The 71,247-nt window shown below is 47.8% G+C and overlaps 1 protein-coding gene across 3 annotated transcripts; it reads left to right on the forward strand.

Annotated features, from left to right (window-relative positions):
* Positions 1-9,578: 9,578 nt before the first annotated feature.
* BCL6 (BCL6 transcription repressor) lies at positions 9,579-45,675 on the forward strand. 3 transcript variants are annotated; one of them, XM_063131775.1, is made up of 10 exons: positions 9,580-9,673; positions 27,283-27,321; positions 29,101-29,273; positions 29,870-30,091; positions 31,401-32,390; positions 34,029-34,210; positions 35,379-35,546; positions 37,578-37,708; positions 39,091-39,228; positions 44,255-45,675. In XM_063131775.1, the coding sequence occupies exons 3-10, from the start codon at positions 29,113-29,115 to the stop codon at positions 44,396-44,398; spliced, it is 2,136 nt and encodes a 711-aa protein (XP_062987845.1). In that variant the 5' UTR covers positions 9,580-9,673; positions 27,283-27,321; positions 29,101-29,112; the 3' UTR covers positions 44,399-45,675. The 3 variants fall into 3 exon arrangements, with proteins under 3 accessions (XP_062987847.1, XP_062987845.1, XP_062987846.1); XM_063131776.1 differs by lacking the exon at positions 9,580-9,673 and adding an exon at positions 25,997-26,091; XM_063131777.1 differs by lacking the exon at positions 35,379-35,546 and having other exon boundaries at positions 9,579-9,673.
* The last annotated feature ends 25,572 nt before the right edge of the window (positions 45,676-71,247 follow it).

Consider the following 71,247-nt stretch of genomic DNA (forward strand, 5'->3'; position numbering starts at 1 on the left):
AGCTTCTGCCAGGAAAATGAAGATGCGTGTGCCTTTACTTTAGGGAAACAGAACAAGAGCTCTCCTGGAAGTGTTAATCTAATCTGGTATCTTGTGGTCCATCAAAGTCCTGAGAAAGTAGGACGTGGAAGTTCTCCACTGTGGCTTGGCCCCAGCATCTGATATTCAGAGATATGCTACCTCTGAACATGAAGGCTGTGTTGAGCCATCATTCCCAATAGCCAATAAGAAATCATCAACACAGTTGGCCTCCACACACCAGAAATAAGGAAGGTCTGAAATGGCCGAGCCTACCTAGTTATTACTGGGGGGTCCCAGAACTTATTTGAACTTTTACTCGCGTTAATTTTTAACTGTTACTTTTGTTGGGTAAGCAGAAAAGAACTGAAACATTTAGAAACTTCAATTTCAGTTTTTTTTTTAATTTATTTATTTAAATCACAAGAGTATATGTATATATGCACACCATTAAATAGGCTGCAGCAAACTCCGGAAGAGCTCCGACATTTGGTTGTGTGTTTCTTTGGCCTGGTTGCTTAATGCTGAATGATATCCCACAAGGAGCCACAATTTGATGTGATGTGTTGGGTTAGTATTGCTGAAGGGTTAGCAAGCAAGGCCGTAGCTAGACCTAAGGTTTATCCCAGGATTGTCCTGGGGTCAAACCTGTTCATCTAAGTGCCACACAGGGCATCCAGCACTCAGGCAGGGATGAACCCAGGATGATACTGGGATAAACCTTAGGTCTAGCTACGGCCCCGGTCATTAAGTGTATTGCGAAGTATGTTTTATCCTATCTTCTCCCGGAGTTAAAATTTCATCTCCTGTCCCATTTTTACTATTCACTTTCTCGTATGGAAGGTGGAGGAAAAACTTCTACCCAAATGCTTTGGATGCTTGATTTGGGACTGGTCAGAGTCCACTGTGTTTATAAAGCAACTATACATCCCTGTCTACTGGTTTAAATAATATAAAGTCTTACCAACTTTATTGACACATAGATTGTAGGAAGACACCATTGACATTATTTTTCAGAAAGCCAGCTTAAATGCCTTGCCTAAATTAAGATAATTCTACCCTGGCTGACATTATAGTATAACATTTTGGAGAATATTTGGTGGGTTACTTTGAGCTAAATATTCAATGCTACCCACAGCACCGGCAAGTTGCAAACAGCAGGCCACAGTGGTCTGATATGCATATCATACATCATTAAAACAAAATCATAAAGACCATGTGATGTTTATGTACACTAAGCAAACAGGCAGTTAAAAACTGAATATCATGTAGATAAAATCTTTGACACCTCCTGCAATCTGTTGAAGATTATATTGACACGGTAAGCAAATAAATAAATGAAAAGAAATGAGCTACAGGAGAAAATTATATAGAGATAGAGATATATATCATACATGAAAGCACCATGGATACTGTTCAGCAGGCAGGCAGGCAGTCATGGACACAAGATATTATTTATTTATTTATTTATTTTAAAAAGCAGGCTAGGTTGCAAGTTAAGGCTTAAGAATGCAAGATAAGGTTTAAGAAGTCCACTCCCTGTTCATCATGTAATCTGCCCTTGTTATGTAAAACTCAAAAGAATAAAAAATGCAAACAATTCTCATTTAGGCCGCAATATTCAGGCGTAAGTAGGTATTACAAAGTTGGCACTGAATAAATCACATTCCTTTGACATCTCAGGGGATGAAGGGGTTAACAAAGGTGTGTATTCTTATTTGCATGGTCTGTGCATGTGCAAAAGCCACTGAGATCATTTTTTTACAAAATATGAAAAATGCTTTAAAATATAGCCCATAGTAGTGTCCACTAGAAGCTCTTATACCCACCAGAGAATACGCACAGGATCACACGCTGTTCATAACGCAGATTAATTGATCAGGAATGATTATGCACACACGTCATACTGTATATCTTTAGATGTTCTTGATAAAAAAAAAATCTAAAATAATAATACAATAATACTGCTTTCATGGACATCAGGAAAAGCTTCCTGACTGTTAGAGCAGTATGACAATGGAATCAGTGACCTAGGGAGGTTGTGGGCTCTCCCACACTAGAGGCCTTCAAGAGGCAGCTGGACAACCATCTGTCAGGGATGCTTTAGGGTGGATTCCTGCATTGAGCAGGGGGTTGGACTCGATGGCCTTGTAGGCCCCTTCCAACTCTGCCATTCTATGATTCTATGATTCTAATGCTGTGGTGACACCCCGACTGTGGAATGCCCTTCCCTTGGAGGCCCGATTGGTGCCAACATTGATTTCATTTTGACACCAAATAAAAACATGACTTTTTAACAAAGCCTTTGATGGTTAAACTCACTGGCACATTGTTTTAACTGTTTTAACTGCATCTATTGCTTTTAAATTATATATTGTTTTAACTTGGATCATGGTTTAATTTGTTTTTAATTGTTTATATTTATTGTTTTATACTGTATGTTTTTATCTGTACACCGCCCTGAAATCTTAGTGATATAGGGCAGGATATAAATATTTTAAATAAATAAATTAAATAAATATAAAACTTAAGAATATTTGAAGAGCATTACATATATGTGAAAAATCCTTCTTCTGCAATGCATTCTGCACACCAATTTGTGGTTTGATCAAACATGGAGGAAAAATGGTTCACAAATCAGAGTGAGACGAACTGACTGTGTTCCCTGCAGGGGTTAATGTTTCCCTCACTAAACATCATTGTAATTGAAGATGTAATTAGGTTATTAAAATGTGTGGGTTTTTATTATTATTATTATTATTTAAGAAGAAGGAACGTTGCAGGAGTTTAATTGGGTGAGGGGGGGAAGGAAAGGGAAAAAAACAACTTAAATTTAAATTATGAGATACACTGGAATGTTGATTGTATGTACTGAAAGTTGCATTTCTAACCAACAGGTCGAGCTGCTAGGTGGGTAGCTGCACACCTTCTGGAGAAGCAAGTTCAAGCACATTTGGAACTCCTAAACTAACCTCCCACCCAGGAGAGAGTGGTGAAAAACAGCTGCCTCCTCACGAGGTATCATGTACCAAGGAGAGGAAGATGGCTTAGCGGAGCTGCAACTAGTTCAGTTTAACTTGAGCTGTCTTAGGGGACAGGGTTCGCTTGCATTCAGGTTCTGCCTGAAGGCCGGGGGTGGGGTGCTATTAGAGGCCAGGGAGGCAATTTCCCCCCAAGTCAGACTTGGAGTTCACTGACAGCTTGTAACGTCGTAGAGCAGGAATGAACTGTCACTTCCAAGAATACTCTCAGAATCCAAGCCCTGTGAATGTGGATGGCGAATATTCCCCAAATACTCACGTATTTGCCAAATAATATTCGTCAAAGATGTGATATCTGCCTCTAAAGAAAGCTCCCTTGAGATATTTGATTTCAAATATTTGATACTTGATGGCTGATATTTAACATTGTTTGACAGTTGACAAGCAACGGTATTTGTTAGATGACATGGCACAGCATTTAGCATTTGACAGCTGACAGCTTATGATATTTCATATCCCATGCCTGCCAATGCAATCAGTAGACGCCAGTAGGTCTAATGTTTCAAACGTTGAACATAAAGCTTCACATTGAAATTTGGAATGCTAAAGTTTTGCATGCAGAATGTGACAAAAGTTGGAAACAGTAGAGAATTGTTGGATATTTGCGAACAGGCATTTTGGTTCTTGGTATTTCATATTTGCAGAGCTTGCTTTCAGCTTTTTGCCTTTCAGAATAATATTTTCTTCGGTGGTCCCAAGCTTTCGGTGCACTGGGGTATGGATTGTGTTGTTTGATTTAGCAAAAGTGTTGGTCTCTCTGTATCATACAATTCTGGGGGGGGGGGGGGAAATAATCACCCTTCCTTCACACACGCAAGCCAAGCAAACCAGGGAATGTAGCAAAATAGAAATTCTTTGCACCAGAACTGAAATAGCATAACAGGAGAATTAATACGTCCATCACAGCTTTAAAATGTAGATTTTTAATCTGTGCTTTTTTCCCCTTTGAAAATGATGTCATTGTTACAAACCACCTGTACATTTCTACTGAGGACACACCATTTGCTGGATTCCAAAATCCATATATTGCAATACTTTTATTAGGCCAACTCAAAGATCTCAAAAATAAAGCTATTGCGTTATATAGATTTTGGAATTTTTCTTACAGCCTACATGGCTTTCCTTTTTCACTTGTTTGATGCATCAGATCCAAAAACTAGTTTCGCCATGAGATGTTGCCTTATGTCAAATGATAAATTTGACTATAAATCTGCCCAAGGTTGCAGTCGCATGAAACTCTCCCAAGATCCGACAAAATCAATGGGGCTTGCTTCCAAGTAAACATGGTCAGTGGCTGTGCTGCAATGCATATCCTACTTCTCCCGGTTAAGTCGTTTCTGGATCAAGCTTCCTGTCCTGTATCTGAGAAAAGCTTCGTGCAAGAAGTACATTTCTAGACTGCTTATCAGAATTCTATAATGTGTGTTTTCGTTTGCCTCTTCATCGAACACTTGCTTAAAAGCAAGACAATGAAATGGCTTTAAAAACAAAAACAAAACCTTGTTTTGCATTGCATGTTGCTTTTCCAAGAAGGGAAAACAGCAGGCTAAATTCTCCGAACTCAAGGCCAGGGAGTAGGCTGGTAGGAATGAGACATTTGGTCTGAGAGCCAAAGCTCAATATGCCCCCCCCTTTTTTAATTTCCATTAGATCAAAAATAGTAGCTTCCCTCGATCAAAATGGGAAGCAGTTGCATGCACTCTTGTTGTTTCGTTTTCGCGGGGGACAGGCCTGGTCCAACCTGATAAACAGCAGGAGGAGGGGGGCGCTCCAGGCAAATTGAGAAACTTCTCTGGGTAGGACACCTGCACACCTGCTCTGAGTTGTGGGGCAATTGTCCGCCCCCCATTTCCCCTGCTTCTCTTTAATCATTCATGCCACAGCACTGACTAGAACAAACCCTGTCACCTACTCTCCATTCCCTTGCATGGATCAAGGAAAAAGAGTTAACAGCCAGGAAAGCTGTCGAGGAGGAAATGCAGCCCTCCCCCTTCCCAGGTACATGCAACAAAATTTGGGGGTGGAAAGGAAAAGTGCTTAAATAAGCTAGCCATTCCCAAAAGGTGGCAATGATTCCCCTTTGTACAAAGGAAGACGTGCCTTGGGGGATGTGTACAAAGGGTCTGTATTGAGGCTCGGTCTCTTTTTTAAGACTACTTTCTGGGTGAAAATATATAGCTGGGGTAGAAAGAGACAATACCAACACCGAAGATTAGGAGCCTTATTGATCACAGTTTAGGATGGTTGGTTGGGGAATTCTATCGCCTACCATCCATCCTCAAGAGAGATCAATAAGAGCTCTTCCTTTCTATTTCAGTGCTGTCTCCACCTCTATATTTTCATCCTGTATATACTTTACTCAGCATTTACACTGTGCATTCAAAACGTTCCTATACATATTTATTTATTATTTAAACATCCCGCCCTATATCATTAAGATTTCAGGGCAGCATACGGATAAAAACATACAGTGTAAAACAATAAATATACACAGTTAAAAACAAATTAAACCATGATCCAAGTTGAAACAATATATAATTTAAAAGCAGTAAAAGCAGTTAAAAGAGTTAAAACAATGTGCCAGGGAGTTTAACCATCAAAGGCTTTGTTAAAAAGCCATGTTTTTACTTGGCGTCGAAATGCAATCAGCGTTGGCGCCAATCGGGCCTCCAAGGGGAGGGCATTCCACAGTCGGGGTGCCGCCACAGAGAAAGCCCTCTCCCGTGTCCCATCATAGCGTATGTGTTGCATTGGTGGGATGCGGAGAAGGGCTCCTCCAGAATACTGATATTCTGACTGATATTCTCAGTCAATTCTGCAACTCTGTAAGGTGGGCCCATGCTGTCACCCTCTCTATCTCACATATGGTGTGGGGCGAAAGACCAAGGCACTGTGGCTCGTCTAACGAAAATTCTCTTTTCAGGGTGTGGGAAGAAAAGGGCACCAGAATTTTATGGAATAGCATCATGCGTGGATATGCGCAATTATTGATTGATTGATTGCATTTCTATACCGCCCAATAGCCAAAGCTCTCTGTTCGGTTTACAAATAAACCCAGCTAGTGGTTCATGGCTTTGTTTGTTTTTTAAATCCTTTTCTCGGGCCTCCCTACCAAGTCTTTAAAAAAATGGAAGCAGGTGTGACCAAAATGCGTAGAATAACGGCTAAATGCTACATTTCTGCTGGTTTTGAGCAATGGGTGAAGGAGAAAACTGGTCTATGGACAATAATTCTTGAGAGTCGGCTAGGAATTTGATAAAAAATGACTTCCTGTTGCTCTGCAGTGCCCCCTCTGGCCACCTTAGGAACGGTAGCTGGGCCTGGGCAAAAGAATGTGTAGGAGACCGCATTCCTCTTTCACCTATCAGCTTATGAGAAGGAAATGCCAGGAGGTGGAGGAAGGGGAGACCGAATGAGAAAGACAGGTGCAAAAATGAAGAGCACTGTAACAAGTGAAGTCCACATTCAGGCATTGGAGAGGGAGAAAATAAATCACAGAGAATCAGGAATTCCGTGATACAGGATTCACGACAATATATAAATGTCCCTTTTAGCTCCCAAACTGTCCTGCCCAGCACACAATGTCCTGTAATCTAGAGATTGGAGTAGGGGAAGGTAATAAAAGAGTTTGATGCATTTTGTTTTCATTTGCAAAGGAAACAAAATAGGAAATTTGGCTAGGTGGAAATGTTCTGTCTGAACTACGGCTGTGGTCAAATACGAGGGGAAATTCTTCTAGAAGCACAGCTTTCAATCAGCCCATTTATAGTCTCAAACACAGAAATTTAATTTCAGAAAATAAAGATCTTTATTTTCAGAAAACCAGTTACACAGAAGTATATTAATTACAGGCAGCTCACATCCACACACACACAAATTATTGTTGAAATTGCTTAGAGACTATCGCACCGTTTTCTGAACTTCACACCCCCTTCAAATGTTCACAAACATGTTCTCAGCTGCAATCCTGGAATCAAGAGTAATCTAGGTTCCTCAATTACGTATTTATTTATTTATTTATTTATGAATTGCATTCAAAAAGACTGGTGTTTGTTTATACCCTAGCAATTGTTAGAAGGAACATAACCCTGACATTCTTCTTCTTTATTCTTTCACCCAAAAATCTGAGCACATCTGTTCTGCCCTGAGAATGAAAATCACACACACACAACACACGTTTGCAGAGCAGAACAAGCAATGCGAAGTGAAGGGCTGAGTGTCCCAAACAATTTGCATGTCATTTAATCAGGTTCCCGAAGCAATCTGATTAGCCCGTGAGACTGCGCTGTGATTCAGACTCCACGATCACTGTAAACACATTTCCGTTCTTAGTTTATCAAGCTCCCATTCTACTCCTTGTTTTCCTCCTCCTTCTGTCAGGCAGGGATGGGGCGGGGGGGGAGAGTTATATTTAGATCCTCCCATAATCTCACAACGATTAGGGTTTTATTATCATTAAATAAACAAATAATAGAGAAATCAGCTGGGTATGACAGCAAGCTAGTACAGACTAGGCCCAGCTAATATTGACAGTTGGAAAGGTTATGCAGTGCAGTTTTATGTTTATAACTTTAAAAAGAACGAACGAATATTTGGCAGTATCCCTTCCTCCTCATTTCTCCCCCCACTCCGCCACCTCCCCACAGAGGAATGCATCTCTGTAGCTTGGTGCAAGACCAACGTCCACGCTACACAGTTCAGTATCTAAAGTCTTCCTCAGTCCACAGAATGGAGGCCTTTCCAAATGTTCGGAGAGAAAAACCTGGTTCTATAAGTTGCTTTCAGGTGAACGAACAATGCCAATGCTTCATAATAATATCCCCCTATACATCTCATCAAAGTTTTTGGACAGGCACAAGAACATGTGAAACACACCAGGCAAACTGTTTAGTTCTAAGCAAAGCAAACATGCAAAGCAGAACGTGGCTTTGACAGCCGGGGGTGGGGTGGGTTGTCCCAAAAAGTTGCTTTCATTTTACATTTACTCCAGTCATTCCTGGCTCTTTTCAAGGACAGAGAAGGGAATCTATCCAGTACCCCCTCCCAGTGGATCGTACAGGATCAGATCTCCTGGGTTTCAACCAACCAGCTGCCCCATCCAGACCTGGGTGCCCACGGAACGCCAGGCTGCACTTTCCCCTAACCAGATTGCTGGGTTTCTCTAGCCTTTCTCTCAATCCTCTCCCCACCCCCATGCCATGAAGAGCTATTTGTCCCATTTTGGGAGCCCCCCACCACCCCACTCGCGATTCCTCCCACCTCCAAATGCTTGAAAAGAAAGCACAGTGGTTATTTCCATCAAGAATAATCCTCAGTTGATACATACGTACCACGCACAAAAAGGAACCACTTGTAAAAGAAACAAAAACCTGCCCAAAAAATACATCCAACAACCTTGGGAGGGGGGGGGAACACATTTTAAAAATAGATCTAAAACGCATAAGAAAAACACACCACGACCTTGTTGCATCAAGAGCAAATCCCCTTTCCCCCCCTCCTCTGAAATCACAGGAGCCCAAAGGGGGGGTATTTAAAGAGAGCGCAAAGGGAGAAAAAGTTTTTAAAAAATCCCACCGAACTCCAGATCCCTCTTTTCAAAGGAACGTTCCAATAAAGAAATAATAATAAAGTCCAATAATAAAGTCCCAAGCAAAGAAAAATTAACGTCTCTTTTTCTGCCCCGGCTTCTCCTTTCTTGCTCGCAGTTTGAGAACTGAAGGTCTGTTGTTCCTTCTTCGAGGTTTTTTTTTTTAAAAAAATGAGAACCTTCTCCTGTTTTTTTTCCTTTTCCCTGCAGCGTAATGAGGATTTCTCTTCACCCCCCCCCTCCTCCTCCTCCCCCCCCCCCCAAAGTCCTCTTCTCTTCTCCGTCGGTCGCTGTTTGGTTTGTTTGAAATCGAATCGGCTCCCATCAAACCCCCGCGCGCCCCTGAATCGAAACCGACATGCATTTATTTCTCCCTTTCGCTCTGTTTTTCTCTCTCTCTCTCTGTTCGGGATGTCAAGACCAGAGGCTGCTTTTGCAAGGGCCCTTTTCCCAGGGGAGGGGAGGGGGGCATTAAAAAAAAAAGAGGCTTTGAAGGTGGAGGGCTGGGGAGGGGGGGAGAGAGAGAGACACCCGAAGCAGCGAAATGGAATTCGCTCCGGATTTCTCTTATGTCACCGAATAGCAAATTAGTTCTCAGAATTCCGGGCGGGGGGGGAGGGGAGGGGAGGGGAGGAGGCAGAACTCTGCAACATTGTATTAAGGCCGAGCCCTGACGTCACAGAAGGCAAGGCCCCACGTGACTCCGGGAGAGCGGAACGTACCACCGGCGGCGGGGGTGCCCGAGCCACGCGCCCCTGGCCCTGCCCGGCCGACCCCCGGTTTTGTCCGGGAGTCGCCCCCGGGGACCCCCCTGGGAGACCCTAAGCGAGCCTCCCCGGCCCTCCGGGCGCGCTGTCGGGGGTCTGCGGGCCGCCGGGGCGGCTGAGAGCTCGGCGGATCCTCCCCGGGCTCGTGGCGATGGTAGAACCGGCAGCTCAAATTCCGAGAATTGAGCTGTGTTGATTCTTAGAACTGGGGTTCTTAGAAGTGGTGATGCAAGGATTTTCTAGGAAAGCGCGGAGACCAGGTGATTTGCTCTCGCTCCTTTGCAATGCTACTGTTGCTGCTGCTGCTGCCGAGGCTGCTGCCGCCGCTCTTGGGAGGAGGAGGAGGAGGAGGAGGAGGAGGAGCAGGCGGATAATAATAATAATACGAATAATAATAATAATACGGATGAGAATAATGTCACGGCGGCGGCGGCGGCGCTTCTCGGGCTGCGCGGCGGCTTTGCCTTGATTTTTTCATTTTATCCCCTTTTTGATGTGTTTTTGCGAGCGGCCCTTCTTCGCGCGGCGCTGTTAGGAGGATGGCTTTCATTGGTGCCGTTTTGTTTGGGAGGCTGACCTCGCTCCCTTTCCTCCCCCCCCCACCCCTCTCGCTCTCTTTTTGGCCCCGGCGCCTGTGCAGAGCGCGGCTGTGCGCGTCTCCCTCGTCCCCGTCCCCCAGCGTGGCAGGTGGAAGGTGGAAGGGAAGCGGCGGGGCGGGTGGGGGCCGAGGGAACCCCCTCTCCCACCGCGGAAAGAGCGCGGGGAGAAATGCCTGCGCTTGTCAGTTTCTGCTGCTTCCGATGCGGGGCGGGGGGCATGGCGCGGACGGACGGGGGGAGCGAGGGAGGGAAAGAGGGAGGGAGGGAGGGATGGGTCTCCCGTCCCTCGGCCGCTCGCGCGAGCGATGTCACGGCCGGTCCTTTCGGTGCAAAAGCGGCTCCGTTCCACGGCCGTGCCGCGGGCCGGAGGCGAAGGGCTCTGCGTCCCGGGCGGCTGGGCTCCCTTGAGCGGCTTTGCTCTTGGAATGCCCGGAGTGTCCGTCTCGTGGGGTCTTCTCTGGGGGAGGGGGGGTTGTTTGGGGGAGAGGAGCGAGAGATCCGGCGTTTGAAAGCGAGGATCGCGGGCAGAGGCGGCAGCCCAGAGCCGGGGCCGCTGCGCATCCGTGCGTGGGGAGCGGAAGGGGGGGTTCTCCCTGCCCCGGGAGCGCCTTGCCTGCCCTGTGCGTGGAGGCGACGGCCGGGGTGCTGCTTGTCCCACGAGGGTCGCTGAACGGTCTTAAAGGGGGGTGGTAGCGGTGAGAGCGGCCCTCTCCCCGCGTCCTCTCCCCCCTCCTCCCCATTTAAACCAACAATTGAATAAGATCGCGTGGCCAAACTGGATCCCCTCTCCTCCCCGGTTTCGCCGCCTCCCCGCCGGGCTTTGCTTTCGCGTCGACGCGCCTCGGCTTCTCTGTCCCGGCCGGCATTCGCCCGGGCAGCTACGAAGACCAGCGGCGGCGGCCGGTGGGAGGAGGGTTTTTTTCTGCCTTCTCCTCCTCCTCCTTTGAGCGAGCAAACAACCCCGCAACCCGCCGGGTGCCAGCGGGGCTTGCTCGCGAGTAAGTCGACCCAGGCCCCAAAACCCTTCTCGGGGCCGGGCGTGCTTCCTCGGGAGTAAGCCCACTGCGCTGGGGGAGGGGAGCGTCCTCTTGAGTCAAAGGCTCGGTAGTGCGTCCTTCCATGGTCGGGGAGGCGGGGGGGGGGACTTCTCCCGAGGAAATGGGTGCAGGATGATGAGCTTGAGATCGCTGCCCCCCCCCCCCCAATAAGCAGGCAGGCAGAACTGGAGCACTTTGGAAACTGGATGTGGAGCGTGTCTTGGGCCCCAACAGTTGTCGCTACTGTTATAAACCGCTTTAAAGCAGCCGTGTAGATGGTGCCTGGCTGGTGTTCGAGGGTGTGTGTGTGTCTGGCGGATAGCGGCTTTTCACGCTGGGGTGGCCGGCACACGCGTGTGAGTGTCGCTGCGTGACTTCAGGCGGGTTCCCAATGGCTGGTCTGGTCTTCCTGCGGCGGCTGTCATCGGCGGGGTCCGGGCAGCCACCCAACCGCTGCGCACGGATCCGCCGGCAGAGAGGAGGCGGCGGGCAAGGCGGGCGGGCGGGCGGGGGCCAAATGCGCCCCACGCGGCAAGCCTGAGGATGGGTGGCCCGAGCCGGGCGCGCAAGATGCGCCCTCGCGTCAAAGCATGACGGGGCAGAAAAACTCATTCAGGCGCAGGGATGCGCACACGCACACGCCCGCCCGCCCACTTTCTCGGGGGAGACAGAATCCACGGATTTTATTGGGGGGGGGGGGGTCGTAAATCGTCTGGGATTTTCGAGGGGCAGAAAGATGCTGGCGTGTTTGCGAACGGTGGGTGGGTGGGTGTCTACCTTTTTTTTAAAGTGGAGGAGGTCAAGAAATGGATGCCCGAGTTTTTTTGGGGGGGGAGGGGGGAGAGGGATGTATAGTTGGGGGGTGGGAGAAAGAATTCGAGACGTTTGGGACGGCCACATACTTATTTTGGCGACGGGGGACTTGATAAAGCCGCGATCATTCTCTAGGGATTATTAGTATTAGTATTATTATGGCAGGTAATTTCGATGATAACAACAATAATAAAATAATAATAATCTGCCTCCCCCAGTATAATCTCGAGATGTACCCGATATACCTAGGTGGGGGCGGGATTAGAGTTTCCGTAGAGAATAATATAACGGTCCCTGCCCCGAGGAGCTTCTAATCCGCAGCATGGGCTCGGCGAGAGACCCGACTCGGATCTCATGGAAGACGCTGCAGACGCGCGCGGGGGACGCCTGCCGAGCTGCGAACAGAAGCTGTTGATGGAAAACAGAGTCTGGGTGCTGGAGGCGGCGGCTGCTAAAGGAATATGCACCCCAGTTTTTCCTCTTCTCCGCCTCCCCCCCACCCTCCCCAAATATGGCTGGTTTGTATTCAAGAAACAGCCATTTAAAAAAAAATTAAAAAAAATGATGAGCCTATTTAAGGACAGAAGTCTGGCTTGTAAAATCTGAATAGCTCTAAAAATATGGTGATGTGTGGATGTGTGTGTAGGTTAGGTAGCCACGGGGGAGATTTGAAAGTATGGGGGGGGGGTTACCCCGGCTTTAAACAAATAGATAATCAAAATTGGGGTTATGAACCGCGGTGTCAGACTGAGTACAGAGACAGGCGCGTTTTTGTTAAGTGGTTGTCTTAAGGCTATCTCTGCGTCCCCCGGGGCAGACCTTATTCCGGAGTAAACTTAAGGACGGAGTCGCGAAGTCCGTGACCGGTGGCCTGGATTACCATTCCACTTGCTTGGATATGATGCCCTAAAACGGGAGTGTGTGGAGGAGGAGGAGGAGGAGGGTTCGAAGCGGGGTAACTACCCCGCATGGAGCGGAGCGGAGTTGCTGTTGTGCTTCTGGCCTCGCTTTCCCAGAAGGGTCCCGGCGGTCTCTTTCAAAGACGGGGATTTTTTTCGAAAGCAGCTTGGCCGCCTGTTCCTGGAAGGGGACAAAGAGGAATGAGACTGGCAAAGGGAGGTAGATGTTTTCCCCTCTGTAAACTGACCTCTTTTCTCTCTGCAGAAAGAGAGAGAGAGAGAGAGAGAGAGAGAGAGAGAGAGAGAGAGAGAGAGAGAGAAAGTGACAGATCCAAGATCTGGGTGGAGGCAAGCGAGGGGGATCCCCTGTCAAGGGTCCTAGAAATCCTTCCTCTCGTGAGCCAAAGGCTCGGGTTCAAGGCTGTGCTTGCATATTCCGGGGCCTCCTCCGCGCGCCACCCCCCACCCCCACCCCCACCCCCGCATTATTTAGAAGGCAGAGGGAGCCGGGAGAGCAGGCTGGAAGTTTGTTTGCGTAAGGCACGGCGGAGAAAGTCCAACCGAAGCCAAGTCCCGGAGTGGAGGCTGTTCCGGCCCTCGCGGGTCCGTTCCTTAAAGAGTTTCTTTTTTAAAGAGAGAGAGAGAGAGAGAGATGGTGGGGGGGGGGGAGGCACTCTTGTCAATTAAGGATGGATCAGGAGGGGAATGTGGGGAGGACGCCAAAAAGCATTAAACTTGTTTTGGGATGGAGTCATTAAAGCGGAAAGAAAAGTGCGAGGCATCTGACCTCTTTAAAAAAAAAACCAAAAAAAAAACACCCTCAAGATCCCCCCCACTCCCGATATTAATGCGTTTACATGACAGAGGGTGCTTAGATGCGTCTTCTCCTCCTCCCCCCTCCTGCTCCGAATTGTGGGGGGGGAGGGGGGAGACTTTGTTATGGAAACTTAAACCACTAACGTTGTGTGTGGGTCAATATTGACCTCTGGTGGTTAATTGTGGAATAACAGCGCTGGATCTCAGCCCCCCCTTTCATTTTCGTGTGTGTGTGTTCCCCCCCCCCCCCGGTTGCCAGGTCGTCTCACCCGCCGCCGCCCCCCCCCCCCCAGCACCACCCTTCAGTATTATGAAATAACCTTGATATGCTGGGAAAGGGGGGAGTGCTGTGGAAGAAGAAGTTTCCTTTCTTAATGAATGAATGAATGAATGAATGAAACGCATCTTTGAAGGAGCGCTGCTGAATCTGCCCTTGTAGTGATAGAGCTGCTGCGGCTTCTTTTAAATAAATAAATAATTAAATAAATAAACAAACCATTTGCACACTACTTCTGGACGGGCAGAATGCCTCCAGGTTTTAATCTTGTCTGCCCCCTAAAGAACACCAAGGTCCATTTTACAAATGGGGAAACTGAGGCTTGAGAGGAACTTGCTGAAAGCTGTCCTGTGCCTATCCAATATTGGTCCTGCTTAGAGTTGAAAGGAAGGGGGGGTGTCAGTTAGATTGATTGATTGCATTGCATTTTTATACCACCCAATAGCTGAAGCTCACTGGGCGGTTTACAAAAATTAAAACCATAGAAACAATTCATATACGGTATAAAAGCATAATATAAAATACAATATAAAGACTATCTTTGGATACAATCCGAGGAGTACACGGGTCGCCCGCAGTTTCTAAAGTGACATTGTCTTTTAAGGAATGCTACTCCTTGTTTAAAAGTGTATTTTACTAGCCTTTCCCAGCCAATTTTCATCACCATGCTGCCTGGGAATGATGGGTGTTGTAGTCCAACACATTTGGAGGGCACCGGGTTAGGGAAGGTTGCTTATAGGTTAGGAAAGGGAGTCTAAAAAAATAAAAACCTGGGATCCTGCAGGATTTCTATATGGGGAGTTGGAGAGTGTTTTCCATTCATTGCAAGACTTGTGCTTTTCAAAGCATATCAGCTGCTTAATTTTCCCATCAAATCAAAATGCATCACCAGCGTTGTTCTGAGGTTTTTAAATTGTTAAACTACCTTTCATGATGTTGTAATGAAAGCTTTAAAAGGATGAGGACAAAATGTGGCTTGCCTTTTTAAGTATACCCCAGGGGCCGCCATTATTATTATTATTATTATTATTATTATTATTATTATTATTTGCAGCAGGACACTAACTTCAGAATACTTTCAGGCAATACATTCGAAAAAGGGATTATTATTATTATTTTTATTATTATTTATTTATATAGTACCATCAATGTACATGGTGCTGTACAGAGTAAAACAGTAAATAGCAATACCCTGCCGCATAGGCTTACAATCTAATGTGTGTGTGTGTGTGTGTGTGTGTGTTTTAATGTCCACCATTCCTTGTGTGCAAAGTAAATATCACCAATTTAAATAGTCAATAACCACCTGGCAGACAAGTGGTAACTAGTCTCAGTTAGAAGTCATTCACAACTTTTTTTTTCCTATGAGGAAATGCACAGACTTCCTGGGGGTGGGGGGGGGGAGGCATTGATTTGCAAGCTTCCTCGGAAGTCAATGTCCCAGACTAGTGAGTTGTCAGACTGCAGGAGGAAATATGCCTTAACTCTTTGGTATTGTGTTTCTTGATGCTTATTGGCTGTGGAATGTCCACCTGTTATAATTTAGGAGTTTCAGCTGGAAACATTTGTCCAAGGAGAAGCTATGTCAAATGATGGGAAATCCTAGAACGTGTGTAACAAAAGAAAACGTACCAAAAAAAAAAAATGGAAATTAATTAAATTGTGTTCTCCAAGCTTGGCTGCAATAATTCAAAGGAGAGGAAAGAATTGGTACACCTTTCACTCCCACGTTTTCTTGCGCAAGTCCCATTAAAATTAGTAGGAGTTGCGCAAGAAAACCTCTGGGCGGATGGTGCCCGGTTTTACGGCAACGCAGCTAAAGGGTGCCACTGCTTGGCTTTAGTTCTAGGAAAGTTCGAGATCTGAAAGCATAAAGAGGTAAGATAGATAGTAGTTGTCTTCTAGTTTTGAAATTTTAATCCAGAAATCAGACGCTGAGAACTGCAAAGTTGGCAGGGCGCTTCGAAGGTTTCTTAGTCGTTCAGGAAAAAGTGATCCAAGGGGCACAATTGTGCCAACGTGAAAGCCCACTTAAGTCCGATGGTTTTCAGTGGGAATGATGTAAGCACTTGTTTAACCCTCCCATTGAAATGAATGTGCGTCCCAAGTGCGTAATATATGCCGGGCCATGTTTGGACCAGTGTTATGAGTCGGTGCAGCACTCTTGGAAAATTTGGGTGCTTCCAGACGGAGGGCTCCAAGCATTACCAGTTAGAAGGCATTTTGCAGTTCTTCCGTCTGGTAAATGGTCAGCCAATTCAGGATCGAGCCAAACTGGCATTAGCTTGTTGCAAAGGGAGATCCGTTAGCAAGGCACGATCTTGCAATGGGGGTGTGTGTGTTTGTACAGCGGCCTGTGGTGTGTCAGCAGCGTGATCTTCTCTGCATTTACCTCCCGCAAACTTTCACTTTGTTTTTTGGGTCAGTATCACTTGTGGTTTGCTGGGGAAGGGTGAAATGGCTTTTGAGGAAGTGGTTAGGGCCACAGGGACGTGTTTTTACTTCAGAACCTGATGGTGATTTTTTTGTTGAGTGCTAGGTTTGAGAAAACTCTGTGTACCTCAAACGTTTACGCCGTTCCCTCAAATGTATGTTCAATGCAAGTTTCCTTAACTCATCCCTCAATTCTGATTTATTTATTTCTTTTTTTGATATGTGGGGGCATAAAGATGAATCTCGTAAACGTCTTGAGCATTCTTGGTTATTTTGTTTCTTTGTTTGTTGCCGTCAGCTCAAAAATCGTTCCTGGCTCTTCAAGAGAAAATTCCCCTGCCCACTTGGATGACTAACTTCTGAATTTCCGATTTACTCCAGGGTTTTTACATCTTAGTTTGGCTGGATAGTCCCAAGAGGGGGATTTGCCTGGCTAGTGACAGGAGTCGCAAATGCCCTCCTTCCAAAGCTAATATCCTCAGCAGCTGTGCTACTGTTTTAAGCGAAGGGCCTGGAGGGTTGCTTATGAAATTCTCTTTCTGAATTTTGTCCCAAGGTTTGAGGTTCCAAATTACCAGACAGCATTGCGCAGTAGCGTGGATGCGCTCGCCAACCGCCATTCTCCCATACTGGGCTTCCTTCCGTGTGTCGTTTAGTCCTCTGGCCTTGCCCCGTTCTCTGCAGTTTTCAGTCCATGGCTTTTCTTCACTGATGTGCACCATTGGGAGCTCAGAAAGGAATTGCGTTGCCGCTCCCTTTTGGCATGGCCGCGTCATGCGCAGATGTGGTTGAGCACATGGTAACCTGTCAGCAGGGGGGAGGGAGGTGTCGTCTGAAGTGTAGCAAACCGCACACACCGATTCCCAAAACTTAATTTTAGAAATATTTGGAATTCCACAGGGAGGCAGGTGGAGTGGGATGGGGCGGAGTTAACCCACGAAACAAGAGCGAAGCAGTACAGAGAACGCCAGGGCGCCCTAAATTACTTGCGGGATCTTTTGATCTCTAAGGAAATTATACGGCTAATGTCATCTGCTTTGTGCCACGTCTGCGGAGGTTCTCTGCAGGGTTCCCATTTGGCAGGTGGCAAGGGAGGCAGAGTAATAGTAGCTGACCCTGAGACCAGCCAAGGGCCAGTCAAAACTGAACCTGTCTGTTAGAACATCCCCACCCTAAAGTGTGGGCGCATGTGCTGAGCTTCCATACCTAGCTGAACACCAGCTGGAGGACCACCCCCACCCCCTGGTGGATCTTCAGTAAAACTTCAGACGTGGCTGAGGAGGGACTTTGTGGAACATCTGTCATTTGACTGGTGGCTCTCGACTCTTCCTTAAGTTTAACATGGCTGAAGCTGGCCACCGAATGGCTCTCCGTTTCATCCCCACACCAGATCTTTAGGTGTATGCTTCCTGGACACCCTTTAGCTATCGACCTGTTCTTTAATCAGCCAGGAGAGCCGGCTAATGGCGTTCCTGGGGTGTAAAGCAATGGAGGGCCCTGATCTGATTGCAAAGGAAAAGCCGATTGACGACTTATCCATGCAGGCCTGGGTAGGTTGAAAAGAGTCCTTCTAGTCCTTTGGAAGCAGCAGTAACCACAGCCGTTCCTTTTATGGGGAGATGTGATGAAACTTCCAAAACTGGTCATGGTTAGCCTCCCCCTGCCCCATAGAGGTGCTGGGTGGGGTGGACCAGCCTTCCTCAAACTGAGGGACTGTGTTCAGAGGAGGGCAACCAGGATGATCAGGGGTCTGGAAACAAAGCCCTATGAAGAGAGACTGAAAGAACTGGGCAGGTTTAGCCTGGAGAAGAGAAGATTGAGGGGAGACATGAGAGCACTCTTCAACTACTTGAAAGGTGGTCACACAGAGGAGGGCCAAGATCTCTTCTTGATCCTCCCAGAGTGCAGGACGCGGAATAACGGGCTCAAATTAAAGGAAGCCGGATTCCAGCTGGACATCAGGAAAAACTTCCTGACTGTTAGAGCAGTACGACAATGGAATAAGTTACCTAGGGAGGTTGTGGGCTCTCCCACACTAGAGGCCTTCAAGAGCAGGCTGGACAACCATCTGTAAGGGATGCTTTAAGGTGGATTCCTGCAATGAGCAGGGGGTTGGGCTCGATGGCCTTGTAGGCCCCTTCCAACTCTGCTATTCTATGATTCTATGATGTCCTCCAAATGTGTCGGACCATAACAACGCTGGCAGGGACTTATGGGAGTCGCAGTTGAAGACATCTGGAGGGCAGCAGGCTGGAGCGGTGCATTCAGCGTAAGGGGCAGTTAATTCACTCCTATCTTCTGCCAAGAAGGACGGCCTCTTGGCTCAACTGGCACTCTTTCCTGACTTGAATTTCCCTGTTTCTAAGAGCAGGCTGGAGGTATGGGTGGCCCAGCCCCTGCTCTGGTTCCATGACGTGACCCTCTCTGCCAGTACATCTGGGCACAGGAGCAATTCCGCCATGTGCTTCCGACTTCGCCCCTTTCTCTGTGGCTTTAGCTGCCTCATAGAGACATCGGGCACCATCTTATACTGAGCTCGACCATTGGTCCATCTAGCTCAGTATTGGGAACACTGACTGGCAGCCGTGGCTCTTTCAGGCAGGAGTCTTTCCACACCCTACCTGGAGAAGCCGGGGATCGAACCGACGGCCTTCTGCATGCGAAGCAGCTGCTCTGTCGCACTCTGTTCCAGTTGCTTTCTTTCCTTAGGATGCTGCGCACGTCTGGAGCAGAGAATAGTGAGGCTGGTGCTAGAACAAGTGGAGCAAACCAGAGCAAGGGGCAGACAATGGCTCTATAGATCATAATGGTCCGTCAGTCCACTCCGCAGCCTGAATTGAATAACACTGGAATGGAGTTGGTGGCAACGAACAGATCAATCCCACATAATGCAGAGGACATTATGCATTTTCCTGCTTCCTTTAAGCCAGCCTTCCTCAACCTGGGGCGCTCCAGATGTGTTGGACTACAACTCCCAGAATGCCCCAGCCAGCTGGCTGGGGCATTCTGGGAGATGCAGTCCATCACATCTGGAGCGCCCCAGGTTGAGGAAGGCTGCAGTTTAAGCCCCTATGTCCACTTCGTTCTGCTGATTCTGATTCAGAAAGCTAGTATTGGTTGTTATTTCTTAATATATGAATATACACTGAATTTCCTTGTCAACAGTCCACGTTGGATCCCAAACTCGATAGCACCCATATATTTCCAGTTTAGTGTATTTAGTTTCCAGACTAGAGCCACCTGCTTGCAGCTGACCTCTAGCGAAACCATGCCACGGTGATGTTGTCAACCTGCATACGGCCTGCCTCTGCATATCGGAGGTGAAGTCTGTTTGCCGTGGAAAAACGGGGCGCTTTCCAGCAACAAATGGGATTTGGCAGCATCTCTTATTAGCAGAGGATATGTTGACTCTCTGTGCCCCCCCCCCCCGGAGAGATGGGAGATTTTCTAGTGGTATAGAGCAGGCTTTCCCGCAACCTGGTGCCTGCCAGATGTTTGGGACTTCAACTCCCATCAACTGCAGCAAGCACGGCCGATGGTCAAGAATGCAGGGAGTTGTCTTCCAATACATCAGGAGGGAAACAGGTTCCAGATGGCTGTTCTGGCACCTCCTTCTTTCCTATTCCAGGGGAGATGTTTGGCCTGTGAAAAAGCCTTCAGGATTGCTTTGAAAGTCATAGAATCATAGAATGGTAGAGTTGGAAGGGGCCTCTAAGGCCATCGAGTCCAACCCCCTGCTCAATGCAGGAATCCACCCTAAAGCATCCCTGACAGGTGGCTGTCCAGCTGCCTCTTGAAGGCCTCTCGTGTGGGAGAACCCACGACCTCCCTAGGTCATTGGTTCCGTTGTCGTACTGCTCTAACAGTCAGGACGTTTTTCCTGATGTCCAGCCGGAATCTGGCTTCCTGTAACTTGAGCCCATTATTCTGCATCCTGCACTCTGGGATGATTGAGAAGAGATCCCCCTCTGTGTGACCTTAAGTGAGATCCTGGTGCCAGGCTTGAATTTCTTGCTAGGACAACTGATGGTGTCAACAGAAACAGAAGGTTTGGTTAAGCCATTGGCACAGAGGTTGGATTTGCCGGACCCCTTTTAACATAACGTTCCAGCTCACGTCTGCATGGAGCACTCCTGTCTACGCAGGCACACATCAAGAAAGGTCTTTCTACTTGATACTTAGGTAGCAGCTGAGAGAATGCTTCTTGGTGATGTAATACTTCGTCTGATGCTGGGGCAGTAGCATCTGTCTGGAAAGTCAGCCGAAAAATGCTTAAAATAAATACACTTTAAAAAAAAATTCCCATGGACTTTACTCTTTTTTTAAAAGTATGTATGAATCCAGTGGATGTGCTAAAAGGAAGCTACTGGTCTACCTAGTCCAGTAATGTCCATTGCAGCCATCCCCAACCTGGTGCCCTCCAGACGTGTTGGACGGCAACTTCCATAATTCCCATCCAACACATCTGGAGCATGCCAGGTGGGAAATGGCTGGTCTATTGATGGGCAGGGACTCTCCAAGGCTTCAGGTTGAGATCTTCCCCACCTTGCTACCTTTGGTCATTTTCAACTGCAGATATCAGGGGATTGAACCCAGGACCTTTTGCCCGCCAAGTCTGACGTCTGTCAGTTTCTGGGATGAACCCGTGATGGGTCTGTCAAGCGGTGAGCGGTTCCGTTTCTCGACTGCCTTGCGGGTCTGCCGGACGGAAAAGCAGATTATGAATTTGAGAAACGCGCTCCAACGCTGAGCCGAGCTGTGATATTTTAGAACACTTTGGAGCCGGCAGGGATTGGGGGAGCAAGAGGGGGGAATTCCACAAGGTTTCAGTCTCTGCAAGATGTTCCTCCCTCAGCCGGGCCTTCTCCTTTCAGTGTCTTCATTGGAAGCCACATGGCTTTTCCTGGGTAGAGGCTGATGATAACCAACCTCTGTTCTATTCCATTTCCTCGAAGCATTTGTCTCCTTTGGCAGGAAATTGGATCCGCTGGAACAGAATGGTCGGCATAGACTTGTGGTAACTTATTAGCCACAATACAGGGCATGAGCAGGGTATGAGCTGGTGGACCCTTTGATCTGTCCTGGCAAAGTAACTTCAGCACAATGAACCTTCCCCCCACTCCTGTTTCTATAAATGAAACTGAACTCATTCATCTTGGACAGCAAAGAGGGACTGCTTACCTGGCAGATAAAAGCCCTCTCTCTAGCAGTGGGGAAAACCCAACAGCCCTATGGCTGATGACCTCTCAATATAGGAATATCAGTGACATACATACCATTCACCTTCCGAGGACTCTTCTTACCTGCCACGGAACCACGGTGGGGCTTCTTCTGGGTGCACGTCCAAAGGGTGCACTGTGCACCCTAAAGCATCCCTGACAGATGGTTGTCCAGCTGCCTCTTGAAGGCCTCCAGTGTGGGAGAGCCCACAACCTCCCTGGGTAACTGGTTCCATTGTCATACTTCTCTAACAGTCAGGAAGTTTTTCCTGATGTCCAGCTGGAATGAGCATGACTGAGAACAACTATTGAAGAGAGACTGAAAGAACTGGGCATGTTTAGCCTGGAGAAGAGAAGATTGAGGGGAGACATGAGAGCACTCTTCAAATACTTAAAAGGTTGTCACACAGAGGAGGGCCAGGATCTCTTCTCGATCCTCCCAGAGTACAGGACACGGAATAACGGGCTCAAGTTAAAGGAAGCCAGATTCCAGCTGGACATCAGGAAAAACTTCCTGACTGTTAGAGCAGTACAACAATGGAACCAGTTACCTAGGGAGGTGGTGGGCTCTCCCACAAGAGGCAGCTGGACAACCATCTGTCAGGGATGCTTTAGGGTGGATTCCTGCATTGAGCAGGGGGTTGGACTTGATGGCCCTGTAGGCCCCTTCCAACTCTGCTATTCTATGATTCTAACCCTCCTCCAGATGCTCAGGTGGCTGCACATCAGGGCCGGGGCGGGACTGTAGGGGCAGGCAAGGTGTACATCCTGAAAGTTGTGGTTCCTTCTGAAGATTCCCTGGAATACAATTTTGTCTCCATTAGTGGTTTACAATCTGGTAGTTCCAGAGCATAAACAGGGCCGGATTAAGACGTGCTGAGGTCATAAACCATCTCAAGGTTCAGAGGCCCCATACCATAAATAAAGAGGGAAAAGTGTATTACCTTATAGTGGAAAGGGTAATAAAATGGCGCCACGCAGTGTTATGGGGTGCTTGTACCTAAACAGCGTTATTCAGCCATCCCTGAAGATGTGTATAAAAGCACCAATGGAGTAAGTGGATTTAAACTTCTTTTAAAGTAGCTCTAGTCTGCGCTTATTGCCTTCGTCACTAAATGCTGCATCGCTGTGCTTCCTCTGCATAATGCAATTCTGTTGTAAGTTACACCAGACTTTCCAATGTATTTAAATCAAAGTGATTTCAGGTTCAGTGCATCTTAGTTATCTCCAGCATATTTGGGGGGGGGGGGGCTCATAATATGAGGCCCTAAGCCAGCCTTCCTCAACCTGGGGCGTTCCAGATGTGTTGGACTGCACCTCCCAGAATGCTCCAGCTAGCTGGCTGGAGCATTCTGGGAGTTGAAGTCCAACACATCTGGAGCACCCCAGGTTGAGGAAGGCTGCCCTAAGCCATGGCGTCTTGTTTCTAAATCCACCACAGAGCATAAGGAATGAACTTTTTTTTAAAAAAAAAAAGCAACCAAGCTTTCAATAATTTTATAGCCTGCTTTTCCTTCTCACTGATGCTTTCCAAGGGGCTACAACGCAGTTATTTGGAGCAGGGCATGCAAACCTCAGGTACTAGAAAAATGAGTAACAAAATCCTCTCGGGTCTTCTCAGAGAGTGGCCTTTTCAGTGCTGGCACCCTGGCTATGTGGGATGACCTGGCAACTTGTTTACGTTCCTTTCAATGCCGGGTGAAGGTCTTTCACTCTCCTGGGCCTTCTAAAACCTGTGAGCTTAACTTCTAATCCGCTGCATATCTACTCTGTATCTTGAGTTATGCTGTGAAGCTAGTTTGGTGACAGTTTTATGCTACAATTTGTTGTTTTATGGTTATTGGATTTTATGTTTATGAGCCACCCAGAGAATTCAATCGATAGCACAAAGGTTTCCTTGTCATGGCCGAAGATTCATGGGCAGGTTGTGCAGAACTCACCATAGTTTTGGTTTCGGCTATTGGACAGTACAGACATGTAAGAAAAATATATAAATAGATAGTTTTGCTGTGCAGGTTCTGTGGAATGTGAGTTCTTAGGTATAAAGAATCTGAAGGCATATTTTTACCGACTTGATTAATACACAACTTCCATGGCCTATTTGTGTGTGATTCTATAGTGTGTTTTTTTGTGTATGGAATCATAGAATCATAGAATAGTAGAGTTGGAAGGGTCCTCTAAGGCCATCTAGTCCAACCCCCTGCTCAATGCAGGAATCCACCCGAAAGCATCCCTGACAGATGGCTGTCCAGCTGCCTCTTGAAGGCCTCTAGTATGGAAGAGCCCATGGCCTCCCTAGGTAACTGGTTCCATTGTCATACTGCTCTAACAGTCAGGAAGTTTTTCCTGATGTCCAACTGGAATCTGACATGCGTGCACATGTATATGTTTCTTGGTGCCAGTGTTTGGCCGTCATGATTGGAGATGGAGTTCCTAGTCTTTCAGTTTCTTGATGAAGTGCTGTGGCCATGGGGGGAAAAGCATGGTCTCATCTCGGTCTAGTGTTTTACAGGGTTTTGGTAAGAATGTGGGATTATTGTAGCAGTACTACAAACGAGAAGGATCTTGGAATTGTTGTAGATCACAAGCTGAATATGAGCCAACAGTGCGATATGGCTGCAAGAAAGGCAAATGCTATTTTGGGCTGCATTAATAGAAGTAGAGCTTCCAAATCGAGTGAGGTACTGGTTCCTCTCTAGTCCGCCCTGGTTAGGCCTCATCTAGAGTATTTTGTCCAGTTCTGGGCTCCACAATTCAAGAAGGATGCAGACAAGCTGGAGCGTGTTCAGAGGAGGGCAACCAGGATGATCAGGGGTCTGGAAACAAAGCCCTATGAAGAGAGACTGAAAGAACTGGGCATATTTAGCCTGGAGAAGAGAAGATTGTGTCAGGAATGCTTTAGGGTGGATTCCTGCATTGAGCAGGGGGTTGGACTTGATGGCCTTGTAGGCCCCTTCCAACTCCGCGATTCTATGATTCTATGACTACAAATGGGGGAATAATTTGAAATTCTATGAAATCGAAAAAGGCTACTGCTCTTCCAAGCATAGGACTGAAAACTGAGAGCAAGGCTATTTGTGGAAGTTGCTCATGACGGCTAAAGGAAGCTTCCATGCTCCGAGGCGATATACCCCTGAGAAGCAAAAGTGAACGAGAAAGTTGTAGCATTCATGCTTCGCTTGTGGGCCTTGCAAGCAGCATCTTGGCTGGTGATTCTTGGAGACAAAATGTTCGCTCAGACCCAAATCCACTGAGTCCAGCAAAATAGTTTTTACAGCTGAGAGCAACTTACCCAAGGCCACTTACTGCATTAGCAGAAGTTGGGGTTGTACTCGATTTCTGCACCCAAGATGTCTCCAAAACCTCTTGCTGGCTTCACTCATGATGAGAAATTGCATGGTTATTTTTACCCTCTTGGCCCCAGGTTATTAGGAGATTGCTAAAATTTCTCTATTGGAACTGATTCGTTGCTGTCAGAATATATACGGCGGCTTAGGCGTGGCTGGTAGGTTTCCGCTCTGCCTGAAATCTGTGCAACTTGAAAACGTAAATCTTATTGGGCCAACTGAAGTCTGGTTAACTGGCATAGGATTGCGAGATTGGCATGTGATATAAATTCCTTAAATAAAGAAGAAAGGCAGAGATAGGACATGGGTGTTTTGTTATGCAGGAGTTCCCTCTTGCGGACAGAAAGAAAACAGTCCTAGCATGAACATCCTTTGGATGGTAAAAAGACCCGGGTGTTTCCAAGCAGAGGGCTTCTCTCTCTCTCTCTCTCTCTCTCTCTCTCTCTCTCTCTCTCTCTCTCTCTCTCCCTTTCTGCCCAGAACTGTGTGAAGCAACATATTCCAGATTCCCATGTTGCTTCCAGGGGGGAAAAAAGGGGGTAGGGTTTCAGCTGGAAGTGGATGATGGACAAAGTGTAGCCCAGTCTCTTTCTGTGAACTATGCCCAGAGAGTCCAACACTTCTCTGGGACAGAAGGACGGCAAAATTGCTGTGCTGGAAGAATCCCCCCCCCCGGTCTCTTCTCTTCCCCCCCTCCCTTCCCAATCTCCCTCTCTCTCGATTGGATGCCACGTTTTACAAGGCAGAAGTAAGCTTTGAGCCAGAGTGGGTGGAGCACCTCCTCTCCCTGGAGACGTTGGTGGTGGAGCGTGTTGTGGCCCATGAAGGTGGGCAGCGTTGAGATCGGAAGGGTTTCTGCTCTTCCCCACAAGGCAGCAGAAGAACATCAGAAGAGCCCTGATGCTGGATCAGACCGAGGGTCCATGTAGTCACCCAGTGGCCAAACAGCTGTCAACCAGGGATCCACAAAGCAGGACATGGGTGCAATAGCACCCTCCCACCCATGTTCCCCAGCAACTGGTGCACACAGGCTTCCTGCCTCGGATACTGGAGGTAGCACATAACTATCAGGGCTCATAGCCATTGATAGCCTTCTCCTCCAAGACGTCTATGTGGTACCCATGATCCTCTTTCCATCGGAGTCCCATGTGTCTCCTCCCAGTCAAGACTGCTGGTTCAAGGGTGGGGCAGCACGGATGGAGATGCAGGAGATCAAAGAGATGGGTGTCTCTGAGCCTGTAAGTTTGATGCTGCAGTTAGACCAGATTCCTGGCAGTGTTTTGGCCTTTCTAGGCTGCCTTTCACGCCTCTACAATGGAATCTTAATAGCACACATTTATATGTCGGCAATTAGATACCCCATAGAATCATAGAATAGCAGAGTTGGAAGGGGCCTACAAGGCCATCAAGTCCAACCCCCTGCTCAATGCAGGAATCCACCCTAAAGCATCCCTGACAGAGGGTTGTCCATCTGCCTCTTGAAGGCCTCTAGCGTGGGAGAGCCCACAACCTCCCTAGGTGACTGGTTCCATTGTCGTACCGCTCCATCACAAGTCAACTCCCCCAACCCCGCCCGGTCTCCTCTTGTGGGTTTGGGGTTATTTTTATGGGCTAGATCACAAGAGCCACACAACAGAGATTGATTTTTTTTAATAGTGCGGTGTCATATTAAGATCTTGAAAGCCAATGCGGGCAAAAGAAAGGATTTGTGCTGAGGTAGGGTTGCCGTTGTTTTTTAAAATAAATTGAGCTGTGATTTATTTCTTTTGTTTAAACCCTATAACCTGATGTGATGCTCTGGATTCCCCCTTTGGCTCTTGTCTCCATGGTGTTCGACAAAGCTCAACCAAGTTCTTGGGCAAACTGGTCATATCGGTGTCTTGCTCCTGTGTGACCTTGATTATCCTTCCTTGATCATAGGAAATCAAATTTCCAGGCTGTAGAATGTTGAGTATCTTGCCCTTAAAAACAAACAGACTTCAGATTCTGAGATCCGGATACCCAGATCTTGAGAGTGAAGTTCATTATGCAAATTGTGTGGCTTGTACCATTTAGAATGGATTTGGGGAGGGGAGAGTTTTGCAGAGGCAAATAAATCTGCCTGGAGGGTGGGATGGTTTCAGTTACAAACTCCTTCTTGATCCTGTCTCTTGGGGAAAGGATGAGGAAGAAATCTCTACTGATCATGTGTTAAACAGCTTTGCTCGTGCTGTTTTTTCACATTGTTCTACCCTATCCAGCAGATATTATCACAGCAGGGCACTTTTAAACTTACCCCAACTTCATATCTCCCAAAACTGAATGTAAGATGTTATTATTATTTATTTATTTATTTATATAGCACCATCAATGTACATTGTTGTATGGCTCTTGTCTTTCTCTTTTTTAAAAAAGAAATATATAATTTTATTTTATTTTTGTGTTTGCAGGTCTGAAAGAAACTTTTGGACTGTGAACTCAAGCACGAGGTACGTCCATATAATTTCATGCCTGGCTCCATTAAGGCACGTACCAAAATAAATATTTCATTGGACTGAGCTGGAAACAGGGTTTAGGAACATGACTCTTGACAAAAAAAAAGTCTTCATGTATTTATTACAACTTAACCTTTAACTAGGGTGACCATATGAAAAGGAGGACAGGGCTCCTGTATCTTTAACAGTTGTATTGAAAGGGGAATTTCAGCAGGTGTAATTTGTATATATGGAGAACCTGGTGAAATTCCCTCTTCATCACAACAGTTAAAGCTGCAGGTGCCTTGCCCTCTTTTAAATCTGGTCACTCTAGTATAGCTCCTGAAGCTTTAACTCCTGTGATGAAGAGGGAATTTCACCCGGTTCTCCATATATACAAATGACTGAAATTTCCTTTTCTATGTGACTGTTAAAGATACAGGAGCCCAGTCCTCCTTTTCATAGGGTCTCCCTACTTTAACAGATGCTGTCACTGAGTCCTTTTGTGTCAAAGGCTCCTTTCCTACTTGGGATCTCTTTGGCAATCTTTTGTTTAGTTTCTTTTAAATGTCTAGGACACTTGCTTTTGGCCTGCAGAGGACCCCATGACTGAAAAAGCCCTGCTCCTAGTAAACGCTAATTGGACATCTTTCAAACATGGAATTGTGTCCCAGGATCAGGGTGGAGTTCAGTCTAGCCAAAGGTTCCGTTTCCAGATCCCTCCGGGAGCTTCCAAGCTGTGCTTTGGTGTGGTGATAATACCAGTCTTAACTACATACCCCTTCTTTTATGGTTTCAGGTGCCAGGGAGTAAGTTGCTACATGTCTGCTGCATGGGCTCCCATGGAGTGTTTATAGAATCATAGAATAGCAGAGTTGGAAGGGGCCTACAGGGCCATCGAGTCCAACCCCCTGCTCAATGCAGGAATCCACCCTAAAGCTTCCCTGACAGATGGTAGTTGGCATTACTGTTGGCATGCTTGGGGGGAACCTCAGCAGATCCTCACTGTGTAGCAATGCGTCCAATAATTGGAAGTGTTTTTTAGTCTAGGCAGATTGGAAATAGTTAAAAGAATAAAATCAATAATACAATTTGAGAAGGGACTCAAAGGATGCCTTTTGGGCATATCTACAGTATTGCGTCCAGTTCTGGGCTCCACAATTCAAGACGGACGCAGACAAGCTGGAGCGTGTTCAGAGGAGGGCAACCAGGATGATCAGGGGTCTGGAAACAAAGCCCTATGAAGAGAGACTGAAAGAACTGGGCATGTTTAGCCTGGAGAAGAGAAGATGGAGGGGAGACATGAGAGCACTCTTCAAATACTTAAAAGGTTATCACACAGAGGAGGGCCAGGATCTCTTCTCGATCCTCCCAGAGTGCAGGACACGGAATAACGGGCTCAAGTTAAAGGAAGCCAGATTCCAGATGGACGTCAGGGAAAATTTCCTGACTGTTAGAGCAGTACGACAATGGAACGAGTTACCTTGGGAGGTTGTGGGCTCCTTCAAGAGGCAGCTGGACAGCCATCTGTCAGGGATGTTCTGGGGTGGATTCCTGCATTGAGCAGGGGGTTGGACTCGATGGCCTTGTAGGCTCCTTCCAACTCTGCAATTCTATGATTCTATGATCTGGAGTCCTGTGCGGTCCAGTTGGAAAGCAGGGCCTCAAAGGTGTGCTCCTATGGAACAGTTCACTCCACTAAAAAAAGAGCTCTCCCTGACCATGGGTTCCTGACCAAGCCACCGGTCGCTAAGACTTCTTTTGCCGTGCTCACAGCCATCTCTTTGCCTTCAGGACAGATCCAAGATGGCCTCCCCGGCAGACAGTTGCATCCAGTTCACTCGACATGCCAGCGATGTCCTCCTCAATCTCAATCGCCTTAGGAGCAGGGACATCCTGACGGATGTTGTGATCATCGTCAACCGGGAACAGTTCCGAGCCCACAAAACAGTCCTGATGGCCTGCAGGTGAGGATCAGGATTGCCTCAACCACAAATAACCAAATGGCTCGGTAGAGTGGCTGGAATGGGGCAGTCTTATGTGCCCATCTTGGTGTGATGGGAGGTGGGTCGCATCCGTGAAGCTATTTGGGGGGTGGGTGGGGGGACCCCAGATGGTTCTGAACGTAAGGCCTTGATTCATGGGAGAATCCCTGATTCCGTCTGGTGAACTGTGGTATCTGAATTCTCACTGTTGTTCGTACTCTTTGAGCCCAGTTGCAATTCCCAGTTTGTGCTGGTCCCCAAAGTGGGGAGTTGGTTAGGGTTGTAACGTTTAGGGTCTTAAGAGAGAAAATAAGCTTCCTGACAGCATAACTCTCTGCATGTTTACTTAAAAGTAAGACTTATTGAGTTTAATGGAGCCCACTCCCAACTGCTTATGTATAGTATCCTATTGTGTGTAACTGCAAAAGGTTCCACTCTACCAATGCAGTAGATACCATGAAAGGTGTAGTGAGGTCCATTTTGGATCCTCCATCTTCAAGTCCACCTCAATCCCCTCAACTGTCTATTTTAATCTAAACGTTTCTGGGTCTCATTTCTTTCCTTCCCTTCCTCCCCAGTGGCCTTTTCTACGGCATTTTCACTGATCAGCTAAAGTGCAATTTGAATGTCATCAACTTGGATCCTGAGATCAACCCTGAAGGGTTCGGGATCCTCCTTGACTTTATGTACACCTCCCGCCTCAACTTGCGGGAAAGCAACATCATGGCCGTCATGACCACTGCCCTTTACCTGCAGATGGAACACGTTGTGGATACCTGCCGAAGGCTTGTCAACTCCAGGTGAGCAACTAAGCCGGGGCTTAATGTAGAAGTGGAGTGGGGCAGTCTAAAATCTCCCTGTCACCACAAACTTCTAACGTAGTTTATCCCCAGGTAAAGGTTACACACAAGGGACCCAGAAGGTCTCCTTGAGGGATCGCAGCGAAAAAGAGGGCTGATCAACACGCCGTCCTTCTGACTTATGTACCAAGCTTGTAGAACGAGAATTTGTAGAATGGGTCGGGCATTTCCTTGCCTTGGCAAACTTGCTGGGGTCCAGTACTAACTTTGGTAGCAGCTGAGAAGGTGGCAGAAAACCGTACTGTTGGGACTGATTTCTGGACCAGGGCGCTGCTGGGTGGTTGGTTAGGCTTAGAGTATTTTTTAATAAAAACACTAAACATGTGGGCCGAACCAGGGCCGAATCCTCTCTATTCAGCACTGGTTAGGCCTCATCTGGAGTACTGCGTCCAGTTCTGGGCTCCACAATTCAAGAAGGATGCAGACAAGCTGGAGCGTGTTCAGAGGAGGGCAACCAGAATGATCAGGGGTCTGGAAACAAAGCCCTATGAAGAGAGACTGAAAGAACTGGGCAGGTTTATCCTGGAGAAGAGAAGATGGAGGGGACACATGATAGCACTCTTCAAATACTTAAAAGGTTGTCACACAGAGGAGGGCCAGGATCTCTTCTCGATCCTCCCAGAGTGCAGGACACGGAATAACGGGCTCAAGTTAAAGGAAGCCAGATTTCAGATGGACATCAGGAAAAACTTCCTGACTGTTAGAGCAGTACGACAATGGAATCAGTTACCTAGGGAGGTTGTGGGCTCTCCCACACTAGAGGCATTCAAGAGGAAGCTGGACAGCCATCTGTCAGGGATGCTTTAGGGTGGATTCCTGCATTGAACAGGGGGTTGGACTCGATGGCCTTGTAGGCCCCTTCCAACTCTGCTATTCTATAATTCTATGATTCATGTTGTGTTCTTCGTAAGGGAAAGTGTGAAGTAAAACATTTCAAGATGGGTTTTCCAAGCTTGGAAGTCAATGTCTGTCCCGAAGGACCCTACATTGATTCAGTCCTTGGAGCCTCCTTTGCTCATTATGCTTTTCTGGAGAATGTTTTGTGCCTTTTGTGAACTTCAAGGAAGGCCTTTTCTGTCCCTTGGCACAGCCGACCCTAGTCCGTTCCCATTTTCTGCAGCTTGGCCATTCCCACTACCGCAAAGCAGGAAGAGAAAAATGGTGTGTTGTGATCCACCGCAAGGCCATGATCTATAAATCACTGCAATGCTCTCTCTTTCCTCCCCTCCCCCTCCCTCGCCTTGTTTAGTGAAGCAGAGATGGTGTCTGGTCTGAAGACTTCCCGGGAAGAATTTTTGCCCAGCCGGATGCTGAGCCATCCAGACATGATGGCTTACAGGACCAGGGAAATGTCAGACAATAGTATGCCTCTTCGGAACGGGCCAATCTGTGATGGGAGAGCCTTTGTCCCTGGTTTGTACAGTGGCCTGTCTGGGTCCCCCATCTCCTACACTGGATATAACCCCATGCCTGTCAACAGCTACCTCTTCTCCGATGAAGAGCTACGGGAGGTGAGGATGCCCCTGGCGGACAGTTTGAGAGGCAACCCTTTCCCAAGAGAACGAGGGCTACCGTGCGGCGGCTCCCGGACCGGCACCGTAGAATACGCCAGATCGGTCTCTGACGTCTCGCCCAGCACCTGCCACGCTGCTGTCTACTCTCCAAAAGAAGCTGCTGCCGAAGAAGTCAAAAGCGACGTGCGCTACGACGCCCCCGGCGCTGGCCCAAAGCCTGCCACCCCCTTGGCCCGGAACAACGCCTACTTCGCTTGCGACAAAGCGGGCAAGGAAGAAGAGAGGTCCTCCGCGGAAGATGGGATCGGTCAGCACTTCGAGCCGTCCAACGCGCCGATGAACCGCAAGGTCCTCATCAGCCCCCAGAGCCCCCAGAAATCGGACTGCCAACCCAACTCGCCAACCGAGTCCAGCAGCAGCAAGAACGCCTGCATCGGCCAGGGCTCCAGCTCTTTGTCAGCCAAGAGTCCTACTGACCCCAAAGCTTGCAACTGGAAGAAGTACAAGTTCATTGTGCTCAACTCGCTCAACCAGAGTGCCAAGCAGGAAGGCCCTGAGCAGAGCGAGCCGGGGACACTCTCCCCACGGTCCTACGTGCCCTCCTTGGCTTGCCAACAGTCCATAGAGCCTGAGAGTCTGGACGTGCAGTCGCCCACCAAAATGAGCATCAGTGGCGAAGACTCGACAATCCCGCAAGCAAGCAGGCTGAATAACATTGTTAACAGGTAAAAGGGAAGCGGGGAAGCCACGGGTGGTTTTATGATTTAAGAGGGATAAATGCCAATTTCTACATTTGGGAAATAGAAACCAAAGGCACAGTTACAAGATGGGGGATACTTGGCTCAGCAATACGGCAAACGAGAAGGAGCTCGGAATTGTTGTAGATCGCAAGCTGAATATGGGCCAACAGTGCGATAGGGCTGCAAGAAAGGCAAAGGGGCTGAATTTTGGGCTGCATTAATAGAAGTATAGCTTCCAAATCACGTGAGGTACTGGTTCCTCTCTCTTCGGCCCTGGTTAGGCCTCACCTGGAGTATTGTGTCCAGTTCTAGGCTCCACAATTCAAGAAGGACGCAGACAAGCTGGAGCGTGTTCAGAGGAGGGCAACCAGGATGGTCAGGGGTCTGGAAACAAAGCCCTATGAGGAGAGACTGAAACAGCTGGGCATGTTTAGCCTGGAGAAGAGAAGATTGAGGGGAGACATGAGAGCACTCTTCATATACTTAAAAGGTGGTCACACAGAGGAGGGCCGGGATCTCTTCTCGATCCTCCCAGAGTGCAGGACACGGAATAACGGGCTCAAGTTAAAGGAAGCCAGATTCCAGCTGGACATCAGGAAAAACTTCCTGACAGTTAGAGCGGTATGACAATGGAACCAGTTACCTAGGGAGGTGGTGGGCACTCCCACACTAGAGGCCTTCAAGAGGCAGCTGGACAACCATCTGTCAGGGATGCTTTAGGGTGGATTCCTGCATTGAGCAGGAGTTGGACTCGATGGCCTTGTAGGCCCCTTCCATCTCTTCTATTCTATGATTTCCATTCCACACATCTGGAAGTACCAGGTTGGGGAAGGCTGGTTTAAAGATTCACCAAGTTGGACAGAAATTGGAAGCAGAAGGGCTGGAGAGCTTCAGCCCTCTTTCTCCACCCTCCCATCCACCACTTTTCTTAATTTAGCCCTGCCCCACATTCACCTAAATAAAATGGGATCTACAAGCCTTGAGATTTCCTTTCCCCCCCACTGCCACCAGCCATATGCTCTGTAAGTTGAGTCCAGCAATACTTATAACGCAAACGAGAAAATACACTCCCCAAATCATAGAATTATAGAATAGCAGAGTTGGAAGGGGCCTACGAGGCCATCGAGTCCAACCCCCTGCTCAATGCAGGAATCCACCCTAAAGCATCCATGACAGGTGGTTGTCCAGCTGCCTCTTGAAGGCCTCTAGTGTGGGAGAGCCCACAACCTCACCAGGCAACTGATCCCATTGTCGTACTGCTCTAACCGTCGGGACGTTTCTCCTCATGTCCAGCTGGAATCTGGCTTCCTTTAACTTGAGCCCGTTATTCCATGTCCTGCACTCTGGGAGGATCAAGAAGAGATTCTTTCCCTCCTCTGTGTGACCACCTTTTAAGTATTTGAAGAGGGCTATCCTGTCTCCCCTCCATCTTCTCTTCTCCAGGCTAAACCTGCCCAGTTCTTTCAGTCTCTCTTCATAGGGCTTTGTGTCCAGACCCCTGATCATCCTGGTTGCCCTCCATAGTGACAGCCATTTCTCCCTCCCCACATTAGCCCCTTGGAACAAATTGCAACTTACTTATAGACTCTGATTACGTGACTTATGCCGTTATTTCCTGTCTAGGTCACTGGATGGGTCTCCTCGGAGCAGTGAGGGCCAGTCCCCCTTGTACCTGCATTCGTCTAAGTGTAGTTCTTGCAGTTCACAATCGCCCCAGCATTCTGAGTTGTGCCTTCACACCCCCGGCTCAAATTTCGGCGAGGAAATGGGGGAAACTCAATCGGAATACTCGGATTCCAGTTGCGGTAAGTCCAGGAATCATTTCAGCCATTCTGTTTGATCTTGTTTGAACCATGAACCGTTTGACTCTGATTTCTCCCACTTGCTCCAAACCCCACCCGCAACATACAGGGTTAGGCCCCCAAAGTGATCTCTGGCCGGAGATAAAAATTGACTGAGACGGAGGGCCGTCTTTTGCAACATTGCTCACTTTGGGAAATAAATTGTTGGCTTCTGAAGTATTTAAATGCTTTCATTTCATATTTCAGAGTCAACTGGTTTGTTTCTGGAACCTGATTTTCCTGTGCCCTCTCTTCCTCTCTCCCACCTTCTATAACTGGGGCAGCTTTTCCTCTTGAATCATTCCCGCATTCCAAATAGCGCTTGCAAAAATGGAAAGAAGTCTGGAATGCTTTGAGTTCAGATTCCAAAACTAAAAACGGAGGAAACCATACTCGGGAATCTTTAAACCATTGGGTTGAAAATTCCGCGCCGTTGAATGAAATAATCTGAATTTTCGATTTTACTCTAGCTGCAGGAACAATCCAGTTCAGAGCCTCATTTTAGGGGTGAGGGGGGTGGGATGGGGTGAGGGGATAGAGCCATCTTATCATCCCATCGGATCACAGGGTGCTATACAAACCTCTCTTGCCAGGGCCAGACATGTTTCTATATATTTCCCAGAGCAGGCCTGGCTCCAGGTTTCGGGGGTGGGGGGGACTAGACAAATTGTCCCTGCTGACCTGCCCTGGTGGCATCTTGCCCTCTCTGCTGTCACATTACAGCAGAACACCCAGCCCATGAGTCCTATTACCGACGCCAGGCAGGACATTGCCTCTGTGCGGACCTGGAGCTCCGCTCGGCTTCACCGCTCCCCAGGGCCTGTAGCAACAGCAGGAGAGGCAGCCTAGGGGTAGTGTGAGTTGCCGGAGCCCCAGCATTTGCCCAGCCATGCCCGGCGTCCGGCCTGTCTAGGACAACGGTGCAATTTTGCCTCTGGCTCAGGGCAACCACGATTCGCCTCGGGCAAGCAGTTCTGCCCTGCCACGCCTTCGTTGCGGGGTTCCCCTGGAACTCCAGCTCCGTCTCCCCGCCCCGAGCAGCAGCGCAGGCAACCCCTCTGCGTGCGTGCTTCTGTGCTTGCTCATCTCACTGTCTTGCCCCCCCCCCTCTTCCTCTCTCGGTCTCCGACAGAAAACGGAACCTTTTTCTGCAATGAGTGCCACTGCAGGTTTTCGGAAGAGGCTGCTCTCAAGCGACACTCGCTCCAAATGCACAGCGACAAGCCCTACAAGTGTGACCGCTGCCAGGCCTCCTTCCGCTACAAGGGGAACCTAGCCAGCCATAAAACCGTTCACACAGGTACGGCCTCCTGAGGGGCGCTTCGGACGACCGTAGGGGCCGGTGCAAGGCAGGTGTCCGACAGGACGTGGGGTTGGCCTGAGAACCAGGGCGGCCTAGAGAGCCAGGGCTGCGTTTGGATCCCTGCTGCGCTCCCGACTTGCTGGGTGACTCCGGACCAGTGTCTCTGGGTCTCTGTTTTCCCATCTGCGAATCAGGAACGGTGGCGACCCGTCTCGCAGAGTTGTAGAAGATCCGGGTTGGAGAGGTGGGAGAGCAGAGCGGGGAAATCTGTGTCCCTCCCGATGTCGTTGGACTCCAACTCCCATCAGCCTGGCCGATGGTGAGGGATAGCGGGAGTTGTGGTTAAACTACATCCGGTGGGTGACAGGTTTACCTGCCCCATGGTGGAGCTCACGGCAAATTCAACGTGGAAGTCACTTCTCTGGGTCACCTCAGAAGAAACTCTCCTGTCCTCACCTGCTTGCTTTGGGTGGATTCAGATGACCAGAAACCACACGTTAATTACGTCAACTTCTGACGTGTGGGGTCTCCTGTAGCATCTGAACATGGGGCAGAATCAGCCGCTAGAGCCCCCAGCCGCCATTTTGAAATCCAGGCACTGGAGCGGTGGCAACGCCAACAGCCTGGGGCCCATCCTTCCCGGAATGGCTGGCTGAATTGGAAGTAAACATTGAAAACTCCTGCTCCTTCCGTGAAAGGAAAGCGGGAAGGACTGCTAGGCCTTAGTCTGCAGCTGTTGTGAGAGTGTGTGACCTTGGGCAGTGCTGAGGTCGCCTTGTCCAAGAGCAGCCTTCCCCAACCTGGCACCCTTCAGATGTGATGAACTGCATCTCCCATCATTCCCGGGCATCAGTGGCTATGCTGGTTGGTGCATGCTGGGAGCAGCAGTGCAGAACATATATGGGGCATGACACTGGCATGGCTACCCATGGAACATAGGGTGAGGGTAGGATGCTTCTCTGTCTTGAAACGCCTTTCTGTTTGTAAAGCACTCTGTGATCTATGGCATCTAAAGGACCTGATATGCCCAGAATCATTTGGTGAAGAGGGTGAGCCCTGAGCCACGAAGTCGCCAGTTCACCTTGGCCGGGGACTCCCTGGCTGGCCTTAGCCAGTACTCTGTTCTTTGGCCTTGGCTCCTGGCCTGTAATCTGGGGAGGATGCCGGCCTACCTTACAAGGCCATTTTACCAGGCTTACTGAGATGAGAATGTATGTGAAGCGCTTTAAGAACTTCAGAAAAGTGCTATATAAATTCAAGGAGCAGTACAAAAGAGTGGAAGCAGAGTCTGTGGGATAGTGTGTTCTCTCTCTCTCTCTCTCTCTCTCTCTCTCTCTCTCCCAGTTGTCCTACAATACCAGAGGCTTCTGTATTAAGACAAGGAAGCAACATGTGGCAAATCTTCCACAAACTTGGATAAATGAACCTAATTTAATTGGGTGCCGAAATATGGGTCCCGTGCAGAATTTCAATTTGTTTGTTTTTTACTTTGGGAAGGAGGCAGGTGGACGCTGGGCTTGCAGGATAAAGGCCAAAGGGCATCCATTTGCGCTTTTGGCAAGCCCAGTGACTGAGACCACAGCTAGACCTCAGGTTTATCCTGGGATCATCCAGGGTTCGCCCCTGCCTGAGCACTGGATCCCCTGTGAGTCACCTAGATGAACAGGTTTGACCCCTGGACGATCCAGGGATAAACCTTAGGTCTAGCTATGGCCTGAGGACTAGAGCCTTTAAAAAGCAGCTGTTCTAGGAATAACCCACGCATCCCGCTTAAAATCTGCTGATCCTTTTCGGCAGTGAGTTCATCTGAAATCATTCGTTCAGGGCTTCGGTGACAGAGTCTTGTGGTGCTCCGTAAAGACGGCATGACGTAAGCGTGTAAAACGTGCATAACCTCTCGGGTCCCCTCTTGTGGGTGGGTTGTACAGAGCATTCAGCTTCGCAGCAGAACTTTTTCAGGAGCTCTGCTTTTTTGTTTTTTGTTTTATTGTGGCACTAAAACAGGCTCCGTTCTGTTTGTCGAGACAGGCGAGAAACCTTATCGCTGCAGTATCTGCGGGGCACAGTTCAACCGGCCGGCCAACCTGAAGACGCACACGCGGATCCACTCGGGAGAGAAGCCCTACAAATGCGAGACCTGTGGAGCAAGATTTGTTCAGGTTTGTGCTTTGCTAGCCTTCCAGAACCCACCAGTGGAGCATGGCTGGGTTCAGTCTTCCTGCGTTCAGTCTTCAGCACCTCCAGGTTAAGAGAATCGCTGGTCGCAGAGCTTGGGGGATTTTCCTGCTCCCTGAGCAAAGTAGAATCTCCTTTGGAGTAAACTAACCTGGGCTAGATGGACCTTCTCTTCCTGTGTAGTAGCTTCAACTGTGTGTGAAGCTGGTCCAACTAGCTACACAGTGGGCATGTCTAGATCATCCCTGTGCGTCCACATCACGCACAGGGGATCCTGGGGACAGGAAGGGATGGTCCCTCCCTTTCCCCAGGATAATCGGGACGGCTTTAATACCGACTTTTCCCGTGGTCCCGGGATCGTCCCGAGACCGCGGGACATTTTAATTTATTCGTTTATTTTATTTATTACATTTTTATACCACCCAACAGCCGAAGCTCTCTGGGCGGTTCACAGAAATTAAAACCGTGAAGAACATAATAAAACAACCAACAATCTAAAAACACAAATACAAAATACAGTATGAAAAGCACAACCAGGCTAAAGCCATGCAGCGGAAGTTGATATAAGATTAAAATACAGAGTAAGAATAGTAAAATTTAAATGTAAGTTAAAATTAGTTGTTAAAATACTGAGAGAATAAAAAGGTCTTCAGCTGGCGACGAAAGGAGTCCAGTGTAGGCGCCAGGCGGACCTCTCTGGGGAGCTCATTCCACAGCCGGGGTGCCACAGCGGAGAAGGCCCTGCTCCTAGTAGCCACCTGCCTAACTTCCTTTGGACGACATGTGGACGGCCATCCCGGCTTCATCCCGGCTCCTCCTGAGTAAACACGAGGAGCCAGGCATGGGGCATAGAGTTCTTCAGGAGCTCCGTGCCCATTGTGGGTGCAACGGGGGAAACAGGATCTTTTTTTGAAAAACAACAACAGACCCACCTTTTCGATGGAGCGCTCATCTTTTCATCTTCAATTAAATAAAAATAAAAATGGCGGGCGCAACATGCTCCTTCCCCGGGACATCGCACGCCACGTGTGGACCGAGGGGGGAGGATCTTGCGAGCAGAATACTGCGATAAAGTTGAACAGCAATCAGCGCCATGCAACCATAGCTAGACAAAGGCTGCAATGGACAATTGCCCAGTTCTTGGCTCCAAAGACTATGAGGTTTAGAAACCCAGCAAGTTATGCTGTAGAAGCAGACTAAGCATGGTAGAAGTGGTTTGAATACCCAGCTGAGCAACGGCGTTGAAACTCTTTCCACCACGCTGCGAATACCTGCCAGCCCTCACCCACAGACAGAAACGCCGAGCCAACACCCATTTCTCCGATCCATGGGGACTGCTTCCCTGACACTGCTGTTTCTTCTTTAGGTGGCACACCTCCGAGCTCATGTGCTAATCCACACCGGCGAGAAACCCTATCCATGTGAAATCTGTGGTACACGCTTCAGGCACTTGCAGACGCTCAAGAGTCACCTCCGGATCCATACCGGAGAGAAGCCCTACCATGTAAGTGAAAGAGTTCATGCCCTGCCCTGTTGCAAATCTTGGAAACTGTAAGCTCCATGGGGCGGGGATCTCCTGCCTTGTTCCTCTATGAAGCATCACGCAGCACTTTGGTAATGGTACAGAATTCACACACACCCCCAATATTTTTGGCTGGCTAACCTAGAATGCTAACCCAGGCAGATCGCTATTTATTTATTAAATTTATATACCACCCCATCGCTGAAGCTCTCTGGGCAGTTTACAAAAGATCTTTGGGTCTGATCCAGCAGTAGAGATGCAAAACCTAGCTCTCCCATTACGAAATGCAAGCATCTGAACACGGAACCAAGGTTCCTTTTATCATTAAGTCAGCTGGCTTCACTTGGCCTCTGAGCATAAACTGCCACCATGTTTGTGCCAAAAGTCCTTAAGAGTGCAGTCCTGTGCATAGGATTGTGTCCTAAGTGATCATTTTAGCAATATATTGGCCCTGTTTTAACCACTGTGACTAAGGCAAAAAGCCTTAGTCACCATGGTTAAAGTCATGGTTTAAGGTGTCTTCTGAACACAGCCTATCTTTCTGGCTTAACCACCAAGCTTAAAGTCATGGTTTAAGGTGTCTTCTGAACACAGCCTAGCTTTCTGGCTTAACCACCAAGCTTAAAGTCATGGTTTAAGGTGTCTTCTGAACACAGCCTAGCTTTCTGGCTTAACCACCAAGCTTAAAGTCATGGTTTAAGGTGTCTTCTGAACACAGCCTAGCTTTCTGGCTTAACCACCAAGCTTAAAGTCATGGTTTAAGGTGTCTTCTGAACACAGCCTAGCTTTCTGGCTTAACCACCAAGCTTAAAGTCATGGTTTAAGGTGTCTTCTGAACACAGCCTAGCTTTCTGGCTTAACCACCAAGCTTAAAGTCATGGTTTAAGGTGTCTTCTGAACACAGCCTAGCTTTCTGGCTTAACCACCAAGCTTAAAGTCATAGTTTAAGGTGTCTTCTGAACACAGCCTAGCTTTCTGGCTTAACCACCAAGCTTAAAGTCATGGTTTAAGGTGTCTTCTGAACACAGCCTAGCTTTCTGGCTTAACCACCAAGCTTAAAGTCATAGTTTAAGGTGTCTTCTGAACACAGCCTAGCTTTCTGGCTTAACCACCAAGCTTAAAGTCATAGTTTAAGGTGTCTTCTGAACACAGCCTAGCTTTCTGGCTTAACCACCATGGTTAAAGCCATGGCTTAAGGTGTCTTCTGAACAGGGCCATAATTTCATTCTACTGTTGCCCAATTTTGAGAAGACTTCAGCTTCATCCAGGCATTAGCCATCTGCTTGGAGAGGGTCCTCATCCCTCCTGCTCGCTGAGCTCCAACCCTCTGACGTCCGCCTGTTCGGCAAAGATCGAGTGGAGCAGGGGCTTTACTCGCTTTGGCTGCACCATCTGGGTCCCCCAAATCACACAGAACTCTCGAGTGCTCGGAGGATCATCCCGGGGTGCGGCTTGCTCCCCTTTCTAACCCTCGCCCACATGTGGGGCAGCAGTGAGTGGAGCCGGGCCCCAGAGTGACTGAGAACTAGTATTATTATTTTTACAATCAAGGATCATGATGGGGACATTTGTCCCTTGGGGCTTCTTACTTCTGTTAGAATGCAAAGTCTGTTGTGGTGTCTTGGTCTGGAATGGGCAGTTAAGGCCCAATAGCTTTGATTCGTTGTATTTTATGAGCCTCAGCTATCGGGCAGCATAAAAGTGTAAAATAAAAAATAAAACGAATATACAAAGCCTGCTGCTGGTAGAGCTTAAAACTGCTCTGATGGGTTTGTAGACGTGCATCAACACTAGGGTGACCCTATGAAAAGGAGGACAGGGCTCCTGTATCCTTAATAGTTGCATAGAAAAGGAAATTTCAGCAGGTGTCATTTGTATATATGGAGAACCTGGTGAAATTCCCTCTTCATCACACCAGTTAAAGCTGCAGGAGCCCTGCCCTCTTTTAAATCTGGTCACTCTGGTAGAGCTCCTGCAGCTTTAATTGTGGTGATGAAGAGGGAATTTCACCAGGTTCTCCATATATACAAATGACACCTGCTGAAATTGCCTTTTCTATGCAACTGTTAAAGATACAGGAGCCCTGTCCTCCTTTCCATAGGGTCACCCTAATCAACACAGCAGTCTGCATTTTTTGGGCTCCCCTTTGGGGGCATGGCTGTTAGAGAGCCAGTGTGTTGTAGTGGTTAGAGCGTTGGACTCAGGCCCGGGAGATCCGGGTTCAAGTCCTCACTTGGCCATAAAGCTGAATGGGTAACTTTGGGTGAGTCACTGATTCTCAGTCTGACTACCTCACAGGGTTGTTGTGGGGAGGATAAAAGGCAGAGCTTGCTGGAAAGGCATGATTGAATTGTAACAAACAAGCAGGTAAATATGGGCACGGTTATGAACAGCACCTGAATCTCCAAATTTACCATGCAGCACTGTAGAGGGGTGAAGCTTGCTGGGGGGCAGTCCTTTGGGGGAAGGGGATGGCCCTGCGCCCACACAGTCATGAATGCACAGAAGGCAATATGTGAGGGAGCCTTTGAGTATGACATAAATCAGTTTTTAAACTCCTGTACGGTCAGAAACAGTCCTGCAACCAGAAGTGTGCAGTTGTTTTGAGATAGTGCACACATGGGTCATAGAAAAGCATCCGTCCTATGCGTGTTACTAGAACCCAATGGGGTCCTCCCATGAAGCTGATTGGTGGGAGATCCAGGACAAATAAAAGGAAGGACTTCTTCACAAAGTGCATAGTTAAGCTATGGAACTCACTACCACAGGATGTAGTGACGGCCACCAACTTGGATGGCTTTAAAAGGGGGTTGGATCAATTCCTGGAGGAGAAGGCTATCCATGACTATGAGCCCTGATGGTTGTGTGCTGTCTCCAGTATTTGAGGCAATAACCCTGCAATGCGCTCTACATAGGGCTACCTTTGTGCCTAGTCCGGAAATTCCAACTAATTCAAAATATGGCAGCCAAGTTGGTCCCCGGTACACCTAGGGGGGCGGACCACATTACACCAGTCTTAAAATCTCTTCACTGGCTGCCAATTAGTTTCCAGGCGAAGTATAACGTGTTGGTTATCACCTTTAAAGCCCTACATGGTTTGGGTCCAGGCTACCTGCGGGATCGCCTTCTCCTGTACAATCTCTGGGAAGAATTTACTCCAGCCAACAAAAACAAGGCTGACAACTAGTACCCAGAGGACCTTTTCCTCTGCCGCTCCCAGATTATGGAATGACCTGCCAGGAGAGATTCATCAACTTAACAGTCTTCCGGGATTTTAAGAAAGCTATAAAGACTGATCTCTTCCGGCAGGCCTACCCAGTGGAATTTTAAGATGCCTTTTAATAATATGCTGCTTTTAATGATGCGTTAGTTTTGAATGTTTTAATTATATGTATTTTATGGCGTTTTCATTTGTGTTGTACCCCGCCTCGATCCGGAGGGAGAGGCGGGTAACAATTATTTATTTATTTATTTATTTATTTTTATTTTATTACATTTATATACTGCCCCCCAGCCGAAGCTCTCTGGGCGGTTTACAACAATTAAAAATAGTAGACATTAAAAGTATACAAAAGATTTAAAAAACATAAAAACAGTATAAAAACAACAACAGTATTCATTTAAAACAACAATTCTGGGGTCCATTAAAACAAACTTAACGTTATTAAATGCTGTTAAAATGCTGTTAAAGTTAGGGATGTGCTCCGCTTCTAATCGGACCGGAGAAGCAGTAGCGGAGCGGGGGGCTTCGCCTGCCCTTAAGGTGGAGGCGAAGAGGATTGGGGGGCCGGCGGAGCGTGGCGAAGAGGATCGAGGTGAAGGCGGATCCTTCGCCTCGATCCGGAGCTCCGCCGGAAAGGTAAGTGGGGTTTACCGGGCCCTGCCGCTGTCGCTGTCGCCCATGCGGTGACGGCAGCAGGGCCCGGTAACGCCCCCTGCCCTCCTCTCCCTTACCTGCCTCCGTCCGCGGTCCGTCAGCATCTCCAATTGAGCCCGTGGTTCCAGCAGGAAGTCTGGGCCGCACTTGCGGCCCAGACTTCCTGGTGGAACCGCGGGCTCAATTGAAGACGGCGACGGACCGCGGACGGAGGCAGATAAGGCCCCCCTCCTCCTTACCGGGCTCTGCCGCCGTCACCGCATGGGCGGCGATGGCGGCAGGGCCCGGTAACCCCCCCTATGGGGGGGGACCGGAGCTCCGATCCGGATCCGGAGCTCCGAGCGGAGCGGAGTGGGCACAGGCAGAGTGGGGGCGGGGCGGAGCGGGCCGATCCGAAAATGGCGGATCTTAAAGTGAAGCGGAGTGGGGGGTCCGTGCACACCCCTAGTTAAAATGCTGTTAAAATGCCTGGGAGAAGAGAAAGGTCTTGACCTGGCGCCGAAAAGATAACAACGTTGGCGTCAGGCGAGCCTCATCGGGAAGATCATTCCACAGTCGGGGGGCAACCACTGAGAAGGCCCTCTCCCTTGTTGCCATCCTCCGAGCTTCCCTCGGAGTAGGCACTCGGAGGAGGACCTTGGATGTTGAGCGCAGTGTACGGGTAGGTTCATGTCGGGAGAGGCGTTTCATCAGGTATTGCGCTCCCAAGCCATGTAGGGCTTGAATTGGGCTCGGAAACATATAGGCAGCCAATGCGACGATGATGATGATGATGATGATGATGATGATGATGATGATTATCCAGTTGCTGGGGAACATGGGTGGGAGGGTGTGTTGCACCATGTCCTGCTTGTTGGTCCCTGGCTGGTTGACCACTGCGTGAACAGAGTGCTGGACTAGATGGACCCTTGGTCTAATCTAGCATCAGGGCTCTTTTTTGTGTGTTTGGAGAGGGGTGGAATGCCTAACATGGTTTGCGCCATTTGCCATTTTTAGAAGTAGTTGCTTTCTTTTTTTCCCTCTTAAAATACGATGCTCTTTTCATTGAGAGCACCTCTTTAGTCTCCAAAGGTTTTAATCAGCACTGCAGCCGTAACTAATTGCCAACTACTTCCGTTTCTCCCCCTCCAGTGTGAAAAGTGCAACCTGCACTTCCGGCACAAAAGCCAGCTGCGCCTACATTTGCGTCAGAAGCATGGGGCCATCACTAACACCAAGGTGCAATACCGGGTCTCAGCCGTCGAGGCCGCGCCGGAACTCTCCAAGGCTTGCTAAAGATGGACGGGTTTTTACGGTGGTCGGAAGACGAAGAGGGTTAGATGAGGTGGGAGCGAGGGGGGGATGTCCAAAGGAAACTTGTAACACTTTAGAGAAAAACAACAACGATTCTTTCTTTCTTTTTTGTCACACAATGGAGTGCCTCTAGAAGCCCAGGGTGCAGGCAGGTAGAAAAGGAGGAGGAGGAGGAGGAGAAGACACGGGTTTTATGTTTATGTTTATTTTATTTTTGTTTCCCAATTATGTGAATTTTAAATATATAAATATATATAGTCAGATCTATTTGTGTGTGCGTGCGTGTGCGTGTGTGTGCGTGTAAGAGAGAGGCCGGCAAAAGACTTCTCTTTAAAAGTCTGTGCAGTGGAGTGGACCCTTCACAGCCAGAAGATGAGGAATGTATATCATTTTACGGGAACAAATTTTATTTCTTTTTATGCAAAATTGTGTGTTTTTAACAAAAGAGAAAGAGATTGTATATGTTATAAGAATGGAGAGGGCTTTAACTTTTTAACCAAAGGTGAAGGAATCTATGGCAGAGTTGTAAATATATGAATATATATATATATATATATATATAAATAAAATATATATAAAATATAAACCTTTAAAAAGATGTTTATACATATATATGTATATGTATATGTATAATACATTAAAGTCTCGCGTTTAGTCTCTGCAGGCAGATGACTGTTCAGAGATTCTTTATTGTGACAGAGCACTTAACAAGATATTTTAAAAGTATTGCATCTGTATTAGTGAGAAAATATTTTGTCTAAGAGCATTGAGTGTGTATTTGTATTTTTTTGCAAGTGAAGGTTTACAATTTACAAAAAAAAAAAAAGTGTATTAAAACCAACAAAGCTGCAGAAGGAATTAAAATAATATAAAGTGTAATTTTGTTTTTTTGTGGGGGCGTTTTCCCCTGTCTGTATATATGTATAATATTTGTTTGGGGTTTTATTTTTAGTTTTCTCACAGTGCCTTTTTTTTCAACTAAATTAGAGCCCCGTTTGAGGTACGATCTGATGTTGCTAAGGAGGGTCAATGCAGATTCTTGATGGAGAATGTCAGGGTTTTTTGTCTGGTTTTTTTTCTTTTTTAAAAATAATAATAATAATAATAATAATAATAATAATTTGGTCTCATTTTATACACTTGTGTTACAATCAGTCAATCTCGGGTGACAGGGTTTGGGCTGGATCAAACTGCATTAATGCGTTCTGTAAAATATAGCTGTACAAATTCAAAAATAAAACAGCAGAAAGCAACTGTCACTTAGACTGTGTGGTGTGTTTCTTCCTCTTTGTACAAGTAGCTGCCTCTTCAGAAGGGTTTTTCTGAGGCAGTAAAACTTCTGATGCAACTTCTGCAAACAACTGAGAAAATCTCAGAACCAGGTCCATCTATTGAAACACTACCTCATGGATTGCAAAAGTTGTAGAATCCAGAGGACGCTAAAGGCTTCTCCAGACCAGGCTTCTTATCCCACAATTTTATTGGGGCTAATGCTTCCAGATCCTTTGCAGGATTAAAACCGGCCTTTTACACGTTTTTCCCTTTCCCACCCACCGGGTTTCCTTTCTCTGCAAGTTCTATATGTTTCATTATACAGCCACTAGATGGTGCTGTGAATCAACCCACTATTTTAAAATTGCGCATTTTCGCCATTACACGTAAAGCCGCAGAAATGGTCACAAAGCACAGGAGAGGCCCTGGAGGTTGACAACGTCATGTAAACCTCTGTGAGTTACCAAACTCAATTGCAGGATAAAAGCCTGGTGTAGAGGATTATAGAATCATAGAATAGCAGAGTTAGAAGGGAACTACAAGGCCATCAAGTCCAACCCCCTGCTCAATGCAAGGAATAAAGCATCCCTGAACAGATGGTTGTCCAGCTGCCTCTTGAATGCCTCTACTGTGAGAGAGCCCACCATCTCTCTAGGTAACTGATTCCATTGTCAGACTGCTCTAACACTCAGGAAGTTTTTCCTGTTGTCCAGCTGGAACCCAGCTTCCTTTAACTTGAGCCCGTTATTCCATGTCCTGCCCTCTGGGAGGATTGAGAAGAGATCCTGGCCCTCCTCTGTGTGACAACTTTTCAAGTATTTGAAGAGTGCTATCATGTCTCCCCTCCATCTTCTCTTCTCCAGGCTAAACGTGCCCAGCTCTTTCAGTCTCTCTTCATAGGGCTTTCTTTCCAGCCCTGAAAGGATCCATTTCATCTGTCTGTCTGTCCATCACTAGACCTATCTGTTCTTTTTCTGCTTCTAACTTTAGCCGCGCTTTTAAAATTCTTCTCTGAATTCCTCCCCGGATTCGGGGGTCAGAAGTACCTGTTAGAAATACCTATTGCATGCAAAACTGTGGAGTTCCACAGGCAAAATATGTGGTCTACCACTAAATTACAGCCTACCTTCACCAAACAGTATCACTGTACATGTATGCATTTGATGAAACACTGCAATCATAAGTAAGCAAATATGATGTCATATAGAGGACTGGATCAAATGTCTTTGCGGTGCACAGGGGCCTCAGTAAAACACCACACAAAAATCCTTGCTGTAGTCAGAATATCATCCTCCCTTAGGCCATAGCTAGACCTAAGGTTTATCTTGGGATCGTCCAGGGGTCAAACCTGTTCATCTAGGTCCATAGCTAGACCTAAGTTTTATCCTGGGATCATCCAGGGTTCGCCCCTGCCTGAGCACTGGGTCCCCTGTGTGTCACTCTGGCCACAGCTAGACCAAAGGTTTATCCTGGGATCATCCAGGGTTCGCCCCTGCCTGAGCACTGGATCCCCGGTGTGTCACTCTGGCCACAGCTAGACCAAAGGTTTATCCTGGGATCATCCAGGGTTCGCCCCTGCCTGAGCACTGGGTCCCCTGTGTGTCACTCTGGCCACAGCTAGACCAAAGGTTTATCCTGGGATCATCCAGGGTTCGCCCCTGCCTGAGCACTGGATCCCCTGTGTGTCACTCTGGCCACAGCTAGACCAAAGGTTTATCCTGGGATCATCCAGGGTTCGCCCCTGCCTGAGCACTGGATCCCCTGTGTGTCACTCTGGCCACAGCTAGACCAAAGGTTTATCCTGGGATCATCCAGGGTTCGCCCCTGCCTGAGCACTGGGTCCCCTGTGTGTCACTCTGGCCACAGCTAGACCAAAGGTTTATCCTGGGATCATCCAGGGTTCGCCCCTGCCTGAGCACTGGATCCCCTGTGTGTCACTCTGGCCACAGCTAGACCAAAGGTTTATCCTGGGATCATCCAGGGTTCGCCCCTGCCTGAGCACTGGATCCCCTGTGTGTCACTCTGGCCACAGCTAGACCAAAGGTTTATCCTGGGATCATCCAGGGTTCGCCCCTGCCTGAGCACTGGATCCCCTGTGTGTCACTCTGGCCACAGCTAGACCAAAGGTTTATCCTGGGATCATCCAGGGTTCGCCCCTGCCTGAGCACTGGATCCCCTGTGTGTCACTCTGGCCACAGCTAGACCTAAGTTTTATCCTGGGATCATCCAGGGTTCGCCCCTGCCTGAGCACTGGGTCCCCTGTGTGTCACTCTGGCCACAGCTAGACCAAAGGTTTATCCTGGGATCATCCAGGGTTCGCCCCTGCCTGAGCACTGGATCCCCTGTGTGTCACTCTGGCCACAGCTAGACCTAAGTTTTATCCTGGGATCATCCAGGGTTCGCCCCTGCCTGAGCACTGGGTCCCCTGTGTGTCACTCTGGCCACAGCTAGACCAAAGGTTTATCCTGGGATCATCCAGGGTTCGCCCCTGCCTGAGCACTGGATCCCCTGTGTGTCACTCTGGCCACAGCTAGACCAAAGGTTTATCCTGGGATCATCCAGGGTTCGCCCCTGCCTGAGCACTGGATCCCCTGTGTGTCACTCTGGCCACAGCTAGACCAAAGGTTTATCCTGGGATCATCCAGGGTTCGCCCCTGCCTGAGCACTGGATCCCCTGTGTGTCACTCTGGCCACAGCTAGACCAAAGGTTTATCCTGGGATCATCCAGGGTTCGCCCCTGCCTGAGCACTGGGTCCCCTGTGTGTCACTCTGGCCACAGCTAGACCAAAGGTTTATCCTGGGATCATCCAGGGTTCGCCCCTGCCTGAGCACTGGATCCCCTGTGTGTCACTCTGGCCACAGCTAGACCTAAGTTTTATCCTGGGATCATCCAGGGTTCGCCCCTGCCTGAGCACTGGGTCCCCTGTGTGTCACTCTGGCCACAGCTAGACCAAAGGTTTATCCTGGGATCATCCAGGGTTCGCCCCTGCCTGAGCACTGGATCCCCTGTGTGTCACTCTGGCCACAGCTAGACCAAAGGTTTATCCTGGGATCATCCAGGGTTCGCCCCTGCCTGAGCACTGGATCCCCTGTGTGTCACTCTGGCCACAGCTAGACCAAAGGTTTATCCTGGGATCATCCAGGGTTCGCCCCTGCCTGAGCACTGGATCCCCTGTGTGTCACTCTGGCCACAGCTAGACCAAAGGTTTATCCTGGGATCATCCAGGGTTCGCCCCTGCCTGAGCACTGGGTCCCCTGTGTGTCACTCTGGCCACAGCTAGACCAAAGGTTTATCCTGGGATCATCCAGGGTTCGCCCCTGCCTGAGCACTGGATCCCCTGTGTGTCACTCTGGCCACAGCTAGACCAAAGGTTTATCCTGGGATCATCCAGGGTTCGCCCCTGCCTGAGCACTGGGTCCCCTGTGTGTCACTCTGGCCACAGCTAGACCAAAGGTTTATCCTGGGATCATCCAGGGTTCGCCCCTGCCTGAGCACTGGATCCCCTGTGTGTCACGTAGTCCATAGCTAGACCCAAGTTTTATCCTGGGATCATCTAGGGTTCGCCCCTGCCTGAGCACTGGATCCCCTGTGTGTCACCTAGGTGAACAGGTTTGACCCCTGGACGATCCAGGGATACACCTTAGGTCTAGCTGTGGCCCTGGATTGCTGTACTGAGTGTTTTTTGCAATACACACGTATGTGCAGGTGACGGAGGAGCAGAGAGGGATGCTAAAGAAGAGAAAAACAGCCGGCTGCACAGGCTGCCATTCTAGACATTCTCCTTTGTTAAACCAGAATTCAAAAAGAAAGACTGCAAGTGGAGAGAAAAACCAAGAGATCCCATAAAGCAGAGGGCACCAGCCGCATTGCCAATGGTCAGTGTTAGAGGGGACTGTTGTAGCCCAACAACATCTGGAGAGCATCAGATTGGGAAAGAGTTCTGTCTTTCCTCCTTGCATAGGTGTGCACAGCACATTTCATTAGGATGTGCAACCAGGAAATTTTATTAATTTATTTTTAAAGGCAAACGTTTATTGAATACTCACTATTTTTATTCATTTATTTATTAAACACTGTTCCATGGATGCCCCACTCCGTGTTCAGATTCCCTGACCACAGGAGGGCCGTTGCAGTTGAAAGGTTTTATACTGTTGTTTTATATTGGAATGGTTTGAATTTTTGTGAACCGCCCAGACAGCTTCAGCTATTGGGCGGTATAGAAATGCAATAAATAAATAAATAAATAAATGGGGGGGGGGAATGAGGAGGCACTCCTCAAGCCCCCAAATGACTGGAATGCCAACAGGCACACAACTGCGTAACAATTTTAATAATACAGTCAGACAATGATGGTGTACAGAGTCAAAATAATGACTTCTGTATTATAGAGTACTATCAAATAGACCAATTCAAATATGCAAAATTGTAAAGATGACAAAACAAGGCAAATTTATTTTATTCCCCAGGAATTTTTGGATTTGTCATGGGAAGATGTATGAAGAAGAATTAAGGCTGTGGCATAATTTTACTCGGCTTCATTATTATTATTATTATTATTTATTTATTACATTTTTATACCGCCCAATAGCCGAAGCTGTCAGGGCGGTTCACAAAAATTAAGACCATAATAAAACAACCAACAGGTTAAAAACACAAATACAAAATACAGTATAAAAAGCACAACCAGGATAAAACCACACAGCAAAATTGATATAAGATTAAAACACACAGTTAGAACAGTAAAATTTAAATTTAAGTTAAAATTAAGTGTTAAAATACTGAGAGAATGAAAAAGTATTGAGCTGGCGACGAAAGGAGTACAGTGTAGGCGCCAGGCGGACCTCTCTGGGGAGCTCATTCCACAGCCGGGGTGCCACAGCGGAGAAGGCCCTGCTCTTAGTAGCCACCTGCCTCACTTCCTTTGGACGACATGTGCACGGCCATCCTGGCTTCATCCCGGCTCCTCCTGAGTAAACACGAGGAGCCGGGAACCAGGCATGGGGCATAGAGTTCTTCAGGAGCTCCGTGCCCATTGTGGGTGTGACGGGGGAAGCAGGATCTTTTTTTGAAAAACAACAACACACCAACCTTTTCAATGGAGCGCTCATCTTTTCATCTTCAATTAAAATAAAATTAAAACCATAATAAAACAACCAACATAATAAAACAACCAACAGCCGGGGTGCCACAGCAGAGAAAGCCTTCCTCCTAGTAGCCACCTGCCTCACTTCCTTTGGCAGGGGCTCACGGAGAAGGGCCCCGTGGATGATCTTAAGGTCCGGGTAGGTACATATGGGAGGAGGTGTTCCTTCAAATAACCTGGCCCCAAACCGTTTAGGGCTTTGAATGTCAATACCAGCATTGACAGTATTGCTTCTTGTAATACTTTGGCAATAAAATATAACCACAGATGAATATACTGTATTATTAATTCTAACAGGATTCCGGTTATCTTTTCCCGTTTCATCATACCAATTTCATTCCAGACTTCCTCAGACGTATACTCTTTCAAGTCTGTCAATAAATAAACAATGCTTAAGTAAATAAGCTGGCTGGGTGACAAAATTAACTTTCAGAACAAACATCCAGAAAAGTCTTACGAGATGATATTAGCCTTTGGGTCCCCTCCTCCTGGGCTCTTTGAAATGTGGCTCCCAGCAGAGAGACATTATTGCTTGAAACATTAGGGTGTGCCTAAGCACACCCGGCACACCCTTTGTGCATGTCTATGCTTCCTTGATTCTTTCTCACTTGGTTTGCCGTCATTCTTTTCTTGGTGTCTCGCTGGCAAGCCCACCCTCAGCACCCATCAGGGTCTGGCATGGGCAGAGGGTACGACTAATGCTGGCAACACTTCATAAAGGCCTATTTTAGAGGACCTGGGCTGAAAGGAAAAGCATAGGTGGGGTGAGGGGTTCCAGCAGCTGCCCCCTCTTCCATTCCACCAATGCCTTTGTGACCAAAAGGTCCTGCGGCAGAGTCATTTTGGGAAATGGAGGGTGGATGGTTGTTCTACCGGTCTGGCCGGGAGTTCAGCACCACACATTCAAAATAGTGTTGTTGCTATTGTTTTTTAAAAAGCGTGATGGGTGAGCATTGCAACCCCCATCATTCCCATCTAGGTTAGCCATTGGCATGTTATTAAGCAAGAAATGTACAGAGTCCATGTTGGTCAAACCATCTTTAATTCCAAACTAGAGAAGCATCTTCCATAATGGAGTCAATGAAGACCTGGGCAGGATCTACGCTACTGCTTTAGAACAGTTCATAATGGTTTTGACAACTGTTCGGACCCAGGACTCATTCCATATACGCAGGGCCAGTGCCAGACTATTTTGCACCCTAGGCAAAGCGAGCTACTTGCACACACACACCCCGCCCAAAATTGTGCGGAAGTCTGAACGTGTGCGCCGAGTGGAGAGCTGGGACTGGCTCACGACGATTTTGGACCAAGCCGTCTGGAATTCACCGGGACTTACTTCCGTGCGAACCCGCTATGCAGCCGGGCGTCCCGATCCCCTCCGCACGTTTACTCGGGGGAATAAGGCCTCCGAGTAAGGAGGCATAGGCGGATCGGGCCACACTGGTGCCTCCCGGTGCAACACTTTCTCGGATGCAAGTCCCGTTGATCCACGCGCGCAGGTTCGGGAAGCAGGAGAGTTTGCCTTGCGAGGAGTCCACAAGTCCCTAGCTTTTCTGGGGGAAGGGAGAGGGAGTCCCGCTTGCCCGCCTGCTTGGACATCGCGGCCTGTTTGAGAAGAGAGGCGAGGCGACCTGGTGCCCTTTCCTTGGGAGTAAGGCAGAGGCTGGCTTGGGCCAGGGTCAAGCACACCACATGCTTTTTCTTCTTCTGGCGGTGGCCTCCTGGCTCTGGGAGAGCGGCTTCCAGACGGAAGTCTGAACGTTGAGCTGCCCCACCTCCACCCCAGCGTCCCTGGCTTTGCTTTGGCTGGGCGGGCATGAGGCGCCATCTCGCCCGCCCAGGCCCAGCTGAATCCTCGGGCCGGGCTGGCCTGGCTCACAGCCAACAATGCACGTGAGTGCTGCGCTGTGTTGTGCCCCTCTGAGCTTGGTGCTCTAGGCGGCCGCCTGAGTGGCCTCTATGGTAGCACCGGCCCTGCATATACCATTTTCAAAGTGTTATATCCTGCTAGGTGTAGATCTGGCCCAAGTTTGGTTCTCCAGGTGATGTCTTCAATAGTTCAGCTATTAGTTTTGCCTCCTCCTCACCCCAGACAATGATGTTCCTGGAAGCCATAGGGCAATCCCTTAACAAGCTTGTCTCTGACAGATTTCAGCCTTTATTACAATGGACCTTGAGTACCTTGCGAGAAACGTCCCTCCTTTTTTTAAGCCTTTCAGCAAACAAGATTAGAAACTTTGGGCTCCAGTTCTGAGACTGAGGGCTGGAGGTTGCAGTGGCCTTTGATCTTGAATATCACTCCAGATCTACCCTTTGTTTGTTTTGGAGAGAAAAAGGACAGTAATAAAGGGGGAGCAAAGACCTCTGTTGCAGTTCACATTGGAGACGAAGGGATTCAAATCCTTTGCCTGTATCTTCATTCAAACAGGCAGGAGTCACTAAAAAAAAGGCCCAATTCAAATGCGGCCTTTTTTTAAAAAAAAAACAACCAATGTTGCTGGTTTGGTCAAATAAAAACATTTAGTACAAATTCCAATATCCGTGAATTAATTGACCAGACTTTGACAATTAAATAGTTCAGCATTTCCAAGCCTGCTGCTCTCTAGATGTGTTGGACTACAACCCCCATCATTCAAAGCCAGCAAGTTGCCCGTAGCTGTGAATGAGGTTACAGGCCAAAACAGCTGGAGGGCCCGAGGGTGGGCGAAGATGACAGTGTCCAGAGGGCTAGAATTGTATACAAGGTAGAAATGGACACAGAGTGACACTGGGCAGCAAAACACAAGCTGGATAGACGAGAACCTTACATGTTGAAACGTAATTCTCTCAAAATTATTTACTGAAAAGGACACTCCAGTTACAACGGCCTGACAAGGAAAATAGCTCATTAACCCAAATTGCAGTTTCTCCACTATGGCGAGCTATTTGTATGAATGAGGCTGTGTTGAATGGAGAGGTTTACACCAGGGGTGTCTAATGAATTAGGGTGACCCTATGGAAAGGAGGACAGGGTTCCTGTATCTTTAACAGTTGTGTTGAAAAGGGAATTTCAGCAGGTGCCTAAGCCTACCCTGAATGCCACCAAAAACGTAGAGGGAATTGCTACACGTGCTGCTCTATAATGAAAGCCACCCCGTGCAGGAGCCTTCAGCGATGTGTAATGGTGGAAGAAGAAGCCTTCACAAAGTGCATAAGAAGAGGGCATTATAAGCCTTCCTTTTCCGAGGTGAAATGTTGGCAGCTCTGGATTTTGCAACGATGTGGCAGGTGACAGGCCATTAGGGCCACAGCTAGACCTACGGTTTATCCTGGGATCATCCAGGGTTCGCCCCTGCCTGAGCACTGGATCTCCTGTGTATCACCTAGATGAACAGGTTTGACCCCTGGACGATCCAGGGATAAACCTGAGGTCTAGCTATGGCCTAGGTGGTCCATGGTGGGAACCCCACCTCAGTCTCTCATTCTGAGCTTTCCCCCCAAACTGCCTTACTTCAGACTCTGGCTTTATGAGGCTTGTCCCCCTCCCCCACCACTCCATGTCCTTGCCGTCCTTTAGGTCTCCTCTCAGCCATATCCCCTCAGGCCAGCGCTGAGGCCTGGTTCTCATGGGGGTAGTCAACCCCCTTCCCCCAAATAAAGCCCATCCACATAAAAAGCTAGATGTCCTTAGTAACGGTTCTAGCCCAGACGCCTCCCCTAGGATGAACACAGGTGTCCTACCTTACAGAGGACAGTCCTCTATTTGAAGGTGCCCCACCTAGACCAAGTCCAGTGTAAAGATCAAGAATCAGAGGAAGGGAGATCAGGGCAGGGGTGGTGACGTTGCCCATCAGTGGTTAGCCCCTGGACAGTGGGCTGAGCAGCTACACGGATCACCTAGTCACTGTTTTCCCACTATGCTGGGTTGCATTGTATTTTTGTTTAAATTACAGCTATCTTTTCTAAATCTGCATCAGCACATCTGAATCAGCGCACGCTAACGTTATGCAACCTCCCGTCCTCCATTTAACTTACTTTTACACGGCCCAGAGAACTCCCATTATTGGGTGGTCCAAAAGTGTAATAAACCGATGAGGTCATAAGACTGGACACAGTATAAAGACTAGGGCTGTACACCACTTCAGATCCAGATCCAAATTCCAAGCTGAAGCTGCCCGATTCGGCCCGAATCAGTCCAGAACTGAAGTGGGTGGGTTCCAGGCCGAATCAGGCTAGATCAGGTCCAAAGTGCTTCAGAGCACTTTAGACCGATCCAGTTTCCCTGCCGTAATAAGGGGCAGGGGGCTTGCTTGGGTCGGCCCCCACCGAGCAGCTGCCCCACTCGCACCCCCGTGCTGCATGAACCCTCTGGTCCTTATCTGTACCCACCATCACTACCCACAGCCATCCAGACCTCTTCCAGGAAGTCAGGGAGGCTCAGGTGATGGTGGGCCTCAGTGGACATCAAAATCTTGCTCCACATCTGAATCCAGAGTGGGTCAGATCAGGGATGAGGCAGGCCCAGGCCAATATGGAAGTTCCAAATTGATATCCAAAGTGCGTAGGGTGTTCAGTGCACAGCCCTCAATAAAGTCAACCTTTTCTTTAAAAGCTGAACTATCGTAACTGGCTTTGAGAGTGATAATGGTACGTTCTGTCATAACCACAAGGTGGCAGTTCAGGGCAAGATTTGAGTATCCAATGAACAACAAACCCTGAATAGATTAGATTTTGGAATAACTGCCTGCCTTGACAGGAGAGCCGTCTAGGGTGACCATATGAAAAGGAGGACAGGGCTCCTGTATCTTTAACAGTTGTATTAAAAAGGGAACTTCAGCAGGTGTCATTTGTATATATGGGGAACCTGGTGAAATTCCCTCTTCATCACAACAGTTAAAGCTGCAGGAGCTATACTAGAGTGACCAGATTTAAAAGAGGGCAGGGCACCTGCAGCTTTAACTGGTGTGATGAAGAGGGAATTTCACCAGGTTCCCCATATGGGGAAGGCAACAGCAAACCACCCCGCTACAAAGTCTGCCAAGAAAACGTCAGCGAAAGCAGGCGTCCCTCTAGGAGTCAGCAATGACTCAAGTGCTTGCAGGAGAGGTTCCGCTCCTTCCCTTCCCTTTCCTTCCCCATATATACAAATGACACCAGCTGAAATTTCCTTTTCAATACAACTGTTAAAGATACAGGAGCCCTGTCCTCCTTTTCATATGGTCACCCTAGCATAGGCATGCACCCAGATAGTCAAAAGAAGCCAACTTGGGTAATGTTGCATAGTGATTGGTGGACATCTTCCCCCAATAGGTAAAGTTCAATTACTGGGTGCTGGAAAGTAATTTTCCTCTGGTTCTAAGATCCCTTCCAGGACAGGTAAATTCAATATTCCCCAATACCATACCAGTTGATAGGGAGGATCCCAGAACAACAGTAACACAATACCTTTAGTTGGATCAACTAAAACCTCGCAAAGCCGTGAGCAAACTTTCGAGGTCCCCAGAACTTTTCTTTCGCTGTCCCCCTCCAGGTCTTAAATTTCAGCAGGGGGAGGGGTCGGAATTGAACCTCAGCTGCTATAAGGTCCAATGTCCAGTAGAGAGCAGTATTGGTACCTGGTTTCTTCATCACTGCACAAACTGTAAGGGGGGAAAAGTCATGATCCCAAGACATGCACTGAAGGTGCATGAGTCATAGGGTGACTATAGGAAAAGGAGGACCAGGCTCCTGTATCTTTAACTGTTGTATTGAAAAGGGCATTTCAGCAGGTGTCATTTGTATATATGGAGAACCTGGTGAAATTTCCTCTTCATCACCACAGTTAAAGCTGCAGGTGCCCTGCCCTCTTTTGAATCTGGTCACTCTAGTATAGCTCCTGCAGCTTTAACTGTTGTGATGAAGAGGGGATTTCACTAGGTTCTCCATATATACAAATGACACCTGCTGAAATCCCCTTTTCAATACAACTGTTAAAGATACAGGAGCCTGGTCCTCCTTTCCATAGGGTCACCCTAACTTGAGACAGCCACCTTGCAGAAACCAAGCAGGTCTGGCTTTGGTTGGCGCTTGGAGCGGAGACCCCCTGGGAATCATGTGTAGCCATCTTGAGTCCCACAATAGAAGAAAGGTAGGGTGTAATTAATATAAAAATGCTACATGTTATTTAGAGCAGCTTTCCCGAATGTGACATGCTCCAGATGGACTGAAACTCCCATCATCCCCAGAAAGCATGGTAGGTTGGGGAAGGCCGGTTTAGAGAGATGGCAGCTGTTTACAATATTAGGAAGAGGAGGCTTCATTTCTGATCATCCCCAGTTCAGCAGAACATGAAATAACCCATTGAATAGAAATGGCAAACTGAGCACATTCAACTTCCCCTGAAGATCGTGAGTGCAAATCAAAGGGTTTTCGTGTGTCTGTGTGTTTGGGGGTATTATTATTATTATTATTATTATTATTATTATTATTATTTATTTATTTATATAGCACCATCAATAGAATAGTAGAGTTGGAAGGGGTCTATAAGGCCATCGAGTCTGACCCCCTGTTCAATGCAGGGATCCACCCTAAAGCATACCTAGAATCATAGAATCATAGAATAGCAGAGTTGGAAGGGACCTACAAGGACATCGAGTCCAACCCCCTGTTCAATGCAGGGATTCACCCTAAAGCATCCCTGACAGATGGTTGTCCAGCTGCCTCTTGAAGGCCTCTAGCGTGGGAGATCCATACAACTTCACAAATGCAGCCAAGCCAAGCCTATCCATATTGGGAAAATCACCTCTGCTCTAAATTCAGAATGCTCCTAACTTCAGTCACAAAGCCTGGTCTAGCTTTGATTTTGTTTATTTATTTCTATCCCACCTTTATATCTATCCCACCTTTCTTCCATTGTGGAAATCAATGTGGCTATGTGTGGTTCCCAGGGGGGTCTCCCCTCAAAGCAGTAATCCTCTCGTTTGGATTACTGCAATGTGTTATACATGGTGCTGCCTTTGAAAACGGTCTGGAAACTTCAGCTGGTACAAAACAGGGCAGCCCGTTTACTAACAGGGACTGGCTGGCGAGATCATATCATGCCGGTCCTTCTACAACTTCATTGACTGCCAGTCCAGGTCCGGGCCCAATTCAAAATGCTGGTATTAACTTTCAAAGCCCTACACGGTTTGGGGCCAGGTTATTTGAAGGAACGCCTCCTCCCATATGTACCTGCCTGGACCCTAAGGTCATCCTCAGGGGTCCTTCTCCATGAGCCCCTGCCAAAGGAAGTGCACTTTCTCTGCTGTGGCACCCTGGCTGTGGAACGAGCTTCCCAGAGAGGTCTACATTGTACTCTTTTTGTCGCCAACTGAAGACCTTTTTATTCTCTCAGTATTTTAATACCTAATTTAACTTAAATTTAAACTTTGTTGTTTTAATCTCCTATTTTAACCTATATCAATTTCTGCTGTGTGGTTTTATTCTGGTTGTGCTTTTTATATTGTATTTCGTATGTGTGTTTTAAATTTGTTGGTTGTTTTTATGCTCTTCGTGGTTTAAATTTTTGTGAACCACCCAGAGAGCTTCGGCTATTGGGCGGTATAGAAATGTAACAAAGAAATAAAGAAGCACCGACCCAAGCCAGACCTGCTTAGCTTCCCCAAGGTGGCTGCCTCCTGTCCTGGGACTAGAGCCACTTGGCCAGAATACAAACAATGTGTATTATTTATACAAATAATACAAATACAAGTAAAGCACAAACTGCAGAAGATATCGTCGGCTCTTAATGGTTGCAATCCAGCACACAGCGCGATGTCCTTGTTAAGCGCCATTGATTCTCAAGAGACTCAGGCTCATATTAGCACATGTTAGTTTGTGGCTTGCGTTTGTCGCTAGCAGCTCCTCCAATTCCCACCTGGACTGCTTTATAATAATATTAAATTTAAACTGCAGCAGGGCTTAATATGAACCAGCGCTCTGCTTCGGAACGGAATCTTCTGCAGTGCAGAATTAACAATTACGAAGCATTTACTGTCATTTCTGTCGGTCTCTTCTGCCAAGACTCTTGTTCATGCATTGGTTATTTCTCGGTTGGACTACTGCAACCTTCTTCTCACTGGCCTTCCTTCTTCTCACATCAGTTCATTGGTTTCTGTTCACCACTCTGCTGCTAAGATCATCTTCTTGGCTCGCCGCTCTGACCACGTTACTCCACTTCTGAAATCTCTTCATTGGCTCCCAATTCACCTCAGAATCCAATTTAAACTTCTGTTGACCTACAAAGCTTTTCACAGTCTAGCTCCTTCCTATCTTCCCTCTCTCATCTCACACTATTGCCCCGCTCGTGCTCTTCGCTCCTCTGATGCCATGTTTCTCACCTGCCCAGGGGTCTCTACTTCCCTTGCTCGGCTTCGTCCATTTTCTTCCGCTGCCCCTTACGCCTGGAATGCTCTTCCAGAACATTTGAGAACTACAAGTTCAATTGCAGTTTTTAAAGCTCAGCTAAAAACTTTTCTTTTTTCTAAAGCTTTTAAAACTTGATTTTGATCTTACTTTTATACTGTTAGTTTTACTCTCCCCTGTGCCTGTTTGGTGCATTCTCTTCCCCTTCTTATTGTTTTATTATGATTCGATTAGAATGTAAGCCTATGCGGCAGGGTTTTGCTGTTTTATTGTTTTACTCTGTACAGCACCATGTACACTGATGGTGCTATATTAATAATAATAATAATAATAATAATAATAATAATAATAATAATTTATGGGATACAAATTTATTTATTTATTTACAATATTTATAGACCGCACCACATCCAAAAGATTTTGTAGTGGTAAAAAACTGATAGGGTAAAAGAATGAAAACATGATATTTAAATTTAAAAAGAAAGAGAGTTCTATTAAAACCTGAGTTCTGGTAAAACCGCAGCTAGTCATTCAAGGAAAGCTTCCTGAAACAACATTTTCAGGAGGCGCCGGGAGCAACACAAGGTTGGCACCTGCCTGTCCTCCCGAGGCAGGGAGTTCCACCAATGAACAGATGTCAGGGATAGAACTTTGGACCGACTTTGGACTAGGAAAGAGCCATAGCTCAGAGACAGAGCACCTCCACTTTTCATGCAAAAGGTCCCAGCTTCAATCCCCGGCATCACCAGGTAAGGTTGGGAAAGATTCCTCTCTTGACACCCTGGACGATCTGACTTGGTTTAAGGCAGCTTTTGTTGACCCTGTTCAGGCGACACGCTAAGCCACAGTGGTGAAACATTTTGAGCTAAACATTACGGCTTAGGGCCTTGCTAGACCACGGGTTAGCGCGGTGCGAGGCCCGTGCTCGTCCCTGTGTGTCCAAGTGACACACAGGGGATCCCGGCCTCAGCCAGGCCTCGAGCCGCCCTGGCACCGCGCTAACCAGAACCACCTGTAGCGTGGTTCGTTCCGCGCTACAGGTCGGGCTGAGGCCAGGACCGCACGCGTGTGGACCAGTCCACCGCTTTTCCCCGCTACTGCACTTATGCGCGAGTAGCCGGGAAAAGCGGCGGACGGGCCGCAGCGCTCCCACCGCCGCCGAGTCCTTGGCCTTCGTTTCCCCCGCCCCATGTTGCTGGCCTGTGTTGGCCTCCACTGCTGAGTCCCCGGCCTGTGATGCCCAGCCGGGGAACATGGCAGCGCCGGCCATCATAGGCCGGGGACTCGGCGGCGGAGGCCAACACAGGCCAGCGACATGGCAGCGCCAGCCATCACAGGCCAGGGACATGGGGGGGGGGAACGGAGGCTGGGGACATGGGGGGGAACGGAGGGTGGGGACATCAGGGGGGAACGGAGGGCGGGGACATCGGGGGGAACGGAGGCTGTGGACATGGGGCGGGAAACAGAGGCTGGGGACATGGGGGCGGGAAACGGAGGATGGGGAAATCTGGGGGGGGAACGGAGGCTGGGGACATGAGGGGGAATGGAGGGCGGGGACATCAGGGAGGGAACGGAGGCCGGGGACATCGGGGGGGAACGGAGGCTGTGGACATGGGGGCGGGAAACAGAGGGCAGGGACATGGGGGGAACGGAGGGCGGGGACATCAGGGGGGAACGGAGGCTGGGGACATCGGGGGGAACGAAGGCTGTGGACATGGGGGCGGGAAACAGAGGCTGGGGACATGGGGGCGGGAAACGGAGGGCGGGGACATCAGGGGGAAACGGAGGCCGGGGACATCTGGGGGGGAACGGAGGCTGGGGACATGGGGGGGAACGGAGGGCGGGGACATCAGGGAGGGAACGGAGGCCAGGGACATCAGGGGGGAACGGAGGCTGTGGACATGGGGGCGGGAAACAGAGGCTGGGGACATGGGGGTGGGAAACGGAGGCTGGGGACATCAGGGGGGAAAACGGAGGCTGGGGACATTGGGGGGGAATTGAGGGCGGGGGACATCAGGCGGGGAATCGGACATTGCAGGCGGGGGGGCGGGCAGGGGAAGGAGAATGGGGACTAAAAACAAAACAAAAAAACCCTACTTACCTTTCCTGGCTCCTGCGCTGCTGCTGCCTCTTTAAAAATAAAAAATGGCGGCCGCGACGGCTCTCCTCCAGAGCTCATCGCAGCTCACGTGTAAATAAGGGCGAGATCTCGCGTTATTCATAATGCGAGTTCTCTCCTCCTCTCCGCCGGATTTTCGACCAGGTCTAGCAAGGCCCTTAGAGTGTCATGTGAACCATTCCTAATCACGCTACATAACCACGGTTTAAACATGCTCACTAACCATTGGGATTATTAGCAGCCCTAAGCAGAGCTCAGTGTGTTGTCGGATCAGGCTCTATGTTTCTAAATGCACAGCACGAGCGCTACCACTAAGCTATGGTCTCCTTAAAGCAGGGATGTCAAACCTGAGGCCTGTGAGCAAAAATATGGCCCACCTGGGATCCCAGTTTGAGTTCCTCAGAAGGTGTGTCCCCTTCCTCAGATCACCATGGAAACACAGCCCCTAAGAGCTTCTCCAACGTTGACATCAACCTTCATGCTGAAAGAGGTTAGCTAACCCTGCCTTAGGGTCCCCTGTCCAACCCGGTGGGAATGTACACTGATGTTATTCTCACGTTTTGAATGGGTTACTGTGACACACAGCGTCACATGACCCTGGGTCTCCAACGTTGTAAATGAGTTGTACTTACTGGTTCTATTTTGTTGTCCCCTTTCACTGTTGCTTAGTTGCAGCCCAGCTACTGATCCATGTGCCTCGTTCTACCGGTAATTTTCCTCTCCCTCTTCTCCGAGAGTAGCAGAGCTGCTGGGTTTGCTCTGCCCACTTCCTGTTCTCCTTCCTTCGCCCCATTTGCTGTTGTTTTTATACTGTTTTTATGTTTTTTTAATTTTTGTATACTTTTAATGTTTACTATTTTTAATTGTTGTAAACCGCCCAGAGAGCTTCGGCTGTGGGGCAGTACATAAATGTAATTAAATAAATAAATAAATAAATTATCTGCTACAGCAGATAAATTAAACCAGCGTTATACTGTGCAATCGCTGACAATTGCATGCAAAGGACTCTTAAGTTTTCCACCTTAGAATCTGCTTTTACTGTGAAGTACTCCCAGGCATCCTGCCTTAATTGTGCTCCTTTTGCAAAAGATTCGCCCGAGCCACTGCTGTGGGTGCAGGAGCACGATTTTAAACAAATGCTTACATCTGCGTAATATTTAAAGATAAAGACACCAAAATTGGCACAGTAATAGATATTAGGGAGAGCTAATACCAAATTTGACTCGAATTGGGTCATCCGTTGATTTTTTATGATTTTTTTTTTAACATTTCCCCCCTCTTTGCAAAGGAGCTGAGGAGAGCTCAAATCACTTCCTGGTAAGCAAAGGATCGCTGTAGCTCCGTGCAGGAAAATTAACAAGGGTCTCTGCTCCCAGTCTAAAACTCTAACCAGCAGGGCTTAAATGGTGTGTCTGAAATAATCTCAACAGCTGGGGCTGCTGCTAAAACTTTTCAACTTGGTCACCCATCCAAACCCTGACCAGACCCAGCCCATCTTAGCTTCAGCAAAGTGGCTGGCTCCTATGCGTTCAGGCTATTGCCTAGGACTTGTATTAATATGTTTTGGGAGGGAGTTTGTGTGTGCTTATGACTATTGCTGGCTAGGAGCGAGGCAGGAAGTGGGCGGAGCAAACCGAGCAGCTCTGCTTACTCTCAGAGAAGAGGAAGAACCGAAAGGATTGAACAGTGTGCCCTGAAGTACCGTTGCAGCTAAGCGTAAGTCACGCTAGTGTGTCCCATGATACAGAGAACCACGTTAGAAAGGGACACTAGCAACGTTATAAGACTAGTGTAGATCCAGCCTTGAAGAGTGAACAACGACATACCTAATGGGTCTCTTCCAACAGAATGGCTCAACACTCCACAACACAAGGTGAACATTTGAGAAATAATGTGGCATAACCTGCATGACTTAATGAGGTTTGGGGATGGTATTTGTGTAGGGACTTGAGCATTTCCTATGGAAATCCAGGTGTCATAGGATTCTCAAGAGCTGAAACAAATAGCAATTAAAACTGCCTAGGCTTGCAGGTTTGCTGAGCTTCAGAGCAGAGATCAAAGGGTACAGCAACATGTTGTCACAGTTTGGGTGTTCATTAATCACCTTAGTTCCTCAGTCATGTCAACCAGGGGGAAAACAGGACATTTTGAAAACACTAATGAGCTCTACTAATGTCTTCCTAATGATGAAGTAGCATTCTAAAAATGCAAAATTAAAAAGAAAGTGACTTCCATTGTCTGATCCAGGGTTTTTTTCCCTTTCTTTTTTTCTTTTTGCAAAGTTAAAACAGCTCATTTGCACATGACACTGAATCCTACATCAAGGACATTTCCATTTCTCCATAACACGTAACTAACACTGTGTGAAATTCATATATTTGTCCAATTGCTACAAATCATTTTCTTTCAAGAGTGAAACACACAAGCTAGCCAATTACCTAGCCTCCAAAAGGCCAATCTGAGATGGGATGATCTCGGATCATAAAAGTCTCTCTGGCAATGCGTTCCTTTGTTAGTAGTGGTGGTACAAAAGTACCTTTCTCTGGTCAGCAAGAGGCATTGACCAATGCTCTCAATGCAAAAGTGTTTGCCACATTCACACTAATTTCTCGGTGCACACTTAAAATATAAGAAGTGTACCCAAAAAGAATGTGAAGTGTAAAGTGGCCCCAAGCATATTGTGAAAATTTGGGTTTGCAAATGTCTGCCAAGGGATTATGAGAGTATCGATCCTATTTGCAAATATTTATTGATTTATTGCATTTTTATACCGCCCAAATCATGAGAATGTGTCTCGTTTGCAACCCTCAGTGCAAATATGAGCAGGAGCATAATTCTTGGGAAGTTTCCAAGTTTGCGTGTGTATTCAAAATCGTGCAATTTCACAATTGTGCAATTGCCCCCCCCAAATTTGCATTTCTATGCTCTAGCCTATGGGGGGGTGCGGAGTGCGCGTTTTGGATGTTTAAATGTTTGGATGTTTAAAAATGTATTCTTTCCCATTCCCCCTTCCCTCCCTGCAAAATGCTCCCATTTGGGAACCTAAATGAGGTGAACTGACTGAGGAAGAATTCGGAGAATCTGAAAAAGCTTAAATATTGTATGTTCGCCCCTCTCTGCGTCTGCAATTTTGTTCCTTGTTTTCCTCCTGCTGTGTGGTCATTCTAGGGTTGTCTGAGAATCGGGTTTTTGTTCACAAACCATGCAAGCATGCCCCCATCCAAAGCCCCCAAAGTGCAAGCACGTTTCTGCTGAAAATATTCGCAAATTGCCGGACACGTGCTCACATTTGATTTGCGTAACTTCCCCAGTTTGATTTTGCGCAAATGGCCTAATCCGTGCCAATTTCCCCTGCAGACCGAAAGCCTCACTTTAGCCTTCGGAGGAAATCTGCACAAATTTCAAGCTCAAGCGTGGCTTAATTTGCGCAATGTTGCCGCTTGCAAATGCGAACAAGATTCAGGCATGAGCTGAACGGAGAGATGATGTCCAGAGAAGCCTACTGACCTTGAACGTTGCGCGTTCACCCACCCCTAGGAAATTCCATGTACATGGCATCCAGGGCCATGCCCTCCTTTCTGCTTTCTTAAATGAATACTGCTGTGCTGTTTATCCCTAACTAATATTCAATATGAAGAAGAAATCACATCTATTCACATGTAATTATAGCTTCCTTGGTAAACAATCAAGTACAATTAAACAATCCACACTTCAAAACAGTCAGAGCTACATTGTGTACCTCAGCAACACAAATGATCCAAAACAAACCAGTACAAATGTGCTTTGTCGGTACAACTGATATTTGTACGTTAATGAATGTTTGGCATTGCAGGCCTTCAGAAATAAGCCCTCCCAGTTCAGAACCTGAGCCGATTCTGAGTTGGGCCCAAACTGCTCAAAGTTTGGATCTGGTTTGGGGTGCCCCCTCCACTCCTCCGTGTCCGCCCCACCACCACTGACAACCCCTGTTCCCTTTCCCACCTGCATTTACCTGTCAGCAGCAGTGGGACATAATCACAAAATGGCACCTGCATTAGATTCTGTTTGGTCCTAGTTCAGGTCACCCAGAAACTATGAGAAATGTAACAGATGGCTACACAACGTCCCCCCTTTCCCCCACCACTGATCATTTCATTCATTCATTCATTCATTCATTCATTTATTTATTTATTTATTTCATTTCTATCCTGCTTCTATGTGTTTTTATCTTCTGAGGAACCCAAGGTGGCTTGGATGATCCTCCTCTTCTCTAGTTTATCCTCACGACAACCCTAGAATCATAGAATAGTACAGCTGGAAGGGGCCTATAAGGCCATCGAGTCCAATCCCCTGCTCAATGCAGGAATCCACCTTAAAACATTTTTGACAGATGGCTGTCCAGCTGCCTCTTAAATGCCTAGATTGTGGGAGAGCCCACCACCTCCCTAGGTCATTGGTTCCATTGTCGTACTGCTCTAAGAGTCACAAAGTTTTTCCTGATGTCCAGCCGGAATCTGACTTCCTGTAGCTTGAGCCCATTATTCCGTGTCCTGCACTCTGGGAGGATCGAGAAGAGATCCTGGCCCTCCTCTGTGTGACAACCTTTCCAGTATTTGAAGAGTGCTATCATCTCTCCCCTCAATCTTCTCTTCTCCAGGCTAAACCTGCCCAGTTCTTTCAGTCTCTCTTCATAGGGCTTTGTTTCCAGACCCCTGATCATCCTGGTTGCCCTCCTCTGAACACGCTCCAGCTTGTCTGCGTCCTTCTTGAATTGTGGAGCCCAGAACTGTACGCAATACCCAAGATGAGGTCTAACCAGGGCCGAAGAGAAAGGAACCAGTACCTCCCATGATTTGGAAGCTATACTTCTATTAATGCAGCCCAAAATAGCATTTGCTCTCTCTTTTTGGTTAGGCTGAGACACCCAAAGTCACCCAGTGAGCTTCCTGGCTGAGTGGGGACTAGAACTCAGATCCCCAGTCCAGTCTCTAACCACTACACCACACTGGCTCTCCTCTTGGTGGTTTCCCAGCTTTTGTGCCATTTCCCCCATTCAAAAAAGTTGAATTGCCCCCTCCTCATTTCTTTAGCTAGCGAAAGAAAGCCCATTAAGCTAAATTAGGCTGGAATGTTGGCTCCTCCCCTTTTGCCTTCAGTCCCGCCCATCACTGGGAGGTGTGGCTCCCGGGAGTTTCTCCAAACATGAGATTGAAAGACATTCAATCAAAACCCCTCATATAAGATACATAAGAAAATAAGGAGAATACTTGTCAGACCAAACACCTGTCTAGTCCAGCATTTGGTGGGGTGAACCTTCTGTGGGAGGGGCCAGTTGGAAGCGGGAGGAATGGGAGGGGCTGTGGTTGGTCACCAGGAAAATGTAAGAGCATGCTGGGAAGGGGGTGGGGTCATGCTGATTAGAGATGGGAGGGCAGGAAGCAGCGGAGGCTGGTGGCTACAAAGTCAGTGGGGCTGTGAATCCCCTCTGGATTTCAGCCAGAGCCAGGCAGGCCTTTGAAGGAGCTATCCAAGGTGCTAAACCTATTTTGGGGGTAGTGGTCAACATCTTGGAGAGCTCCTTCGGATAGAGTTCTGGCTGGTTTTGACTGAATCCCAGAGTGGTTTCACAGCCCCACTGATATCGAAGCGACCAGCCTCCATTGGCAGAAACTAATGAGAGGTGTTGAGGAATTCGGAGCCAAGCTAAATATGAGCCAACAGTGAGATATGGCTGCAAGAAAGGCAAATGCTATTTTGGGCTGCATTAATAGAAGTGTAGCTTCCAAATCGTGTGAGGTACTGGTTCCTCTCTATTTGGCCCTGGTTAGGCCTCATCTAGAGTATTGTGTCCAGTTCTGGGCTCCACAATTCAAGAAGGACGCAGACAAGCTGGAGCGTGTTCAGGGGAGGGCAACCAGGATGATCAGGGGTCTGGAAACAAAGCCCTCTGAAGAGAGACTGAAAGAACTGGGCCTGTTTAGCTTGGAGAAGAGAAGATTGAGGGGAGACATTATAGCACTCTTCAAATACTTAAAAGGTTGTCCCACAGAGGAGGGCCAGGATCTCTTCTCGATCCTCCCAGAGTGCAGGACATGGAATAATGGGCTCAGGTTACAAGAAGCCAGATTCCGGCTGGACCTCAGGAAAAACTTCCTGACTGTTAGAGCAGGATGACAATGGAACCAGTTACCTAGGGAGGTTGTGGGCTCTCCCACACTAGAGGCCTTCAAGAGGCAGCTGGACAGCCCTCTGTCAGGGATGCTTTAAGGTGGATTCCTGCATTGAGCAGGGGGTTGGACTCGATGGCCTTTTAGGCCCCTTCCAACTCTGCTATTCTATGATTCTATGATTCTAATTTGAGTATACGGGTTATTTCTGCTTGTGTTCTTATACCAGATTATTTTTTGTATTCTTTGTTCACCCAAAATATTATGAACCTATTAATTTGTAAAATAATCTCAGCTTGTAATTTTTGATTTTATTGTATATTGCCTTTTAAGATAGATGTGAGCCCCCTCTGGATACCTTGTTATTGAAAGGCAAGCCAATAGTGTACTTAATAAATAAATACGTTTTAGTGACAAAATGCGTATTTCAGCCCACAAAAGGTGTTTTACAAGCTTCTGCTCGTACAATGCAGCTACATTCCCTAGGAATAGAACTTTGGGTATTCTTTTTTTTAAAAGTCTTGCTTCCTGATGAGGATGAACAACTTGTTGATAACGTTCGCTGGCACACAATTGTGCCAAATTGAGATTGGGCAGAATCGCAGTTCAGCTGCTCTTTCCGAAAGCGTTCAGTTTTCATGTCATAAAATATATATCGTCGGTTTTCCTGTTCAGTGGGACCCAAACTGCCTGTCTGCGTCTGTTCTCTTCTTTTCTTAACTTTGACAAATTATCTGACCTGCATTAATTCATTATTCCCCTCTGCTGGCCTTGGAGCCGACACACATGCGAGGGAAGCCATAAAAAATTTAAGTGCTGTGAGTAACAGAGGCTCAGGCCTCAATGAAAAATTAACAGCCCTCTTGTTGGGGGAAGTTATTGGCACATTCATAAAGGATGAAGATACCTCTGAGGGTGGACAGGTACATCTTGCTTGCATCATTTGGCGCTTAACTCATTCATAGCCAGGCAGAGTACAAACACCCTACCCCCTTTTGCTCCTGTCTCACAGCAGAGAAGAAGATAGTGCCGAAAGAGAGGGAAATCACCTCTTGTTGGTCTCTTAGGCTGGCCAGGTGTCCACCGTGTCCTGCTTGTGTGTCCCTGGTCAACAGCTGGTTGGCCACTGCATGAACAGAATGCTGGACTAGATGGGTGACTGCACTCTTCAAGCACTTGAAAGGTTGTCACACAGAGGAGGGCCAGAATCTCTTCTCCATCATCCCAGAGTGCAGGACACGGAATAACGGGCTCAAGTTACAAGAAGCCAGATTCCGACTGGACATCAGGAAAAGCTTCCTGACTGTTAGAGCAGTACAACAATGGAACCAGTTACCTAGGGAGGTGGTGGGCCCTCCCACACTAGAGGCCGTCAAGAGGCAGCTGGACGGCCACCTGTCAGGGATGCTTTAGGGTGGATTCCTGCATTGAGCAGGGGGTTGGACTCGATGGCCTTAGAGGCCCCTTCCAACTCTACGATGCTATGATTCTATGACCCTTGGTCTGATCTATCATCAGGGCTCTTCTGATGTACTTGTCACGACACAGACCTCACACACCAGGCCTTGTCGCACACAAACCCTCCTCAAGCCAAGTGCCACCACTTGAACAACCAGAGGGTAGGGGAAAACACAACCAAGTTAAAGTTATATATTTGCTCTCTGATGCTAACAAAGTTGTGATAGACAGAGTTGTGAGATTCGCAGTGGCTGCCCAAAAATTGAGAAGAAGATTCATAGCGGTCAATATGGTGAAGTAGTATTAACTTTTATACATTTATGGCCCTTTTAATGTAAATTCTTAATGTCTTATTTTAACTCTTTGTATTAAAACTAACTTTTACATATTTGTGGGCACCTTTTAATGAAAACCTTTTTAGTATCTTTTTGTATTTTACTTCTTTGTATTGTAAAGTTTTTGTGTGCTTACCTATGCATTTGTAAAGTTGATATGACCATGACGGTTGAAACTAGGGCTGTGCACGGACCCCCCACTCCGCCCCGCTCCCAATCCGCAAATTGCGGATCGGGCCTGCTCCGCCCTGCCTTAATCCAACTAGGGTCTGCTCTGCTCCGCTGCGGAGCTCCGGCTCCGAATCGGAGCTCCGCAGTGGTGGGGCGCAGTGCCAGGTAAGGCCCCCTCCCTCCTCCCCCTTACCTGCATCCATCCTCGGCCCTGCGGCGGCTTCAACTGAGCCCGAGGACTTAAACAGGAAGAGCAGGCCTTAAGGGGAGGCGAAGCACCCCAATCCGCTTCTCCTTCTTCGGTCTGAGGAGAAGCAGAGCACAGCCCTAATTGAAACAACAAATAAACATTATATATTATGCAACCTTTCCCTCATATGAGAGGGTAAAGGCTAGAATCTGAAAAGGTTTTACTGTGTTTGTAATAAGCTGAAGGTTATATATACGGTATTTACTATAGTATCTGTAGAGCAGGTGATAAAGCCAAGCAGACACATGGTTTGAGGTAACAAAACAAAATAAAATGTTTATTTTTGTTTAACAGGAGGGGATCTACACTAGTTAAGTTAAAACATGTCTTACCGTTTTTCAGTGTGCGTTTGGTAGTATTTCGCCACATGACGTTTGTGACGTTTTATTGTTGTCGTCTGTTCTCTGGTTTTTATTTTGAACTTCTCTGAAATAAGTCGCTCTATTTGGTATGATGTGGCCGATTTCATCGTATTAAATGGGTTTCCTGTAGTTCTTAATTACCCAATCGCATTCCTTGGGGGCATGTTTATGTAATTTCCGTGCCCAAAGTTGGAGCTGTTTTTTTTCTTTCTTTCAAGCCTATTTTTTGAAGACATTTTTAGTTTCGCTTTTGGGAGGCTAATTGCTGGATTGTTTGCCAGTAGAGGATTCTCAGAGAGAAGAGGAAGTGGGAGGGAAAATTAACAGACGGGGGGGGGGGGGCGGGGGGGGGGAAGAACAAACAGATTTCTTTTCTTAGTGTGGCCAAAAGGAATGCATTCCCACGGAAAGAGAAAAGTAAGTAAACATTTTAAAAACTGCTACGTTTTAAATCGTTCAAAAACAAAACATTCGATGACTGTAAAAACATTTCATATGCTAGTGTAGATTCCCTCCAGATCTTAGTTACTTCTAATTCAAGTTAACCTGCTTAATCTACTAGTTTTAATAATAACAGTAACCTTAAGTCTCTTAAAATCTGATCTCCTTTCACTCTCCACACCACTGACAATCCTAACTGACACTCCCCACTCTCAACCCACTAACCAACCACCCCCAAGCTCTAGACTCCCCCATTTATACTCCTCCCCCCTTTCACAGCATCATCAGCCACACCCACACAGTCCAACATTCTGTACTCACTAGACATACAAACGCAGACATACCTAAGGGAACAGTACTGTGGGGTAATGCCACAGTACTCTGCAAAGGCAATGCCACCCCAGGGCCGGATCTACACTAATCTTATAACGTTGCTAGTGTCCCTTTCTAATGTGGTTCTCTGTATCAGTTCTCTGTGTCACGGGGCACACTAGCGTGACTTACGTTTAGCTGTAACGTTACTGCAGGGTACATTGTTAAATCCTTTCCCTTGTTCTCCCTCTTCTCTGAGAGTAGCAGAGTTGCTGGGTTTGCTCCGCCCACTGCCTGCCTCATTCCTAGCCAGCAGTGCAGGGCAATGGTCATAAGTACACACAACCCCCCTCCCAAAACATTTTAACACAAGTCCCAGGGAATTGCCTGAATGCACAGGAGCCAGCCACCTTGCTGAAGCTAAGCAGGGTTGGGTCTGGTCAGGGTTTAGATGGAAGAC

Source organism: Elgaria multicarinata, chromosome 8 (genome assembly GCF_023053635.1).
Source record: "Elgaria multicarinata webbii isolate HBS135686 ecotype San Diego chromosome 8, rElgMul1.1.pri, whole genome shotgun sequence".
Lineage (NCBI taxonomy): Eukaryota > Metazoa > Chordata > Lepidosauria > Squamata > Anguidae > Elgaria > Elgaria multicarinata.

Excerpts from the sequence above, each read along its gene's own strand:
- BCL6 (XM_063131775.1), top strand. The coding sequence starts at position 29,113 with ATGGCCTCCCCGGCAGACAGTTGCATCCAGTTCACTCGACATGCCAGC. Across the intron at positions 30,092-31,400 it reads CGAAGGCTTGTCAACTCCAG|TGAAGCAGAGATGGTGTCTG; the intron begins GTGAGCAACTAA and ends CGCCTTGTTTAG. Across the intron at positions 39,229-44,254 it reads CCGGAGAGAAGCCCTACCAT|TGTGAAAAGTGCAACCTGCA; the intron begins GTAAGTGAAAGA and ends CTCCCCCTCCAG.